The sequence below is a fragment of the Ovis aries genome, chromosome 14, assembly GCF_016772045.2.
Source record: "Ovis aries strain OAR_USU_Benz2616 breed Rambouillet chromosome 14, ARS-UI_Ramb_v3.0, whole genome shotgun sequence".
NCBI classification, from domain to species: Eukaryota; Metazoa; Chordata; class Mammalia; order Artiodactyla; family Bovidae; genus Ovis; species Ovis aries.
This window is the reverse complement of record NC_056067.1, coordinates 18015741-18082086: the sequence shown is the minus strand read 5'-3', so window position 1 is coordinate 18082086 and position 66346 is coordinate 18015741. Positions and strand designations below refer to the sequence as shown.

The 66346-nt window shown below is 41.9% G+C and overlaps 1 protein-coding gene across 3 annotated transcripts; it reads right to left on the bottom strand.

The window, feature by feature from the left end:
* Window positions 1–29917: 29917 nt before the first annotated feature.
* HEATR3 (HEAT repeat containing 3) lies at window positions 29918–66085 on the bottom strand. Of its 3 annotated transcripts, XM_004014977.6 has the most exons (15): window positions 65798–66085; window positions 65479–65651; window positions 63559–63646; window positions 62070–62182; window positions 59408–59517; window positions 57122–57262; window positions 55112–55389; window positions 50633–50723; window positions 50370–50527; window positions 50017–50099; window positions 48374–48510; window positions 43451–43539; window positions 38221–38364; window positions 34637–34813; window positions 29918–30688 (listed from the first exon to the last, which is right to left on the bottom strand). In XM_004014977.6, the coding sequence occupies exons 1-15, from the start codon at window positions 65930–65932 to the stop codon at window positions 30566–30568; spliced, it is 2040 nt and encodes a 679-aa protein (XP_004015026.1). In that variant the 5' UTR covers window positions 65933–66085; the 3' UTR covers window positions 29918–30565. The 3 variants fall into 3 exon arrangements, with proteins under 3 accessions (XP_004015026.1, XP_060253915.1, XP_060253916.1); XM_060397932.1 differs by having other exon boundaries at window positions 29918–34813; XM_060397933.1 differs by lacking the exons at window positions 65479–65651; window positions 65798–66085 and adding an exon at window positions 65134–65292 and having other exon boundaries at window positions 29918–34813.
* Between the last annotated feature and the right edge of the window lie 261 nt (window positions 66086–66346).

Genomic DNA, 66346 nt, shown 5'->3' with positions numbered 1-66346 from the left:
TCCTGAGTCCTTAGAACAGGATACAACATTGGGTAGGTGCTCAATAAATGTCTGTTGAACGAGTTATGAAATTGAGTTTTTCACAAACAATATGAGCTTTTCATATTGTTATGAAAAAGCAAAACAGAAAGAAAACAAAGTGGACAATATGGCTATAATATGCTAGCACTCATGTGTGAATATGTGTGTAGCTAACCGCATAAATGTAGAATTTCTCTAGAAGGGTCTACGAGAAACTGACAAAAGTCTAGGGAGGAAAATGAAAATACTAGAAATCCATGAAGGGAGGAGACTTTTATTTTAAACCCTTTGAACTATTTGAAAAATATTTTTCTGCTATAAAGGTATTACTTAAACACATACACAACTGAACAAAATCGCTCCTGTAACTTCAAATTATAATGATTTCTAAAAGCATTTCTTCAGCATTTACTCCTTAGGCAGGGCTCTGCCTGACCCACCCAAGCAACACCCTGGTCTATTATTCATTTCCACCCAATCTCCCTCCAGGATGTTTCGTGGCAACCATCTTCAACAAAAGAATTGCCACAGACAGAACTAAATATATTTTGCACTTGCACATCATGCTTTGACTGCCTCACAAAGAAGCAGAAAGGCAAATTCTGTTTCCAGACATGTGTAAGCCAAGCCACAAGGACCTTTTCTACAGTACAATTCAAGACAAGAGGTGCCAAGTTTTTCCTTTATTGTTATCATGTATCCAGTCTAAAAGGCATCTCATTCAAGAAAAATGTGAATAATTTAACTTATGTAGTTGCCCTGGAGTTTTTGTTGTTGTAGTTTAGTTGCTCAGTCATGTCCGACTCTGTGACCCCATGGACTGTAGCCCACCAGTCTCTTCTATCCATGGGATTTCCCAGGCAAGAACACTGGAGTGGGTTGCCATTTCCTTCCCAGGGGATCTTGTGATGCAGGGATTGAACCCACATCTCCTGCTTGGCAGGTGGATGGCCTGATAAGCTTTAAAAAGTGTGACCAAAGTAATGGGATAGTAGGTCAATTTCCATACTGGTTTGGAAGAGGTGAAAAAAAAAAAAACAAAATTTGCAGGCTGAGGACAAATGGACCCATTACACAACAAGGAAAACTGAGTCAGAGAGTATAGCATAGAGCTCTAGGAGGCCATACACTGTGTGCCTCAAATAGAAAGTGGCAAGTTTACCATTTACAAAAAGAAAATTTAAAAAACCCCTATAGGGCTTGCCTGATGGCTCAGTGGTAAAGTATCTGCCTGCCAGTGCAGAAGACACAGGTTTGATCCCTGGTCTGGGAAGATCCTACTTGCTTCAGAGTGACTAAGCCTTTGTGCCACGAGTACTGAGCCTGTGCTCCAGAGCCCAGGAGCTACGACTATTGAGCCCATATGCAGCAAATACTGAAGCCCTTGCATCCTAGAGCCCATGCTCCACAATAAGAGAAGCCACTGCAATGAGAAGCCCACACAACCCAACAAAGAGTAGACTCTGTTCACCCCAATTAGAGAAAAGCCCTTCAGCAACAAAGACCCAGCACAGCCAGAGATAAATAAATGAGTAAATTAAAAAAACAAACTACGGACCTCAGGTTAGTGAAATAGTTTCAAGTGTGTAGCCCCGATCTGTTTTGAAACTAGCTTATGTAACAAATTTAAGAGTTGCCTTTCTCCTAGTGCTCTAGAAAATGTTTTGACATAATTATTCACTCTCAGCAATTAGTGAGGGACTATGACCACAGCAACATAAGATTATTGACCTTGTTCAAAGTTCTAAATCTGAAACACACGATCATAATGAGTGTTCAATGATTAATCAACATCTGTGAATCAATGGCTAAAAACAGTTCTATCATCACTGTCCAGCTTCTCAAATCATAGTTCACTTCATGTGAGTGTGTATATGTGTATGTAAACATTTCAGTTTTTCATAGATCAGTTTGATTGTGCAATTAGTTCAAGCCAAGAAATTCACCAATATGGCTACAAGTTCACGACTAAATCTTATGAAGGTGAAAAGCTGTGTGCAGCCTCTTGGCCAAAGTAAGATCCTTCCCAAGAAACATTTAACTTACCTAATTGGTATCTTTGCCATCCTTTCATACATATATATATATTTACTCATTCTGCGAACATTAAACACTCATGTACAAAGAGGCGTAAATCAGGGGCATTGCTCATAGTCCAGTGGTCCATGGGTGTGTTGGCATGTTTTCTCGTCAATATATGTCATTGTGTGTGTGTGTGTGTTAGTTGCTCAGTCGTGTCCAACTCTTTGGGATCCCAACGACTGTAGCCTGCCAGGCTCCTCTGTCCATGGAATTCTCCAGGCAAGAAAAACTGAGTGGATTGCCATTCCCTTCTCCAAGGGATCTTCCCAACCCAGGGATTGAACCCAGGTCTCCTGCATTGCAGGCGGATTCTTTACTCTTTACTGTCTGAGCCAAGAGGGGAACCCATATGTCATTGCAGCCCAACATTTCTCATTTGGCTGGAATGCAAGCACCTGGAGGACAGGCAGAAGGTATGCATAACTTAAATGGAGCCCCTGGGAGCCCCTGGAGCAGAGTGTCCTGGTGGCACATGCCCTAACCTACCTCAACATATCTCAAAGAACAAAACTGCACATCTCCCTCATTCCTCCTTCTATCAGTTGTTACTACAACTTCTGTTCTAAAATTGTTCAAATACATTTCATAAGGCAATCAGGCAATTGACAAAATTGGACTCTATGGAAACTCTGTTCATCAATGACATTATATGATCTATAGCTCATTTTTCCAAATCATAGTGAATTAAATATCTTACTACCAAATATGAGAGACCCCCCACTTAATGTTCTCTTACCTTTATTTTTTATAGCCACTTAAACTCATGAATTATTAAAGAAGCAAAAGGAAGTGGAAAGTGAATAAGAAAGTTATTTGAAATGTCCCTGGGGAGTTGGATGAGCTTTCATGTAATACCACATAATGGGCTTCCAGGCATTGAGAGGAAAGATAAAGGATTCACTCTAAAAATCACATATACTTTTGGGAGGAAAAAAAAAAATCTCAATTTCATGCATAAATTAAAATTAGGTACAATTTTTGTATCTCTCAGATTGACAAAGATGAAAGAGTATGGTTATACAAAGTACTGGTGAGGATATCGGACAAAAAATCCTTGTTTACTGTGTGTGGAGGGCTTCCCCTGTAGCTCAGCAGTAAAGAATCCACCTCCAGTGGGTCTGGAAGATCCCCTGGAAGAGGGCATGGCACTCCAGTATTCTTGCCTGGGAAATCCCATGGACAGAGGAGCCTGGCAGGCTATGGTCCATGGGGTTGCAGAGTCGGACACGACTGAAGTGACTACGCATGCATGCAGTGTGTGTGAAGAGTGTGGTGGTGGTGGGCTAGTTACTAAGTTGTGTCCAGTTCTTTAGGACCACATGGACCAGGCTCCTCTGTCCATAGGATTTCCCAGGCAAGCACACTGGAATGGGTTGCCATTCCCTTCTTTAAGGGACCTTCCTGACCCAGGGATCGAGCTCAGATCTACGGCATTACAGGCAAATTCTTTACCGACTGAGACACCAGGAAGCCCTTTGGAAGGGTGAAGCGGGGCAGAACTTCTGAGGATTATTTTGATCACATCTATCAGGTTAAAAGTGAGTGTGTTCCTTGTCCCAGTGTTTCCGTCTACTTGGGCTTCCACAACAGACTATCACAAACCAGGTGGCTGAAAGTTCTGGAGGCTGGAAGTCCGAGATCAAGGTGCCAATGGGGTTGGATTCTGGTGAGAACTCTCTTTTTAACTCATAGATAACATTTTTTTCCCCCTGTGTCCTAAATGTGCACACACAGGAAGAGAGACATCTCTGGAGTCCCTTCCTCTCCTTAAAAGGACACCAGTTCTGTTGGATTAGGGCCCCACCCTTATGACTTCTTTTAACCTTAATTAGGATCTTTAACCTCCCTAAAGATCCCATCTCCAAATACACAATGATGGTTAGAATTTTAAGATGTGAATTTGGCAGGGGGAAGGAGTTAGGGGCATAGTATAGTTCATAACACCCAGCAAATCCAGTTTTGGAGATTTATCCTGCATTTGTGTTTGCATTGTGTACAGGGATCTTTAAATAAGAATGTTTAGAGACTTTCCTGGTGGTTCAGTAGTTAAGACCTCAATGAAGGGGGATATAGGTTCAATCCCTAGTTGGGGAACTAAGATCCCACATGCCTCATGGCCAAAAAAAACAAAACGCAAAACAAAAGCAATATTGTAACAAATTCAATAAAGACTTTTAAAATGGCCCACATTAAAAAAAAAAAAACCTTAAAAAAATAAGAATGATTAAAATTCTATTATCTACAGTAGCCAAGAATTATAAATAACCCAAGCATCCATCAGGAGAGGGGCTAGTCAAACCAAGGTATACTCAGTCAGTAAAATACTGCTATGCAACCATTAAAATGAATGAGCCAGCCCTAAACACACTGACATGGAGAACTCCCTAAACTATACCATTAACTAGAAAAGGCACAGTGCACAGCGGTTTATAGAACATGATCCAATTTCTGTAAAGAAAAAGTATGTTTAAGCACCACTATTTTCTGGAAGATTTACAAGCAACCATTGGCATCATTACCTCTACGGAGTAGACTAGGGGCATGAGGAAGAAGAATTTGTTCCTTATACCTTTTCATGCCATTAGTACTTTGACTACCCTCACTGCTAGGTGAAGGCATCTTACTTTTTTTTTTAAGGTAAAAATTCACGTAGAAAAACATTCACCATTTTAACCATTTAAAAGTGTACAATTCAAGGGCATAAATGTCTAAGGGACATTCACAGCATTATGCCCATCACTTCTCTCTAGTTTGAAACATCTTCATCACCCTCAAAATGAGTAATAACTCTCCCACCCCACCCAGAGCCTAGAAATCATTAATCTGCTTTGCATCTCTATGGATTCATCTTCTTTGGATATTTCCTATAAATGGAATCATAAAAGTGTGGCCTTTCTGCTTGGCTTCTTTTGCTTAGGATAAGATTTTCAAGGTACATCCATATTATAGCAAGTATCATTCCTTTTTATGGCTGAACAATATTTTATTGTATGAATACTCTACATGTAGCTTTTCTGTTCATCCACAATGGGCATTTAGTTTGTTTCCAATTTTTGCTTATCACGAACAGTGCTGCTAAGGACATTTGTTTACATGTTTTTATTTGAATAATTCTTTTTAGTTCTTTTGGGTACCTACCTGGAATGGAATTCTGGGGTCATATGGTAAGTCTATGTTTCAACTTTTTGAGGAGCAATGTTATTTTTTATTGTATTTAAATATTTAGCTACCTGCATAAATGAGACCAGTATATGACAGGATCTTGAAAGATCTTTTAGTCTGGTCTCTCTGGCAATGGACCATATTTATCATAGTTAAAGCAGTAATTTGGGTTTAGCATTATATTTTATTTTAGGGTCTATTAGATATCATGTATAAAATGGAAAGTCCAATGCTCATATTGTTGACTGAAAGAGTGCATCTCAAAAGGATACAAGTATTCTTTTGTAACTGGAGAAGGAAATGGCAACCCACTCCAGTATTCTTGCCTGGAGAATCCCATGGACAGAGGAGCCTGGTGGGCTACAGTCCATGGGATCACAAAGAGTGAGACACCACTGAGTGACTAACAGTTATTCTTTTGTAACATTAATATCCTTAGACAAGATGCCATCCAATAAACCCTAATTACTCGAATTTTAGAAATACTGTTTATTTAAAAAATAACTAGTGACTACTTCACTCCCATTAGGATAGCTATTATCAAAGCATCAAAAATAGCAAGTGTTATCAAGGATGTGGAGAAATTGCAACCTTTCACTCTTGGTGGGGATATAAAATGGTGCAAACTTTTGTGGAAAACATTATGGCAGTTCATAAAAAAACTAAAAATAGAACTACCGCACTGTATAGCAATTCCACTTCCGGTATATACTCAAAAGAACTGAAATCAGAATAGCCAAGAAGTGGAAGCAACCCAAGTGTCTGTGACAGACAAATGGATTTTAAAAAAAAATGATACATGCTCAGACATAGATAAACCTTCAATACATAACGTTAAGTGAAATCAATCAGTCACAAAACAACAAATATTATGATTCCGCTTACATGGAGGTACCTAGAGTATGTCAAATTCATAGACTCAGAAGGTAGAACCATGCTGGTCAGGGGCTGTGGGGTGAAGGGAGTTAATGCGTAACGGTACAGAGTTCTAGTTGAGCAAAGTGAAGAAAATCTGAGTTGGATGGTGGTGATGGTTCCACAACAATGTGAATGTCTTTATGTCGCTGAACTGTACTCTTAAAAGCGTTAAAATTATAAATTCACATTATGTTTAAATACATTTAAAAATATATTTATGTATATTTTACCACAAAAAGAAGAGGAACACACACACACACACACACACACACACACATAAATAAAAATAACTACTGATCTGGTAAGGACACTGAAGGTACAGAGAGCAGTGAACATCACACATAAAACATAGTCTGTGATTTGATAGGACTTACTATCTAGTAGGGGAGAAAACAATACAAAATGTAACAATTCAACATACGCACACATTCTTAGGCACACACCCATCTTAGTCTTTAGCTATCATAAGCACTGCTGTAAAGATCTTCATAGGAGCCTATGCCACTCTTCCTCTTTAAGGAGGTCTTTTATTTTTTTATGAATTAACTTATTTATTTTTGGTTGTGCTGGGTCTTCATGGCTGCTCAGGTTTCTCTCTAGTTGCAGTGCGTGGGCTTCTCATCACGGCGGCTTCTCTGTTGCAGAGAACCAACTCCAGGCACAGGCTCAGCTCTTTGGGTAGAGGGGCCCAGTTTCCCTGAGGCATGTGGGATCTTCCCGGATCAGGGATCAAACCCGTGTCCCCTGTACTGGCAGGCAGATTCTTTACCACTGAGCCACCAGCGAAGCCCCCAAAGCAGGTCTTTTAATAGCGACTTTTATTTTTCTAAATCCCCAGACCTATGCAAGTAATCATCAAGGTGATCCCTCTTAACAGATACAGAAATGGAGGCACAGTTATTTATTCATTTATTTTGGGCTGCGTTCGGTCTGTGTTGCTGCTCGAGGGCTTTCTCTAGTTTGGGTGAGCAGAGGCTACTCTCTAGTTGTGATGGGCAGGCTTCGCATTCTTGTGGCTTCTGTTGTTGTGAAGCATGAGCTCTAAGGCACCCGGGCTCAGTAGTAGTGCCACAAGGAGTTGTCCAAGCATGTGGAATGTTCCCAGACCAGAGATCCAACCTGTGTCCCCTGCGTCCCCACTGGCAGACAGATCTCCAACCACTGGACCACCAGGGAAGTCCCAGGCACAATTTAGATAAGCAAGTTCTTATATGTTTTATTCCTGTTATCTCTCTTGGATTAAAACATTACTTTTCAAACCAGGTGTGTAGCTCTGATTTTCTGCTATGTCATTTCCTCTCATTCCTGTTAGACAAGAACTTATCAATTAGCTTTTCAAGAGCAATTTCATATGTAGTTCAGCAAGTATTTCCATTCACACATTCAAAGATTAGGTCTCAAAAATCAGCTTTGAAGTTAGTTGCTTGATCCTCAGAATCCACCAGTCATTTTGAGCTTTAGGATGAAAGATTTCCCTCTTGAAATTGCCAATGACATGACAGGTGGGTGGGGAGTGCCATCGTACTTTCCCACTAAGTATTTTATAACCCATTTTTTTTCAGATAGCTATATTATTCTGATTCTAAGTTGATGGAAATGTAATTTAATCAATCATCAATTAATTTCTGTTAAATAGAGATTTGGGCTGGCCTAAGCAATTTTTATGCAGGAGACCAGAGTTTGATCCCTGGGTCAGGAAGATTCCCTGGTGTAGAAAATGGCAACCCACTCCAGTATTCTTGCCTGGAAAATCCCATGGATGGAGGAGCCTGGTGGGCTACAGTCCATGGGTCACAAAGAGTCAGACACAACTGAGAGACCTAATTTTTGATATCTGCAGAAGGAAATTAGTTTGATAAACAGAAATGAGAATTCCCTTCTGTCCTAAGGCAGGTAATCTAAGATCATCATCCTGCATTCCATGGCTGTGGCTAATGCACAAAGGTCTTGCACACCCAGAACATAAATTTATAAACTTATGGATTTTACACACACACAGTTTCCCCCCCCCCGAACACAACTTAAATATGTCTTGTGTTGCTTCGGATTCTCCCAGAAGCAGGCACTGAGCCAGGGTTTCAAGTGCAGACAGTTTATGTGGGAGGTGATCCCAGGAGACACCAGTGGGAAGCAGGAACGCCAGATGGGAAAGAGAGGCAGCAAGTGAAGGGTTTGTTTTCAAGCAGGGTACCAGTGTGAGTAACTAAGACTTAACCCCGCGGCAGCACGCGAGGACCTCGGAGCCACCCTATCCAGGGGCAAGTGTGCCGGGTAGTTATTATGCCTCCTCCTATCAACCACTGATGGAGGGGTTGCGGAGGGGGAACTTTCCTCCATGCCTGTCATGCTGAGGCAAAGAAAGACCTGGGGGCCAAGCAAAGTCCTCAGGCAAGGAAAGGAGCGGGCTGGCAGCTGGATATGAGGCGGGTGTGCACCAAAGGGGCAAGGATGAGGGCTGATGGGCTCGACAACATCACCATATCTGTCCTCCTAAAACTTCTAAGCAGGATTAGTTGCCTCTTTTCTGTTTCTTCCAGAATTTATTCAGCTGTCCAATGTCATTACACATCACAGAAGCTCACACACCTCTTTCTCTACAGGGACGCTGCAGCCTCCAAAGGCAGCAGCAGCGACCTCCTGCACAAGCAGGAAACGGCACAGGTGAGCGTTACAAAACATGAGGCTTCCAGATGCCTTGTTCTTTCTAAAGCCCTCTTTAAAGCAGTGAAAAACCCTAGAATGCAGGACGTTTCTTTGGTTTCTGGTTGCTATTCTTCTTTCCAAATATAAAGAGAAGAAATCTGGGCTGATTTACGGAATTAAAAATATAATGTTCCAAATAAAAGTATACATCATATGGTGATAAGTACCAAAAAAGAAACATACAGCAGAGGAAGGCGGTACAGTGTGCATCAGGTATGCTACTTTATTTACTTTTTCTGGCTGAGCCAAACAGCTTGCAGGATCTTAATTCCCCAACCAGGAATTGAAGATAGCCCCAGCAGGAAAAACACCTAGCCCTAAAGGTAAAGAATCCGCCTGCCGTGCAGGAGACACATGAAGCATGGATTGAATCCTAAGTCCGGAAGATCCCCTGGAGTAGGCAGTGGCAACCCACTCCAGTGTTCTTGCCTGGAAAATCCCACAGACAGGGGCGCCTGGCGGGCTACAGTCCATGGGGTCACAAACAGTAGGACACAACTGAGTGACTAAGCAACAACAAAACTATTGGATTGCCAGGGAATTCCCAAGGGTGTGCTATTGTAGATGAGGGGGTGGGAAGGGACATCATTTTATATGTTATATATAAATATATTAGTCACAATTACTAAAAGATAAGAAATGCATATATATATATACATACACATATGATGTATTATTATGTATTATAATTATATATAATGCACCATATATGCACAACTGTGTGTGTATATATATATACATATGTGTGGGTATATATATACACACTTCTTATCCTTTAGTAATTCAAGTTCTAGGATCTTGTGCATAGATATTTGTGTAAGTACTAGAATATTCACTTCAGCAGTGTCTGTAGCAGCCAAAGACTAGAAACAGTCTAGTCATCTATCTAGGTAAGAAACATTTGTATAGCTTTAATATGTGTCAGGCACTATTCTGTGTTTTACAGATATTAACTCACTTAATGCTCAACAAGAAACCTATTAAGGATCTAATGTCATTATTCCCTTTTTCAGGTGAGAAGACTGAGGCACAGAAATTAGGTCATTTGTCCAACTTAGCACAGTGAGGAAGTGGTAGAATCGGGATTCAAGCCCAGGCTATACAGCTTCAGAGTTTGAACACTTAACCTGGATGCTGTCTTCTCCTCTGAGGGGAGATTAATTAAATTAAGTTTCCAACACTTCAATGGAATTCTAAGGCATTGCTTTTTTTTAAAAAAATGGGGGGACCTCACTGGTGGTCCAGTGGTTAAGACACCCAGTGCAGGGGGCATGGGTTCAATCCCTGGTCAGGGAACTAAGATCCCACATGCCATGAAGTGCAGACCCAAAAAAAAAGAAAAAATGAGGGCAGTTCTATAACAGTTGATATAGAAATATCTTGAAGATATTGACTAACAGCATGAAGATACTGAACAGTGTGAAAACTACACTAACATTTTTACAAAATGGGGAAGAACACATGTATGTGCTTTATCAGTTAGAGAGCGGTTCTATAAGGATGCATGTAAAAACAGAAGGGGTACATTTTTTGGGGGAAAGGAAATGGGAGATAGAAAAAATTTTAAAGACTTTTCTGGAATTGTTTAATTGCTTATAATGCACATGTAATACCTATTTTATTGACTATAACTTTAAAAAATTGAGGAAATTCCCTGGCAGTCCAGTGGTTAAGACTGAGTGCTTTCACTGCTGGGACCCAGGTTCAATCCCTGGTCAGAGAACTAAGATCCGGCCAGCTGCACAGGATGGTCAAAAATTAAAATCTTCTAAATTAAAAAAAATTTAAATAAATATAATAAAAATTGAAAGGAAATAAAACTTCTGCCAATAGAGCAATGGAAAATGTCATCTGAATTTTTTAAAAGATTTACTTGTTTATTTTATTTTTGGCTGTGCTGGATCTTTGCTACCTCTCACGGGCTTTCTCAAGTTGCAGTGAGTGGGGGCAATCCTTTGTTGCATGGTGCAGGCTTCTCATTGCAGTTGCTTGTTGCGGAGCATGGGCTCTAGGCATTTGAGTTTCAGCAGCTGCAATGCAGGGGCCCACAGTTGTGCTGCGTAGGCTTAGTTGCCTTGAGGCATATGGGATCTTCCTAGATCAGGAATCAAATCCATGTCCCCTACACTGGCAGGTGGATTCTTAACCACTGCACCACCAGGGAAGCCCCCACTGAAATTTTTCAGAACTTATACTTCAAGGTCAAAGTAAAAGACCCAAGGTGAAAACTTCGTTAACTTTCATATGGCTTAAAAAATTCTGGCTGACTTATCAGCTTTACTTTTATCAAATTGTGAAATGCATTAAATTCATGAGTAAATTTTAATGAAAATAATTGCACAATATGGAGTTATTTCCTTAGCGTGTATAATGTTTTTAAAATGGCCATGATGTCAAGCTTCTTTTCTGACTTTGTACACTAACCTTTGAAATAAAAAAGAAAAAGAAAGGCAACTACTTCCAACACCTTTGTGAAATCATTTTTGCTCCATGTTCAGCACCTATTCCACTATCTATAATTTTAAATCTCATGGCCCTAAAAATGAATCCACTATTCTTTTAATTCAATAGCACTCAGTTCTCCCCAAAATCTTCATTTCTTCCTATTTTACTTGAATAACTTTAATTATCTTTATGTTAAATAACCTCAGGAAATTGGTTCCTACAAATGAAAGAAAGAATTTTTTCCTGGTTTCGTTAACAGTAAATGAAAGTAATTGAAGACTATATCTCCTTTATTCAAAAAGAATTTGTTTTTTTCATGGACAGGCATACATTGCTGAAAATGTTAAAACTTTAGGACAACTGTGTTCTCATAATTAGGATTCCTATAGGATATTAGGGAGGATGAAAATATATTTAAGCAAATATTGGAAACCACTTGCTTGTAATTTCTCACTCTGCCTAGAAAAAAATGACTCAAGTTAATTCTGTTTATTAAAATAAGAAAATGCTCAATTGAGGGGACCAAAACAGTTTCAACAAAAGATATAAATTTCTTTAACAAGGCAAAATTTGAGAATCTTCCATTATATGAAAATATGACATTATCCTGGTTAGATGGTAAAACTAAGAAGGGAAAAGATTAAAAGAGCATTTACTAAGACTTTGAAATTCTCCATGTTTGTTACCAACAGAAGCAGTAAGCAGGTTTTGAGGTTTGGAGAGATAAAAACCAATTTCTCTAAAAGGGAAATTAAGATTTTCTAGATAAAAGCTTCCTTGACCGAAGCTACAGGTATGTTCTCCCTAACTTAGGTCTTGCTTCTAATCTTGTAAAACAGACCATTATTCAATTAGTTCCATAAGCTGGAAACCAGGATCATTCTTGGATTTTCTTTTGCTCTATCGTCCATATCCAATGCACTTCCCACGTGGCTCAGTGGAAAAGAATCCACCTGCCAAAGCAGGAGATGTGAGTTTGATACCGGGGTCAGGAGGATACTCAGGAGAAGGAAATGGCAACCCACTCCCGTATTCTTGCCTGGGAAATCATGGTCAGAGGAGCCTGGTAGGCTACAATCCATGGGGTCACAAAAGAGTCAGACCAGACTTGGCAACTGAGCATGCTCACACACCACGTTCAGTGCATCACCAAATCATTCATTCATTGATTTATCGTTAGTGAACAAGGATGGCTCCTTCCTTCAATTGCTGCCTTATTTCTTCCTCTCTTCGCAAATCTCTCTAAAGACCGGTCTCTGCACCAGCTTCATTTCCTCATATTCCCCTAACTCTGCCCAGGCTGACCTCTGACCTGACCACTCCACGGAAATAGCTTTTGCTACTGACACTGATGACATCTGAGTCACTAAACCAGTGGCTGCTTTTCATCTCTCCCCTTTCTGGATCTTAACCACATTCCACAATTTTAGCCCTTTCCTCCCGAAAGCATTTCCTAGTGCCCCCGTTTCTGTGTTCATCTGGTTTGCTCCTAGCTCTCAGGTTACTGCTGTGTATCCCGGTAAGACGACCCTTGACCTCACTATCTACAGCAAGTCTCTCTTATGGCCTCAGAGCAGCGTGTACTCTCTACAGCGCTTTTCACTTTTGTAATATTACATTGACTATGTCTGCCTCCTGCAAATCCATAAGCTCTGTAAAGACATTTCCCTTACCTTGGTGTCCTCGGAGCAGTGCCTGGGACACAGTTCAGTTCAGTTCAGTCGCTCAGTCGTGTCCGAGTCTTTGCGACCCCATGAATTGCAGCACGCCAGGCCTTCCTGTCCATCACCAACTCCTGGCGGCTGCTGCTACTGCTGCTAAGTCGCTTCAGTCGTGTTCAACTCTGTGCGACCCCATAGATGGCAGCCCACCAGGCTCCCCTGTCCCTAGGATTCTCCAGGCAAGAACACTGGAGTGGTTGCCATTTCCTCCTCCGATGCATTAAAGTGAAAAGTGAAAGTGAAATTGCTCAGTTGTGTCTGACTCTTAGCGACCCCATGGACTGAATCCTGCCAGGCTCCTCCATCCATGGGATTTTCCAGGCAAGAGTACTGGAGTGGGGTGCCACTCCCTTCTCCGCACCAACTCCCGGAGTTCACTCAAACTCATGTCCATCAAGTCGGTGATGCCATCCAGCCATCTCATCCCCTGATCTCCCCTTCTCCTCCTGCCCCCAACACCTCCCAGCATCAGAGTCTTTTCCAATGGGTCAACTCTTCGCATGAGGTGGCCAAACTACTAGAGTTTCAGCTTTAGCATCATTCCTTCCAAAGAACACCCAGGACTGATCTCCTTTAGGATGGACTGGTTGGATCTCCTTGTAGTCCAAGGGACTCTCAAGAGTCTTCTCCAACATCACAGTTCAAAAGCATTGATTCTTCGGCGCTCAGCTTTCTTCACAGTCCAACTCTCACATCCATACATGACTATTGGAAAACCATAGCCTTGACTAGACAGACCTTTGTTCACAAAGTTATGTCTCTGCTTTTGAATATGCTATCTAGGTTGGTCATAACTTTTCTTCCAAGGAGTAAGTGTCTTTTAATTTCATGGCTGCAGTCACCATCTGCAGTGATTTTGGAGCCCAGAAAAATAAAGTCTGACGCTGTTTCCACTGTTTCCCCATCTATTTCCCATGAAGTGATGGGACCAGATGCCATGATCTTCGTTTTCTGAATGTTGAGCTTTAAGCCAACTTTTTCACTTTCCTCTTTCATCAAGAGGTTCTTTAGTTCCTCTTCACTTTCTGCCAAAAGGGCAGTGTCATCTGCATATGTGAGGTTATTGATATTTCTCCGGGCAATCTTGTTCCAGCTTGTGCTTCTTCCAGCCCAGCATTTCTCATGATGTACTCTGCATATAAGTTAAATAAGCAGGGTGACAACATACAGCCTTGACGTACTCCTTTGCCTATTTGGAACCAGTCTGTTGTTCCATGTCTACTTCTAACTGTTGCTTCCTGACCTGCATATAGGTTTCTCAAGAGGCAGGTCAGGAGGTCTGGTATTCTCATCTCTTTCAGAATTTTCCACAGTTTATTGGTATCCACACAGTTCCGAAATCAGATTGATTATATTCTTTTCAGCCAAAGATGGAAAAGCTCTATACAGTCAGCAAAAACAAGACAAGGAGCTGACTGTGGCTCAGATCATGAACTTCTTATTGCCAAATTCAGACTTAAATTGAAGAAAGTAGGGAAAACCACTAGACCATTCAGGTACAACCTAAATCAAATCCCTTGTGATTATACAGTGGAAGTAAGAAATAGATTTAAGGGACTAGATCTGATAGATAGAATGCCTGATGAACTATGGACGGAGGTTCGTGACATTGTACAGGAGACAGGGATCAAGACCATCCCCATGGAAAAGAAATGCAAAACAGCAAAATGGCTGTCTGGGGAGGTCTTACAAATGGCTGTGAAAAGAGAAGCCAAAGGCAAAGGAGAAAAGGAAAGATATAAGCATCTGAATGCAGAGTTCCAAAGATTAGCAAGGAGAGATAAATAAGAAAGCCTTCCTCAGCGATCAGTGCAAAGAAATAGAGGAAAACAACAGAATGGGAAAGACTAGAGATCTCTTCAAGAAAATTAAAGATACCAAGGGAATATTTCATGCAAAGATGGGCTCGATAAAGGACAGAAATGGTATGGACCTAACAGAAGCAGAAGATATTAAGAAGAGGTGGCAAGAATACACGGAAGAACTGTACAAAAAAGATCTTCACGACCGAGATAATCACGATGGTGTGATCGCTCATCTAGAGCCAGACATCCTGAAATGTGAAGTCAAGTGGGCCTTAGAAAGCATCACTACAAACAAAGCTAGTGGAGGTGATGGAATTCCACTTGAGCTGTTTCAAATCCTGGAAGATGATGCTGTGAAAATGATGCACTCAATATGCCAGCAAATTTGGAAAACTCAGCAGTGGCCACAGGACTGGAAAAGGTCAGTTTTCATTCCAATCCCAAAGAAAGGCAATGCCAAAGAATGCCCAGACTACCGCACAATTGCACTCATCTCACACACTAGGAAAGTAATGCTCAAAATTCTCCAAGCCAGTCTTCAGCAATATGTGAACCGTGACCTTTCAGATGTTCAAGCTGGTTTTAGAAAAGGCAGAGGAACCAGAGATCAAATTGCCAGCATCTGCCTGATCATCAAAAAAGCAAGAGAGTTTCAGAAAAACATCTATTTCTGGTTTATTGACTATGCCAACGCTTTTGACTGTGTGGATCACTATAAACTGTGGAAAATTCTGAAAGAGATGAGAATACCAGACCACCTGACCTGGGACACAGTTAGGCAAACACTAACATTCAGATGAAGAACGAAGTGCTACGAAGGAAGGGTATACAATACAAGACCCTCTGAGTGTCTAAATCTTGTCTGAAGGATTTGTGAAAGTTTCCCTGTGAAACTGCTATTTGGCTGACTTTTGAAGGACGAATAGGACTTAACTAGATTAAGGGGGAAAAGCAATCAGATGGTAGGTTTGCATACACATGTGATACCGAAGAACATGGAACATTCAAACAATCAAATAAAGGACAAGAAGGCCGAAACTTAGAGAACAAGGCAGGTAGGAGAGCAGGGGTCATGAGAGGGTCAAGCAGGACCAGACTATGTAGGGATGACTCTTTAATGTACTGTTTAAACTGAAGAACTTTGTTTTCCCCAATTTAAAAACATTACTTTCCTACGTTTTAATTTTGATATCCTGATGCTGGGAAAGATTGAAGGCAGGAGGAGAAGGGGACAACAGAGAATGAGACGGTTGGATGGCATCACCGATTCAGTGGACATGAATTTGAGCAAACTCTGGGAGATAGTGAAGAACAGGGAAGCCTGGTGTGCTGCAGTCCATGGGGTTACAAAGAGGGGGACATGACTGAGTGAACAACAACAAATTTTGATAACATTTCAAACTTGATGAAAAAAGTGCAGGAATAGCTCAGCGAGGTCCCACGTACCCTTTACCTAATGTACTGTTTATATTTTGTCCCATTTGCTTTATTTCTCTCTACATTTATATATAAATGATTTTTTTTTCCTTTGAATCATTTGAGAGTAAATCAAAGGGCTTCCCTCGTGGTTCAGATGGTAAATAATCTGCCTGCAATGCAGAGGACCTGGGTTCGATCCCTAGGTTAGGAAGATCTCCTGGAGAAGGGAATGGCTACCCTCTCCAGTATTCTTGCCTGGAGAATCCCACGGAGAGAGAGCAGCCTGATGGGCCACAATCCATGAGGTCACAAAGGGTCATACATGACTGAGTGACTAAGACACACACAGAGACATTTTGCTCCTTAACTTCTAAATGATTCAGTGTACATTTTCTAACAACAAGAACACCCCCTTTCACAACCACAGTGATCAAATGAGGACATTAGACAGTGATAAAGTGCTATTATCCAGTTCACAGGACACGTTCAACTTGGTCACTTGTCTGTTACGCCCACTGCAGCTGCTTCTACCCTGGTCCTGGACCCTATTCTGAATCTCACACTGGATCATTAGTTTCCTTTCCTCTTAATCTAGAGCACTTCTGATGGTCAAAGAGAGTCCTATTAGTAATTATGCTGGACTCACAGGCAAACCTGGGCATACTTGCAGGTGATGGCAAGGATTTCAAACTTTTATCTTTTGGGTTATGGAAGCCACTGAAATGTTAAGACTAAAAAGCAAGGAAGCAACATGAGTTCACTCATATTTCAAAAAGACTAATCTCATTCCAGTGTGGAGAAAATATAACAATGGAGCAATATTTGTTTAATAAAACATAAAATGTTGAATGAATAAAAGAAATCTATTAATAGACAATTCCATCTAGCTCATCATTGCTAATTTATTAGAGAAATGCAAATCAAAATTGCAATAAGGTATCACCTCACACTAATCAGAATGGCCATCATTAAAATGTCTACAAATAAATGCTGGAGAGGGTGCTTTTCACTATTGGTAGGAATGTAAATTGATGCAGCCACTATGGAAAACAGTATGGAGGTTCCTCAAAAAACTAAAAATAGGGTTGCCATATGATCTAGCAATCCCACTCCTGGGCATCCATCCAGACAAAACTATAATTTGAAAAGATACATGTATCTTTATGTTCATAGCAGCACTATTTACAGTATCCAAGACACGGAAGCAACCTAAATGTCCATCGACAGATGAATGGATAAAGAGGATGTGGTAGAATGCTTGTCGTTGTTCAGTTGCTAAGTCGTGTCCAATTCTTTGTGACCCCAAGGGCTGTAGCCCAGCAGGCTCCTCTATCCATGGGGTTTACCAGGCAAGAATATTGGAGCGGGTTCCCACTTCCTTCTCCAGGGGATCTTTCTGACCCAGGGATCAAACCCACATCTCCTGCATTGGCAGGTGGATTCTTTACCTACTCAGCTATAAAAAAGAATGAAATAATGCCGTTTACATTATTGCAATTTGCAATCTACAAAACAGAAATAGATGCCCAGAGAGAATAGATTTGTGGTTGCCAAGGAAGAGGGGAGAAAATGATTGGGAGTTTCGGATTAGCAGATTCAAACTGGTGTATATAGAGCGGATAAACAACAAGGTCCTGCTATATAACAGAGGGAACTATATTCAATATCCTGTGATAGACCATAATGGAAGAGACTATGAAAAAATATGGATATATATACAAATGAGTCATTCTGCTATACAGCAGGAATTAACATAACATTGTAAATCAACTATACTTCAATAAAATTTTAAAAAATTCAATAGACAATTGAATCTAGCAGTGTTCAGAATACTTTTTGACTTAAAGTTGGAAGAGTAAGCAACTCAGTATAAAATCACAAAACTCAACCTAATGTCCATGAGTGAGTTGAAAAATCCAAAAACAACCTCTTCTCTGATGCAGAATAAAGGTATGTATGTTTAAAAATACGTCTGCCAATTCTTTGCTCTTCCATTCTTCAAGATATGGGACTTAGTTTCCCTCCTCCTGACTGTGGCTGGATTTGGTGGCTTGCTTACAACAAATGGAACATGGCTGGAGTGACAGTGTGCTACTTCTGAAAACAGTTTTATTTAATTTCAAAATTCTATTGAAGTAGAGTTGATTTACAATGTTCTGTTAATTGCTGTACAGCAAAGTGATTCAGTTATATGCATACATATTCTTTTTCATATTCTTGAAAATAGATTATAAAAGGCATCACCGCTTTCTCCTTCTCTCTCTCTTGGAATATTGACTCTGGGGAAAGCCACTTGCTGTGTCATGAGGATGGAGGCTGACTGCCAACAGCCAAGTGAATGGGCTACCTTGGAAGAAAGCCTCCAGCCCAGTCAAGCCTTCAGCTGACTGCAGCCCTGGGCAATATCTTTACTGCAATCTTGTGAGACCCTGAGGCAGAACCACCCAGCTAAGCTGCTCTTGAATTCCTGATCCACAGAAACTGTGAGGTAATAAATTTTATTGCTCTAAGCTATTAAATTTGGGATAACTTGTTACACAGGAGATAACTACTAATGCAGTGCATTTATTTGAAGGGTCTATGATTTTTATCAGACTCTCGGCATAATTAATGACCTGGAAAAGGCTAGGAATTACTACTGTATAATAGTATAAGTACTAGATTTCTAAAAAGCTCCATCTCCATCTTATAGTTCTTTTGGGTTTATTTTTAATACAAGTTTGGGATTGCTTCCAACAAATGAGGAGATTCAATTCTCCAAATCACTGGAAGACTCAAACGAATGTTTAAAAGTGCTGTCTCAAGAACAGGCCTAGAGATGCAAATATCCATTCCACATTATATATGAAATAGACAAACTACAAGGTCCTACTGTGTAGCACAGGGAACCATATTCAATATCCTGTGATAAGCCATAATTGAAAAGAATTATTAAAAAGAATGTATATATATGTTTATATATGTGTGTGCAGGCTCAGTCATGTCCAGCTCTGTGACCCCATGGACTGGATCCTGTCAGGCTCCTCCGTCCACGGAATTTTCCAGGCAAGAATACTGGAGTGGGTTGCTATTTCCTTCTCCAGGGGATCTTCCCAACCCAGGGATCAAACCTGCATCTCCTGCATTGGCAGGCAGTTTCTTTGCCGTTGAGCTACCAGGGAAGCCCATGTCTCTGTGTATGTGTGTGTTGTGTGTGTGTGTGTGTGTATGAATCACTTTGCTGTACAGCAGAAATTAATACAACATGTAAACCAACTACACTTCAATTAAAAAAAAAAAAGAGGCGCCCTAGAAAAGCAAACCAGCCCAATCTATCAGACTGAGATCTAACAGACTCTTATGTGGAAATGAAGTGATTTTTCCTGTTCAAGAAGCAAGGTTTACCCTAAAACCTAAACACAATTCTGACATGACATCTCTGAATTACTGTTAAAGAAAAAAGCCAAGCTGCTAAACATTGTGTTCCTGTTGTAGAAAGAATATATTCATGTAGGTATAGATGGATGTGCCCAGAAAAGTACTAGAAGGATCAGGGTTTTCAGGTTGCAAGCAGCAGAAATTGAGAATGGCTATTAATAATAGTTTATTCAGAGAGACCCACAGACTTAGGAACAAAGTTATGGCTGCCAGGGGGAAGGGATAGTTAGGGAGTTTGGGATGGACACATACACATGGATGCATTTAAAATGGATAACCAACAAGGACCTACTGTATAGCACATGGAGCTCTCCTCAGAGCTATGTGGCAACTGGGATGGGAGGGGAGTTTGGGGGAGCATGGATGCATGTAATGGATACGTGTATATTCATGGCTGACTCCCTTCGCTGTTCACCTGAAAGTATCACAACATTACCAACTGGCTATCCCCCAAGACAAAATAAGAAATTTAAAATAAAGGAAAAACAGCTTATTATTCTAGGGTAGCTCAAAGGAGGGTCAGGTTCTGGAAATACACAGGACACAAGGGACCTGGTGCAGTCATAGGAACTGTCTAGTAAAAAGCCGCCACCCCAAAGAGAACATCATTGTGGCCACAGGCCTCTTGTTCTTGCTGGGAATCTCTCACTTATCCTTGACTTTCCATTAGTTCCACAACAGTCCAAGTCCTAGGACAGAATCAACCAAAGGACCAAGAATTTCTTTGGCAGCAGATAATCAATCACTACCACAGTCCACTTAAAACAGAAATAAAGGCTTAGAAACAAATAAAATAAATGCTTATAAATAAAAATAACTGCTTAGAAATAAATCTAGGCATACAATGAGGTACCACCTCACACTAATTAGAATGGCCATAATTTTAAAATATACAAATAACAAATGATGGAGAGTGGGTGGAGAAAAGGGAACCCTCCTTTTCTCACTGCTGGTGAGGATGTAAATTAGTGTAGCCACTATGGAAAATAGTATAGAGATTCCTCAAAAAACTAAAAATAGAGCTACCATATGACCCAGCAATCTCACTCCTGGGCATATGTCCAGACAAAAGTCTAATTTGAAAAGACACAAGCATCCCTATGTTCATAGCAGCACTACTCACAGTAGTCAGGACATGGAATGTTCATTAACAGACGAATGGATAAAGAAGGTGTGATGTATATATACAATGGAGTATTACTAGGTCATAATGAAGAATGAAATGATACCATCTGCGGCAACATGGATGGACCTGGAGATGATCATACCATGTGAAGGAAGTCAGGAAAAGAAAGACAAATACCAAATGATGTCATTTATATGTGGAATCTAAAACACGACACAAATGAGCTCATCTATGAAACCGAGAAGACTCATGCACACAGAACAGGCTGTGGTTGCCAAGGAGGAAGAGGAGTGGTGGGGGGAGGATTGGGACTGTGAGTTTGGCAGATGCAAACTTGTACATATAGGATGGACAAACCACAAGGCCCTACGTTACAGAACAGGGAACTATATTCAATATCCTGTGATAAATCATAATGGAAAAGATGAAAAATAATACATACATGTATAAGAGGAATCACTTTGCTGTACAGCAGAAATTAACACAGCATTGTAAATAGTTTTTAAAAGAAATAAATCTAAGTGGTAACAAGATAGAGACAATGGCAGACTTTATTTCGAAGGAGAAATAATATATGGGCTAACAATACTCTATAAATCCATATTTTTACAAAATAAAAGGGTACAGAAAGGAAGTGTTCTGGTCCTAAAAGCAGATGTTTTAAAATAGTATAATACAACTTAACTGCTGCTGAGCACAAAGAGTTTCTGGATATGGAGATGGGAGTGCTGACACTGCCCATGTTCTATATATGAGTTAAATTACCACACCTTGTCGTTCACAGATAATAGCATTTGGTGTTGGTGTTGTTGTTGTTTTACAAATTTGCTCACTCTGTGTGTCTGTGTCACATTTTGGTAATTTTCACAATATTTCAAAATTTTCACTATCGGTGTATTTTTATGGTGCTCTGTGGTCAATGATCTGTGATGTTTACTACTGTAATTATTTGAGGGCACCACGAACCACACCTAGATAAAATCAGTTCAGTTCAGTTCCTTAGTCGTGTCCAACTCATTGTGACCCCATGGACTGCAGCACGCCAGGCCTCTCTGTCCATCACCAACTCCTGGAGCTTGCTCAAACTCATGGTGATTGACTTAGTGATGCTATAAGAAAAGATGATGAACTTAATAAATTTTGTGTGTTCCTTCATTAAAAAAAAAAGATTTATCTAATTTTTGACTGTGTTGGGTCTTAATCATGGTGCTTGGGATCTTTCCTGCAACACACGCTTCTCTTTAGTTGTAGCACATGGGCTAAGTAGCTGCTGCACATAGGGTTAGCTGTTGCACAGCATGTGGGATCTTGGTTCCCTAACCAGGGGTCCAACCCATGTCCCCCACCTTGGAAGGTGGATTCTGAACCACTGGAGCACCAGGGAATTCCCAAGTTTTGTGTGTGTTCCAACTGCTCCCCCAATGGGCTGTGCCATTAACTCTCTCTATATTGGGCATCCCCATTCCCTGAGACGAAATGATACTGAAATTAGGTCAATTAATAGTCCTAACTAGTCTCTCAATCTAATCACACGGACTACAGCCTTGTCTAACTCAACGAAGACGGGTGGGTCAAGGTGGAGAGGTCTGACAGAATGCGGTCCACTGAAGAAGGGAATGGCAAACCACTTCAGTATTCTTGCCTTGAGAACACCATGAACAGCATGAAAAGGCAAAATGATAGGATACTGAAAGGGGAACTCCCCAGGTCGGTAGGTGCCCAATATGCTACTGGAGATCACTGGAGAAATAACTCCAGAAAGAATGAAGGGATGGAGCCAAAGCAAAAACAATACCCAGCTGTGGATGTGACTGGTGATAGAAGCAAGGTCTGATGCTGTAAAGAGCAATATTGCATAGGAACCTGGAATGTCAGGTCCATGAATCAAGGCAAATTGGAAGCGGTCAAACAGGAGATGGCAAGAGTGAACATCGACATTCTAGGAATCAGCGAACTAAAATGGACTGGAATGGGTGAATTTAACTCAGATGACCATTATATCTACTGTGGGCAGGAATCCCTCAGAAGAAATGGAATAGCCATCATGGTCAACAAGAGAGTCCGAAATGCAGCACTTGGATGCAGTCTCAAAAACGACAGAATGATCTCTGTTCGTTTCCAAAGCAAACCATTCAATATCACAGTTATCCAAGTCTATGCCCCAACCAGTAATGCTGAAGAAGCTAAAGTTGAATGGTTCTATGAAGACCTACAAGGCCTTTTAGAACTAACAGCCAAAAAAGATGTCCTTTTCATTATAGGGGACTGGAATGTGAAAGTAGGAAGTCAAGAAACACCTGGAGTAACAGGCAAATTTGGCCTTGGAATATGGAATGAAGCAGGGCAAAGGCTAATAGAGTTCTGCCAAGAGAACACACTGGTCATAGCAAACACCCTCTTCCAACAACACAAGAGAAGACTCTACACTGAACATCACCAGATGGTCAACATAGAAATCAGATTGATTATATTCTTTGCAGTCAACGATGGAGAAGCTCTATACAGTCAGCAAAAACAAGACCAGGAGCTGACTGTGGCTCAGATCATGAACTCCTTATTGCCAAATTCAGACTTAAATTGAAGAAAGTAGGGAAAACCACTAGACCATTCAGGTACAACCTAAATCAAATCCCTTATGATTATACAGTGGAAGTGAGAAATAGATTTAAGGGACTAGATCTGATAGATAGAATGCCTGATGAACTATGGACGGAGGTTCGTGACATTGTACAGGAGACAGGGATCAAGACCATCCCCATGGAAAAGAAATGCAAAACAGAAAAATGGCTGTCTGAGGAGGTCTTACAAATGGCTGTGAAAAGAAGAGAAGCCAAAAGCAAAGGAGAAAAGGAAAGATACAAGCATCTGAATGCAGAGTTCCAAAGATTAGCAAGGAGAGAGAAAGCCTTCCTCAGCGGTCAATGCAAAGAAATAGAGGAAAAAAACAGAATGGGAAGAGAGATCTCTTCAAGAAAATTAGAGATACCAAGGGAATATTTCATGCGAAGATGGGCTCGATAAAGGACACAAATGGTATGGACCTAACAGAAGCAGAAGATATTAAGAAGAGGTGGTAAGAATACACAGAAGAACTGTACAAAAAAGATCTTCATGACCAAGATAATCATGATGGTGTGATCACTCACTTAGGGCCAGACATCCTGGAATGTGAAGTCAAGTGGGCCTTAGAAAGCATCACTACAAACAAAGCTAGTGGAGGTGATGGAATTCCACTTGAGCTGTTTCAAATCCTGGAAGATGATGCTGTGAAAGTGCTGCACTCAATATGCCAGCAAATTTGGAAAACTCAGCAGTGGCCACAGGACTGGAAAAGGTCAGTTTTCATTCCAATCCCAAAGAAAGGCAATGCCAAAGAATTCCCAGACTACCGTACAATTGCACTCATCTCACACGGTAGGAAAGTAATGCTCAAAATTCTCCAAGCCAGTCTTCAGCAATACGTGAACCGTGACCTTTCAGATGTTCAAGCTGGTTTTAGAAAAGGCAGAGGAACCAGAGATCAAATTGCCAACATCCGCTGGATCATGGAAAAAGCAAGAGAGTTTCAGAAAAACATCTATTTCTGGCTTATTGACTATACCAAAGCCTGTGACTGTGTGGATCACAAGAAACTGTGGAAAATTCTGAAAGAGATGGGCATACCAGACCTCCTGACCTGCCTCTTGAGAAACCTATATGCAGGTCAGGAAGCAACAATTAGAACTGGACATGGAACAACAGACTGGTTCCAAATAGGAAAAGGAGTACGTCAAGGCTGCATATTGTCACCCTGCTTATGTAACTTATATGCAGAGTACATCATGAGAAACACTGGGCTGGAAGAAGCACAAGCCAGAATCAAGATTGCCTGGAGAAATATCAATAACCTCAGATACACAGATGATACCACCCTTATGGCAGAAAGTGAAGAGGAACTAAAGAGCCTCTTATGAAAATGAAAGTGGAGAGTGAAAACGTTGGCTTAAAGCTCAACATTCAGAAAACGAACATCATGGTATCTGGTCCCATCACTTCATGGGAAATAGATGGGGAAACAGTGGAAACAGTGTCAGACTTTATTTTTCTGGGCTCCAAAATCACTGCAGATGGTGACTGCAGCCATGAAATTAAAAGACGCTTACTCCTTGGAAGAAAACTTATGACCAACCTAGATAGCATATTCAAAAGCAGAGACATTACTTTGACAACAAAGGTCTGTCTAGTCAAGGCTATGGTTTTCCAGCAGTCATGTATGGATGTGAGAGTTGGACTGTGAAGAAAGCTGAGCGCCAAAGATTTGATGCTTTTGAACTGTGGTGTTGGAGAAGACTCTTGAGGGTCCCTTGGACTGCAAGGAGATCCAACCAGTCCATTCTGAAGGAGATCAGTCCTGGGTGTTCTTTGGAAGTACTGATGCTAAAGCTGAAACTCCAGTACTTTGGTCACCTCATGCAAAGAGCTGACTCACTGGAAAAGACTCTAATGCTGGGAGGGATTGGGGGCAGGAGGAGAAGGGGAGGACAGGGGATGAGATGGCTGGATGGCATCACCGACTCAATGGACATGAGCTTGGGTGAACTCCAGGAGTTGGTGCTGGACAGGGAGTCCTGGCGTGCTGCAATTCATGGGGTCGCAAAGAGTTGGACACGACTGAGCGACTGAACTGAACTGAATTGAATTAGTCTCTAAGTGTGTAAGTGAAAAGAAGAGTCACATATCTCTCACTTTAAATCGAAAGTTAGAGTAAGCTCAGTAGAGAAGACCCTTCTACTTAGAAAGGAACCCGATGCTAGAAAAATTGAAGGCAGGAGGAAGAGGAGGCAACAGAGAATGAGATGACTGGATGGCATCACTGACTCAGTTGCCATGAGGTTGCGCAAATTCTGGGAAATAGTGAAGGACAGGGAAGACTGGTGTTGCAGTCCACGGAGTCACAGAGTCGGACACCACTTAGAGACTGAACACCACCAACAGCGAAAAAGTCAGGTGAAAGCCGAGACTGGCCAAACACTCAGGCTCTTGAGCCAGTTAGCCAGGTTGTGAATGCAAAGGAAAAGGGCTGGAAGGAAATTAAAAGTGCTACTTCAGTGAACACAGGAACGATAAGGTCGAAGAGCCTTATAGCTGAAATGGAGAAAATTTTAGTGATCTGGATAGATCAAACCACTCACAACATTCCTTTAAACCAAAACCTAATCCAAAGCAAAGCCCTAACTCTCTTTAATCCTGTGACTCCTGAGAGAGGTGAGAATCTGCAGAAGGAAGTTAGAAGGTAGCAGAGGTTGGTTCATGAGGCTTCTGGAAAGAGACCATCTCCATAACGCGGAAGAGCAAGGTGAAGCAGCGTGTGCTGCTGCAGAAGTCGCAGCAAGTTATCCAGAGAGTTAGCTCTCATAGTTAATGAGGGGTGAGTGTGTGTGTGTGTGTGTGTGTGTGTGTGTGTGTGTGTGTGTGTGTATTCAGTCACTAGTCATGTCCAACTCTTGTGACCCCATGGACTACAGCCCACCAGGCTCCTCTGTTCATGGAAGTGGCTACGCTAAACAAAACATTTTCCCTGGAGATGAAACATCCTTAAACTAGGAGATGATGCCATCTGGAACTTACAGCTGAAGAGGCTATCTCAATCCTGGTTTCAAAGCTGCAAAGGACAGGCTGATTCTCTTGTTAGGGGCTAATATAGCTGGTGACTTTTAAGTTGAACCCAATACTCCTTTTTCATTCCTAAAGTCCTCGTACCCTTAAGAACTAGACTGAATATACCCTACTGGTGCTCTGAAAGTCAAACAATAAAATCTAGATGACAGCACATCTGTGTAAAACATGGTTTACTGAATATTTTAAGCTCATTGTTGAGAACTACTGCTCAGAAAAGATTTTTCAAAATATTAGTGTTCATTGACAATGTACCTAGTCACTCAGAGCTCTGATGGAGATGTACGATGAGATTAATGCTGTTTTTATGCCTGCTAATGCAACTTCCCATTCTGAAGTCCATGGATAAAGAGTAATTTTCATTTTTAAGTCTTATTATAAGAAATAGATTTCATAAGGCTATAGCTGCCAGAGATAGCAATTCCTCTGGTGGACCTGGGCAAAATAAACTGAAAACCTTGTAGAAAGGATTCACCATTCTAGATACCATTAAAAACATTCACGGTTCATGGGAAGAGGTCAAAATAACAACATTAACAGGAGTTTTGGAGAAAATGACTTCAATTCTAATGCATGACTTTGAGAAGTTCAGGATTTCAGTGTAGGAAGTTATTGCAGAAATGGTGGAAATAGGGAGACCTAGAATCAGAAGGAGAGTCTGAAGATGTGACTGAATTGCTGCAATCTCATTTTAAAACTTTTAATGGATGAGGAGTTCTTCTCATTGATAAGCAAAAACTTAGTTGACATAGCAGGAACAGGGTTTGAGAGGATTGACTCCAGTTCTGCAAGAAGTTGTGTGGGTAAAATGCTATCAAACACCATTGCATGCTACAGAGAACTTGTTTGTGAAAGAAAGAGGCCATGGATGCTTCCTTGGTGACTTAGAAATTACTGCAGCCACCTCAAACCTTCAGCAACCACCACCCTGATCAGTCAGCAGCCATCAACATCGAGGCAAGACCCTCTCCCAGCAAAAAGATTACAACTCCCTGAAGGCTCAGATGATGGGTAGCATTTTTATTAGCAATAAAGTATTTGAAAATTAAGGTATTGCACACTTAATAGACCATAGTACAGTATATGTACTGCGAAATCAAAAATTCGTGATTCATTTTATTGTGATGCTTGCTTTAAAGTGGTTGTCTAGACCCAAATCTGCAATGTGTCTGAGGTCTGCCTGTACAATCAAGTATTGGTCCGTGCAATTTCAAAAAGGCAGGGAGCAAGGCTACAACAGAACTGGCTGAACAGGAACACTGAAGAGATAAGAAACTTTCTCCATCCTGGTAACTCAGAGGTATTTTTTTGAAAGACTAGATAAAGGCAAAAGATAAAACTGCAGATAAAGAAATGTAATTACATGACTAATATTTCAAAATCAATTCTATCTTAAAATGAGTTTCCATGTTACAGAAAAAGAGAACTAAAGCAGTGATTTTTATTTCCTTGGATAGCATGCCACGGCAGGCTGGACACTTAAAGGTACCTTCTAGAATAAGGGCTGTCACATGAGCTTGAATATTCCAACTATTAAAAAAAGTGTATCTTTTTAATGGACTATTCTGGATAATTTGCAAATAAGTGTATTTTAAAGCAAATTTTTTTCCTTCAGGAAAAAAACTGTAGTTTCTGTTTTGCTGTGCTGTGAATAACATTCATATGCTTACTGAGCTAGTATATAAACAGCTGTACATTTAATCTTTTCCTATCTTTCCTGTTGTTCAGAGTAGTAAAATTAAATGATAGCACTGCAGACTATTAATGCCTCAGAGCCTAAAAAATTGGGGGGATGGCACATTTCCAATGTCATAACTCACATTCTACTGTTCCATAGGATGATTCTGCATTGAACAACTGCAACAGGCTTGCTTAATAAGACAGAAAATCACTAACATTTATTTGACAAATTTATCGAGAGCCTACTATGAACTAGGCCCTGTGCTAGATATTTCAGGTTTATGGGTTAGAAAGTGTGGGAAAGATGACAAAATTGGAAATTTTATTCTCTTTGAAAATGAATATATGCTATAAATATTTGATGCAGGGAGAACTCTGAAACTTTTCTTCACTGAAATAATTTGTCTCTCAAAACTACAATGAGCCTTACACCTGCTAGAATGATGTACAAAAAGATAAAGTGTTGGTGAAGATGCGGAGAAAAGGGAATCTTTGTGCAGTATTGGTGGGAAAGTAAATTGGTGTGGGTACTACTGAACACAGTAGGGAGGTTCCTCAGAAAATTGGAAATAAAACCACCACATGATCCAGAAATTCCAACTCTGGGTACAGATCTGAAGGAAACAAAATCACTGTCAGAAAAAGATAGCTGCACTGCATGTTTATTGCAGCCTTACTCACAGTAGCCAAGACAGGGAAACAAACTAAATGTCCACCAATGGATGTATGGATACAGAAAATGTAGTGTATATACACAATGGGATATTATTCAGCCATAAAAAAGATGGAAATCCTGCCGCTGGTGACAGCAAGGATATACTTTGAGGATATTATGCTAAGTGAAATAAATCACAGGAAAACAAATACTGTATGATCTCACTTACACATGGAACCTGAAAAACACCCAACCAACCAAACTCACAGAGAAGAGAGAACAGATCGTCAGTTGCCTGAGGCACGGGGCCAGGGCTGGGTGCTGGAAGACAAGCAAAATGGGTGAAGGTAGGCAAAAGGAACAAACTCCCAATTTTAAGTTACTGGGCATGTAACGTAGGCATAGTGACTATAGTTAATACTGTATTGAACAGCTGAAAGCTGCTGAGAAAGCAGATCCTTAAAGAGTCTTACCACAAGGTGAAAAAAATCTAAGTATGTGAGGTGATGGATGTCAGTTACCTAAAGTCCTATACTGGGTATGGGGCCTTTTAACAGATCAACTGAGATCTACAGCAGGGAAATTTTCAAGTCTCCAACTCCTCTGATCAGGCAAGTGGACAGACAATGGACCTGGGAGAGGGGCCGTGCTCAGTGATGTGCACTGAAACTCCCTCCCTTTGATCCACCTGCCACCTGCTTCTTGAAGGACACCGATAGCGATGCTGGAGATTCGAGGAATAAAGATGTCCTTTTTTAAAAATTAATTTTTATTGGAGTAGCTGCTTTACTGCTGTTAGTTTCTGCTGTACAGCAAAGTGAATCGGCTGTATGTTTACATATATCCCTCTTTTTTGGATTTCCTTCCCGTTTAGGGCACCACAGAGCACCGAGTAGTCTCCTGTGCCATGCAGTAGGCTCTCGTAAGTTATTTCATGCATACTATCAAGAGTGGATATGTCAGTCCTAATCTCCCAATTCATCCCACCTCCCTTCATAAACCTTGTTTTTAATAGCACACATATATTCAAAGCAAAATCCATTAGCAAGCAGACACCCAGGAACAGGATTATCTGGCATTTTAAAAAAGATTTTGCAAGACACAAAGCTTTCAATTTAAAAATTATTTATTAAAAAACACATTCTCCCAATTTTGATTGCATTTCAAATTAAATAAGGAGTGATGTTACAAATCAACGGATCAGATCCTTTCATACAGAGGGTGATGATGGCCTCATTAGTGAGGAGTATAGTCTACTAAATAGTGGAGTATGAATCCAACTCATTCCCCTCGTCATGAAAGGTAGGCATAATTGATAGATCTCATACCAGAAAAAGTTATAGAGCGTGTTTTCATATTTCAGTTAAATATTTAGTTATTATAAAATGACACTGGCTTAAAAGGGCATCCACGTTATGCTCTGGATTTTCTTTTGCAAAATCCAAGGGAACGTGATTGTTTGGCAGTGTCTCCCTGCTCATGAAGAAGCACCTGAGATTCACTGTGTTTCCCACCTTTGGGTTTCCAGTGATTGAAACATGCTGGAAGCCTGAGAGCGCCAGCAATGCCACACAGATCCCAGAGCTTAAAAGGAGTCTCTGACACATCCTGGAGCTTTTATCAACTTCAAATGAATACACAGAACACCAAGTCACTAAAAAGAAAATGACTTTCAGAAAAAACACCCTAAAAGGAAACCCTCTAGTATTCTTCAGTGTTGAAAACTTTGGTGTGAGGACTGGTCTCTTTCAATGGTTCAAGTAGTCAGTCTTTTCTCAACAGTTTCTTGATAAGCGACAAATCTTCTCAAATTCATCTTCACGTTGTCAAGAACACACAGCTGATCTGGACTGTATTTAGTTCTCCCTTCTTTTCGTATCTGCCAAAAAAATATCATATGAGATTTGGTATCTACCACTAACGCCTTTAAATAAGAAAGCATTTAATTTGGGGTGTATTTATTTTTAGAACAAACGGTTGCCAGAAATCGGTGGAACATTTTCACTTCCAAGGTGATGGAACACAGTACGTGAGCTGTAACAAAGATAAATTAGATCATGCACCTTTTCTTCATTTTTTACTGATTTCTGGCTGTGCCGGGTCTTCGCTGATGTGCGCAGGCTTTCTCTAGCTGGAGCGAGCAGGGGCTACTCTCCAGCTGCGGTGCACGGTCTTCCCGCTGTGGTGGCTTTTCTTTCTACAGAGCACAGGCTCTAGGGTGCACAGGCTTCAGTAACTCCAGTGAGTGGAGTCAGTCGTTGTGGTGCATGGGCTTAGCTGCCTCTTGGCATGTGGGATCTTCCTGGACCAGGGATTGAACTCGTGGCCCCTGCACGGGCAGGTGGATTCTTAACCACTGGACCACCAGGGAAATCCTGTGCACTTTTTAAATGATACTTATTTTAGCATTTGGAAAAGTCACAGTCAAAGTTGCTCAGTCATGTCCGACTCTTTGCAATCCCACGGACTATACAGGCCAGACTACTGGAATGGGTAGCCGTCCCCTTCTCCAGGGGATCTTCACATCCCAGGGATCGAACCCAGGTCTCCTGCATTGCAGGTGGATTCTTTACCAGCTGAGCTACCAGGGAAGCCCCCCAAAATACTGGAGCGGGTAGCCTAACCCTTCTCCAGGGTATATTCCCGACCCAGGAATCAAACCGGGATCTCCTGCATTGCAGTCAGATTCTTTACTAGCTGAGCTACCAGGCAAGTCCATTTGGAAGGCTTATTTAAAAAAGATTGCTAAAGCTCCAATACTTTGGTTACCTGATGCAAAGAGCCAACTCATTGTAAAAGACCCTGATGCTGGGAAAGAGAGGACAGGAGGAGAAGGGGATGACAAAGGATGAGATGGTTGGATGGCATCACCAATTTAATGGACATTAATTTAGGCAAATTCAAGGAGATAGGGAAGGACAATGAAGCCTAGCATGCTGCAGTCCATGGGGTTACAAAGAGCTGGATGTGACTGAGCGACTGAACAAGGCCGGTCCACATAGTTTCTGATAGGTCTGGAGTTAGGCCTGAGAATTTGCATTTACAACAAGTTACCAAGTGATGCTGGCACTGCTGATACAGGGCACTTTTGAGGATGTCTGCTCTAGAGAAGTTTTTTAGCAAAATGCACTATGCTGTGTTTAAATGCAATTTGGGGCTAAATATAAACCAAACAGCCTTTAATGCAACTGTGGTTTCATTTACAAAGGACAGTCATATAAAAAACTGCATGCTGCCATTCTGGCTAACAAAGATACTTCATCAGGGCTTTATAGCTTTAAGAAAAGAAAAACACTCAGTTAAACAGCACTATCACTGCCATGCATACTAGGTAGGCAAATCAATCAGAACAATGGGCGTTCCGGAGATGAGGGGTTATTCTCCTAGTTCACAGTTGACATAACTGCTCTCTAAGCATTTGCTTCTGCAGAGTCTGATGACTCTCAACCACATCTGCTTTCCCAGGGGCTGCAAGGACAGGAGATATTTTCCTTTCCCTTCAGACTCCTTTTTCAGAAGTTTAGAGGGCTTGTGACCTTTAAGAACAATGTGGACACCCTCCATGTACTGGTTTAGAAATGTCTCTAGGAGACAGTGTAAAATAAAAGTACATAAAGTACAAGGCTGTGAATATATTATGCTATCTGTTGGATAATAAAGGGGAAAAATACTAACGTACATTTGTCTTTGTGCAGAGAAACACCATTCCGTTTGGTTACCCATGAGGCAGGTTAGGAACAGGTGGGAATAAAACTTCTCACTGCTTAAAAAATAAATACCGAGGGAATGCGCTTGGAGGTCCGGTGGCTAAGACTCCATGCTCCCAATGCAGGGGGCCCAGGTTTGATCCCTGGTCAGGGAGCTAGATCCACCTGCTGCAACTAAAGATCCTGCATGCCACAGCGAAGACAGAAGATCCAGTGTACCCAACTAAGACGCCAAGCAGCGAAAATAAACACAGAAAAAAAGCCACCCCAAACAAAAAACACCACCCGCCCCGGGTGTGGGGAGGGTGAAATGGGTGAAAGTGGTCAAAAGGCACACACTTTCAGTTCCAGATGACCCCTGAACACTGCAGGGGTTAGCGGTGCCAACTCCCTACCCCCTTGTTGAAAACCCAAGTGCCAGCTCAGTGTTGGCCACAGGTCCAACCAACTGCAGATCATACTGCACTGCAGTGTTTACCACAGAAAAAATCCATGTGTTTAAGTGCATTTGCACAGGGTCTTACACATCGACTGCGTAAGAGGCGTGAGTTCTGAGGATGGGATGCAAGGTGACTGCCGTTAGCAACACTGAATTAGGTATTTGAAAGTTACTAAGAAAGTGGATCTTAAAAGTTTTCATTACAAGAAAATAGATTTATCACTACGTGTGGTGGTGCATGTTAACTAAAGTCACTGTGGTAATCATTTTCTAATAGACATGCGTCTCCAAACATTATGTTGCACAAACTAACACTATGTTGTAGTATGCTAATTATATCTCAAAACGAAACAAAACCCAAGCAGAACTAGAGGCTTAAACAAAGCATAATTAAGAGCAAGCTGATTAGTTTTCCCCCCTTAAGACTAAAGTCACCTACTAGTGACGCTTGACTCAAAGTCAGCCACTGTACTACTATATTTTTAAATGTAAGATGTCAAAACATGAAAATGCTACAGGATAAACCAGTTATTAACGTTCCTAAACAAACACTGACCTATCTGTGAGAATGGGCATGGCATGTGTGGCTATTTTTTTTCCTTCTGGAAAACAAAACTATTTTTTTACACCTTAAAAAAATTCAAAAAGTTTATATTTCTAGACATACAATCATTTTACCTAAAAACCTGTCACCGAGTTCTGCCTATGGGAATTGAATTCTGCCTTTGACGCTTGTTAGAGAAAAGAAATAGACACTGGAAAGCAACAAAAGTGAGCTAATTTTCCATTAAAACCTCTACTTTCCTGACAGAGAATTAAAGGCAAAAGTTAAATTCAAAATGTAAAGTCAAAAAATACAAATATTTTTATTTCTCAAAATGAAATATATAGATTTAAATAAGAGGAGAATTGGCCAACTTAAATTTGTGAATATGTGATCAAAGGCCTGTTTTTAAAATTTCTCATTGCTTTCCCCCAAACACCAAAACATTTAAAATTATCTTTTTGACTCAAAGTTAGCTTTGATGCTTCTGATGAATCAATCAATCGATCGATAAAAAGGCAAATGAAGGTAGCTGCATTCTCCATTACAGACCAGCTGAGAGTTTGTTTGCCATTTTTTTTTTTCAGAGGACCAAAGGGAAATAAATGAAGTCAGCCTACAATGCATTACATGATATAAAATAAATTTAACACTGTCTCTGAAAGTGCTTTGCAGGCCGGACTGTAGTGCTTACACATAAGCATTGTTAACACTGCTAAACCGCCGCAGAGAGAGCAACTTGTCCACACCATTTTGGCTCAAGTCACAGTGATTCAACAGAAAGAGCTCAGTCGCCCTGACTCAGCCAACAAGCATTTACACAGAACTGGGGACGAAGCGCTATGTGAATCACCAAGATTGCAAGCAGGGAACCACACACACCCTTGTCCCACAGCATGCGGAGACGTCAGCATTTCTAAATACACCACTGGTTGTTTAGTCACTAAGTCGTGTCCGACTCTTTTGCAACCCCACGGACTGAAGCCTGCTGGGCTCCTCTGTCCATGGGATTTCCCAGGCAAGAATACTGGAGTGGGGCTGCCATTTCCTTCTCCAGGGGATCTTCCCACATCTCCTGCGTTGGCAGGTGGACTCTACCACTGAGCCACCAGGGAAGCCAAACAAAACGTTACATACCTTCATTTTGAAGACTGGCTGGAATTCTTTCAGAGTAGATAACAATTTAATTTGAACTGAGGCCCTTTCAGCTTCTTTGCCGTCTGCAAAAACGTCAAAGAGGGCATCCAAGGCCTCCCCTGCTACCACAAGACAGGGGTCTTTGGTGGCAACCTCAAGCAGAAAGCACCCGATGGTCTGGAGAAAAGAAAACACAGCAAGGGATCGTCCAATATTCTAAGTCAGTATTCAAAATAAGTACTAACTTGAAATGTGACAACAATTCACGCATAAAGTTTTACATACAAATGCTAGGGAAAAGTTAACACTTCTAAAAGACTAAAGACTTGACATATATTTACAAAAATACCAAGTATAATGTAAGCAAGATAAATTCAAAACCTTAGTTTATATTAGTAAATAAAGTGAACTTAGATCCATAAATGACATACGATAGACTGACACTAGAAATTATTAAATTTTCCCTTCTATCTATCTCTATCAAGAAGGCTTTTCCCACGGTGTCAAATGCATATAAATATTATCAGTAACAAAAAAAACCCTGCTTTTTAAATTATATGAGAAACACTCAGACATTAAAAAAATTAAGAACATACAATCTCATTTGCTTCACTGTGATGATTTTTAACATCCACTCATTTTTTTTTTATGATTAGCTAGCTATAGGAACAAACTATTCCCAATGCAAAGAACTGGTCAAGAGTAAGGTTGTTTTATTTTGGTTGTTTTGCTTCACCGTTTACATCTTTAAGGGCAATGCACACACCTGTTATTATGGGTGAGAGAGTGAAAATGCTGAGTCTGAAATGCAGCTCTACTGTAAATAACAGGGTGACTCTGGGACCTTGCTACTCACTCTGGACCTCCATTTTCTCATCTAAATTTAAGTGGTCAAGAAAACCTCTAGGAGAGTATTTAAATTTAAATATCCCATTGGGACTTCTCTGGTGGTACAGTGGTTGAGAATCCGCCTGCCAAAGCAGAGGACACAGGTTCAGTTCCTGGTTCGGGAAGATGCGACAAGCTGGGGAGCAGTTCGGGCTGTGCGCCACAACCTCTGAGTCTGCGCTCCAGAGCCCAGGAGCCACAGCTACTGAAGGCCGAGCGCCCAGGAGCCCGCGCTGTGCAACAAGGGAAGCCCCTGCAACCAGAAGTCTGTGCCCTGAAACGGAGAGTTGCTCCCGCTCACTGCAACTAGAGAAAGGCCACACGCACCAATGAAGACCAAGCACAGCCAAAAATATCAATACTAAATAAATTTAATACCCTATTACAAACATGGAACGTTCAGCATCACCTGTGAAGTAGTCTTACTGAAAAAGCTGAACCTGAACCTAACCTAGCCTTTAGATCTAAGCTCCACTCTCCAGGAAATTCAGAAGATAAAGGAACAAACTTACCACCACAGGGAGGCAATAGGACAAATCCACAAGGCTGAACACTAGGAGCCAACTGACCCAGAAGCTGAGGGAGAAAGAGGCGGCGTGTGGGAGGTACTAGACGGGACAAAGCTCTCAACGAAGAGAGACTTCAGTTCAGTTCAGTCGCTCAGTCGTGTCCGACTTTCTGCAACCCCATGAATCGCAGCACGCCAGGCCTCCTTGTCCATCACCAACTCCCGGAGTCTACTCAAACTCACGTCCATCGAGTCAGTGATGCCATCCAGCCATCTCATCCTCTGTCGTCCCCTTCTCCTCCTGCCCCTAATCCCTCCCAGCATCAGAGTCTTTTCGAAGACCCCAAACCAAGCACAACATGGAGACCTGACTTAGACCCTGCTTTAAACAGACGATCTGTAAACAGTTATCCTGGCAACAACTGGAAGAATTTGAATATGGACCAAGTATTAGCCATATTAAGAAATAATTGTGTATGGCATAATAATGGTGGCTATACAAAAGAACTGTCTTTATTTTTAAGAAGTACATACTGAATAATAGGGACACAATACCAGGATGTCATTAATTTAACACATTCAGCAGAGGAAGTACTTTAAGTACAAACGATAGAAAATTCGTAACTGTTAAATACGCTTGATGGCTATACAAAATTCACTGCACTTTCTACTTTTCTTCATGCTTGAAAATGTGACTAAATAAAAACATTTTGGAAATCTTACGTTATGCCTGAGAAAAATCTGCGGTTCCTCAAAGTGGGCCTTGGACTTGACAGTCTTAAGGGGTGGGCAGTGACTACACCTATGCGTGCTCAATGGTATATGTGTACATGCACAGAGTGATACAGCCGTGCTCTCTCACTTAGGGTCTACATATTAGAATCTCTGGAGTGACACACAAGGAATGGGTACCAGTGGCTGCCTCTCTGGAGTGGAACTAGGGGACTGGAATTTTAGGGGTGATGTGCCTTAGCTTCCCTGGTAGCTCAACTGGTACAGGATCTGCCTGCAATGCAGGAGACCTGGGTTTGAACCCTGGGTTGGGAAGATCCCCCAGAGAAGGAAAAGGCTACCCACTCTAGTATCCTGACCTGGAAAATTCCATGGACTATACAAGTCCATGGGGTCACAATGGGTTGGACACGACTGAGCAACTTTCACTTTCAAATGGTTTGGATGTGCACATATCATTGTTTTGAAACAGGCTTCTGAAAAATACCAGTCACACTGTTAAGCTCTTAGCAAGTTAAGAAGTACTTTAGGGGCTTCCCTGGTGGCTCAGCGGTAAAGAATCTGCCTGCCAGTGCAGGAGACGTGGGTTCAATCCCAAGTCTGGGAAGACCCCACATGACCTGGGGCAACCAAGCCCGTGCACCACAGCTACTGAGCCCATGCGCCGCGACTTCTGAGCCCACGAGCCCTACAGCCTGTGCTCCGCAAAAGAGCAGCCACCACAGTGAAAGCCTGTGCACTGCAACGAAGACCCGCTACAGCCAAAATAAATAAAGAAATAAAATTATATATAAAAAAGAAATAATTTATAAGAACCAGCTTATTATCCACTGCCAGTAATCCACGCTTCGGCAATTACTGTTAGCACAAAGAAGGGTACCTTTACTATTACTGTCCCTTTAGTTACTAGGCTGTACCTCTGGCGGTGCAGTTGCTGAGCAACTTGCTTAGATCAAGTGCTGGAAGCAAACATGCTGAGTGAGCTCCTAGTGTGCAGGCACTGCCAGAGTCGCCGCTTAAGACCACGGAGTGGTCTCGGGATGAACTGGGTGGCAAAGAGCAGACTGCACTTCAGCCTGGTGTGCTGGGAAAACTGTTTGGATTGCTCTATATCCTCAGGAGAATATAATGTGCACACATTTTACGCAACAGTCAAAGCAGGGTCAACTTGAACAACTTTGAACCTTGGCCTTCCGCTGAAGACAAATTTACTTTTGAAAAACATCTCCAGAATAAAGTTAAATAGCAAAATGAGACTCAACTCTTCAGTCTGACTCATGGAGTAAGAGCAGACCAAAGGGTATACTTTATAATGTATCTTAATAAACAATTTCTTGATATGATTTCATCTCATGAAATCCACAGGAGATTTTGAAATCCACAGAAGTGATTTTAAAGTCACTCTCCTTCCGTTTTTAGTGAGTTAATGGTTCAGGTTGGAAGCACAGTGTTTTACCTTGAGAGTGTCGAGTGTGCCATCTTCTTTGGCTAGGACGCTGCCTGTGATTCCTAAAATACTGACCACGTTCACTCTCACCCCCACATTACTACTGTGGATGCCTGCTGTGCACAGCGTCATCAGCTGGTCAGGAGTCATGCACTGTTGAAAGAGAAGGAGAGAGTATTTAGCATGTTAAACTTGGCCAGTTCCAATAGCACATGCCTTGGGATTGGCGAGAATCTCTTGTACCGGTGGCACGACTCTACAAGTGACAAGAACAATGGGTGGGCAAGTTATTAAATAGTCTAAACACTCCTAAAAACAACTAATTCTGCACTAGGATGAGGCCTGCTCACGTCACTGTCACCACTTACTCTATCATGGCTGGGAGCCTGTAAAAAATGGGCTGAACCTACATAAGGTAAGAGCTGACTCTTGAGACATGTGCTATGGTAGATTATTAAAGATTGTAAAACGCTTCCAATTACATAGTGCTTCTACCACATAGTGATAACTTTTATTTTAAGCTGATTTGACTTCATTTTTGGCCGCACCATGCAGCATGTGGCATCTGGGATCTTCACTCCTCAACCAGGAACTGAACCCATGCCCTGTGATCCCAGCATTGGAAGCCTGGAGTTTTAACCCTGGACTACCAGGGAAGTGCTTTAAGCTGATCTGCACTCATGGATGCAGGTATCATTAAAGTGCGAATGTCACTTTCCATTTCACAGAAACTGAAGGTCAAAAGTTTTGTTCCTGGAAAAAAATTAAAAGAATACAACTTAAAGATATATATTACAGGCCAACATCATAGACTATATTTAACGGTAAAACATGAGCGACTCTCTGTTAAGACTCTGAAAGAAGGCCAAGTCTGGATAGCACTGCTCTAGAGGCGTGGCCATGCAATGACTAAGGAAGGAAGGATGGGAGACAGCCCATAGGAGGAAAGGAGGCCCAAGAACTGCAAAGCCAGGTTCCTGGGAAGAGTATCCACGTGGATTCTGAAATCACCCAGAATCATATGGGACCAGTAACAAACAACAGGGTCCAACAGTAGGAATCTTCAAGGAATGAGTGGCCCCTGGGGATGGTGGGTGACTGTAACTGAGGGGTAGATGGTGTGGTCTAGTGACATGTTACTCAGAACTGGAGAATTTCAGAAGGGAAGAAGCGAGCGTGGTTTAGATCTGTGATTCTCAAATATCAGTGCACATGACCATCGCCTGGAGAACTTGTTAAAACGCAGACACGGTTGGGCCCCTCCCCAGAGCTTCTGCTTCAATAAACTGGGGGAGAAATCCTGGGATCTACCCTTTATCAGAAAAAGGAAAAAGACCATCAACTCAACAGCAAAGCTGGCCAAAGACAAGGAAAGTCACAGAAAGAGAATGCAAAAGCCCTTGAAAGACATGAAATGATCTCCAACCTCCTCATAATAAAAGAAATGCAGATTAAAATTGAGATACAATTTCTCACCAACAAACCAGTAAAAATCCAACATTTTGACAACATATTCTGCTGGTGAGGGTGTGACAATACAGGCACTCTCCAACGATGCTGGTGGAGATTCGAAATGGCTCAGACTTGTGAGGGGGCCAAGAGCAATGCCTAGAGCAGAGCTACTGGCCTATCTGTTCTCTGAGCTGCAGGCCCACCTCTAGAAATCGGCCGCAAAGACATAATGGCAAAAACACAACAGAACTTCGGTAAAGTGCTACTCGCTGCAGTTCTACTTGTAATAGCAAAAGATGGAAAGAACTAAAAATCCAGCAATGCAAACACGGCGAATAAATGTGGAATATGTACACGATGGAGGCATCAAGCTGCAAAGAAGAAACGAGAAACGTCGACATACTATGGTGACTAATAAGAGAGAAAAGCAAAGTGCAGAAGCATCCTTGTAAGAAAAAGGGTGAAATACAAATACATACGTATTTTGCTTATATTTTCTGAAAAAGAACAACAGAATGATAAATAAAAAAATCAATAAGGATGACTACCAATGGCACAAAGGAAGGAACAGGGGCAAGCGGACAGAAACCAGACATCCCTCTACATATATTCGTGTGTGCGTGCATATAAAATATACATAAAACTTACCATTTCAACCATTTAAAAATGTATAGTTCAGTGGCAGGAAGTACATTCACACTGGTGTCTAAGCAACTATCACCACCATCCATCCCCAGGACTTTTTCATCTTCCCATACTGCAACCCTGAACCTATCAAACTATATCTCTCTGAGCCCCTGGTAACTACTCTTCTACTTTCTGTCCTTACGAATTTAATTATTCTAGGTTCCTTATAGAGGATTCTTATAATATAATATTTGTCCTTTTGTGTCTGGTTATTTCACTTAGCATAATGTCTTCATGGTTCATCCATGCAGTAATGTGTACCAAAATTTCAGTCCTCTTTAGAGCCGAATAATATTTCAATGTATGTATACACCATATTTTCCCTTGAATATATCCTGCTTTAGTTTTAACTCTGAAACTGGGTAAAAAATTTATTTAATTAAAAAAGAAAAATTAGAGCAATCAAACAAAAAATGCTTTTAAAAAAAGCTGAAACTGAAGCTAGCTTTATAACAAACCACACAAGAAAATTTGTTCAAAGCAACTTTAAAGCATAGTAACTTGTACAGTCCTAGAGGGATTTTTCTTCCTAAGGACAAAAAGAATCACAGAGAAATCTTACACTGCATCCAGTAGTGTTATTGTTAGTAATAACAGCATTACTCTGAAAATAATAACTATATGCCATACGATGAAGTAAATAATAATGAGTTCATAATGATACTTAAAAAAAAAAAATTCACTGATCATTTTTAGAGACTGCTAGGACATCAACTCCAGAGAAGGCGATGGCACCCCACTCCAGTACTCTTGTCTGGAGAATCCCATGGATGGAGGAGCCTGGTGGGCTACAGTCCATGGGGTTGCTAAGAGTCGGACACAACTGAGTGACTTCACTTTCACTTTTCACTTTCATGCACTGGAGAAGGAAATGGTAACCCACTCCAGTGTTCTTGCCTGGAGAATCCCAGGGATGGGAGAGCCTGGTGGGCTGCCGTCCATGGGGTCGCACAGAGTCGGACACGACTGAAGCGACTTAGCAGTGGCAGCAGCAGCAGCAGCAGGACACCAGCTCATTTTCTGGCAAAAAGGGTCGGGTGGGGAGAGAGAACCATACCCTGCCTTTTTTGGTATAAAGTGTATTCCAAAGTTACCAAAAATTGATGAAATAAGAAGTTCTTACTTATGGAAGAATCACAGCTAATAAATGTAAAAGGAACAACAGAATTAGGGTATCTTTATCTTGCAAACCCTGATGAAATAATGGATCTATATAATAATCATTCGTTGCTACAAGTGAATCTATGGATATTAAGATTTTAACATCATTATTTTACAACAGTGTAAGACTTGTGATATAAAAATAAAATATACATACACCACTACGAATTATTTTTGTCTAAAAACTCTGATCCTGAATCTAAGTAAGGCTCTAGACGTACCCCTCAATTTGTAGGAAATATGGAAGACAGACAGACCTGTTAAATAACATTGTTTCGCCAGCCACATCTGAGAAAGGGGGGAATTTTTTAGGATAAATGATAACTTTTACTCAATGGAAAGACAGTATGAGGAAAGGTGGGCAGGTAGGGGAGATGTTATAGATTCAGAGATTTCAGAATCTGTCAACATGCGAACAATTGTCGTCTAGTTGCTCAGTCATGTCTGACTCTTTGCGATCTAATGGATTATAGCCCACCAGGCTCTTCTGTCCATGGGCTTTCCCAGGCAAGAATAGTGGAGTGGGTTGACATTTCCTTGTCCAGTACTAAAAGTTACTAAATTACATACTTTAAATGGGAGAACTGTATGGTATATGAATTATAAAAAAATACACATTTAAGAGACCAAAATATCAACTAAGAACAATACATGGATCCTGCTTAGGTGCTGATTTGAACGAACCATTAAAAAAAAGAGAGAGAAACATTTTTAAAGCAATCAGGGAAAAGTGAACTCAGACTGCATATTAAACGATAATTTTAAAACATCTGTTAATTTGGAGGTTTGAGATAATGGTAATGTGGTTAAGTTTTTTAAAAGTTCATTTTCTGTCACAGACAACATAATGAAGCACACAATAAAACATTCATGGGTGAAAGAATATGATTTGCCTTAACTATTCCAAGAAGCAAAAACGAAAATGTAGGGAAAATGAAAGACACAAGAAAAACAAGATGGGACTTCCCTGGGGGTCCAATGGTTAGGAATCTGCCTGCCAAGGCAGGGCACATGGGTTGGATCACTAGTCTGGGAAGCTTCACGTGCCATGGGGCAACTAAGCCCGTGCGCCACAACTACTGAGCTCACGTGCTGCAACCAGTGAAGCCCATGAGCCCTAGAACTCGTGCGGTGCAACAAGAAGAGCCAGCGCAATGAGAAGCCCATGAACCCCAACTACAGAATGGCCCTCACCTGCCACATCTCGAGAAAGCCCGTGCACAGCCATGAAGACCAGCACGGCCAAAAAGAAAGAAAGAAAGAAAACAAAGAATGACTTGTTGACGCTAGGTGATAATGTTTGCAGGTAACTACTATTATCTCTGCTTTTCGTGATGTTTGAAACTTTCCTTCATGGAAAGTAAAAAAATAGAAACGAAAAGGCACCTATCAGAGAGGCGCAGACAAGTCACTGTGGAGTATCTGGAGGGCATGCTTGAAAATTTCTGTAACGCAGTATTTCAAAAAAAGACAAATGGCTTTCAGAGAAAATACAACATACATGTCAAATACATTATACCAATAAAAAGAAAGTTGTATAGGGGACTCCCCCGGTGGTCCAGGGTTAAGAATCTACATTATAATGAGGTTAGGGGGTGAGGTTCAATCCTTGGTCGGGGAACTAAGCTCTCTCGTGCCGAGGGGCAACTACTGAGCCTGAGCACCATCAACTAGATAGAAGCCCCTGTGCCGCAAGGAAAATGATTCCACACGCCGCAGCCGAGACTGGATGCAGCCAAAACCAGACAAATGGATAAAACTATGCTCCGGCGGCAGAGTGGCGACAAGATTTCCCTTTTTATGCTTTAAGTACTTTTGTTTTCACTTTACAAGGAATATGCATTACTCTTCTAATAGAAATGCTTCAAAAAATTAATAAATTTTGCCTCCATTATACAGAATCTTTGCTAGCTTCATATAAAAAATTTTAAAACCTTACCTGAGGAATGTTCTTGGAGGCCATTGTTTGCAAAAGGGCCCTCAAGGCACTACTTATGGCTTCTAAAAAGTCAACGTGCTTAGCAAAATCTAAAACACAAAAGTGAAACATAAATTTGTCTTTTTCTTAGAAGAGTGAGTTTTTAGAAAAAGTCAAGACAAAGCATTGTTAAATGTTAATGTATGCTACTATAATAAAAACACCTTGATATTTAAGCCCAAACTTCCAGTGAACATCCCACTGTGAACTGAATATTTGAGTTTGAAAGATGACCACAACTGAAATAATCCTGACAGTCTTCAACTTGCAGATACTGGATTTTCACTTAACTCACACTTTAGTACACAATAGACCTGAGTGGGCCATTGTAGATGGAAGTCAGCTTGTCACTGATCGGTATCACTGAGCTGAGCAGACTCAAATCAGAGTGCTGCCTGGCAACCCAAACCCACTGCCCAGCTGCGAAGTATCGCTAGTGCAGGGCCAGGCCACCATGCTTCTCTGCTTTTCAGTGGCTTTCATGGTTTTTACTGACCCAACTTCTCCTTCCCACTTTGGTTCAGTTTTACTCTTTTCTTATTGTCCCTTCTTATCATACAGGACAGAACACAACAGCAATCAACAATTATGCTAACAAACCCATACAGCAGGGTGAGGGCCACCAGGTAAGCTGGTGCTTCGGTGGGAAGGGAGAGTGACTGATGCATGAGATATGTTATGTCTCAGCCACCACAGTACTTCCAGTTCTACATGATTCTGCAGAACCTTGCCACTTCCCACAAAGACATGGAGTCTATTTTCCCTCCCCTTGAACCTGGGTGGGACTTTGTGGCTTCTTCAACCAAGAGAATATGAGAAAGTGGCAGGCTGGGTGGTAGAAGGCATGACTCCCACCTGATTCACTTGTGTTTGCTCTCTCCTCTCTCTCAGCTCTCGCTTTTGGAAACTAGCCATCACGTTAAGGTCACATGAAGGGGTCACCTGTGGGTGTTCTGGCTGACAGCTCCATGCTACCAGACACGTGAGCAGACAGACCTCAGACGATTCTGCCTCTCAGTCTTTCGACAGAGGCCCCCGGCTAGGGATTCTCAACCTCAGCACTGTGGACATTTTGGACCAGATCATTCTTTGTGGTATATGTGAGGTCCCCTGTGCATCAGGATATTTAACAGCATCTCTGGCCTCTACCCTTTAGATACCAGTTCAGTTCAGTTCAGTTCAGTCGCTCAGTCGTGTCCAACTCTTTGCGACCCCATGAATCGCAGCAAGCCAGGCCTCCCTATCCATCACCATCTCCCGGAGTTCACTCAGATTCACGTCCTCGAGTCAGTGATGCCATCCAGCCATCTCATCCTCTGTCGTCCCCTTCTCCTCCTGCCCCCAATCCCTCCCAGCATCAGAGTCTTTGCCAACGAGTCACCTCTTCGCATGAGGTGGCCAAAGTACTGGAGTTTCAGCATTTATATAAGAATACAAGCTCCATGAGCATAGCAACCTTGCCTATCTTGTCCATGCCTGGATACCTTGGACCGAGCACAGTGAGTGGCATTAAGTCAGTCAATAAATAGTTGTTAAAAGAAGGAAGGCCCCAAGGGCTTCCCTTGTGGTCCGGGGACTAAGACTCCAAGCTCCCAATGCAGGGAGCCTGGGTTTGACCCCTGGTCAGGGAACTAGATCCCACATGCTGCAACCAAGTTCACATGCCACAACTAAAACTCCTGCATGCCACTACCAACGTGGAAGATCCCGAGTGCCACAACTAATACCTGGTCCAGACAAGTAAAGAAACAAAAATAATTTTTTTTTTTAATTTAGGAAAAACAAAAAAGGAACACTCCTGAAAAAGTTCCTAAACCTCTAAATCTCAGTGTCCTTATCAGGAAAGTGGGGTGATAATGCCTAGCTCATCAAACCTAGTACTTAGCAGATCCTCAAAAGCTGGCATAAAATTGTTACTATTAAACTTCCAAAAGTTACCATACTGGCTCTGAAAAGTAACTTATGTTTGATTAAAGCTGTAAGTGTAACCCTGGATATTTGTGAGCTGCACATAACACAATTAAGATTCAAAATCCTAATCTAAACTACACTACTATTTTATATTACATGAAATTCATATCTTCCCTAAATTTGGGAGATTTTTACTTAATTCATATTTCTGGTCATCTAACCCAAATTAGGGGAGGAAGTTCAAATGACTCTGCCTTTCTGACAAATTCTCAGTAAAAGGTCAGCAACACATGGTGTTGTCAAAAGAAGTTAAGTAAATGTCAAAAGAAGTTAAGCGATTCAAAATGTTTTTCGCCTCTCAACGACTTTGAGTAGGATCTAAGAATTTGCAGCACACCTAAATGTAGGTAAATAGTCAACCCGCGAGTAATCAAGCCACAAATTATTTTTAATTTTACAGACCTATTTTCAATGTTGACATGGAATAAAAAGCATATCCCAGAATGGGAGCTACGACCATTTTAACTGTAATGAGAAGAAGCTTTCTGCTTCCCAAAACCTAGGGAAACAGGGAATCCTAAATGATTTTAGAACCCATGTAATGGAACAAATGACAAACTGACCCAATTTGAAAATACAACATTGCTAAAAATCTCTTGATGTTCTGAAGATCAATATTTTAAATGAAGGAGACAAAGATAGATGTTTTGAATGCAAGGGCCAGATTCTACTAAAAACGTTTTCCTTTTATCTCTGATGTCAGCCACAAAAAGCCTATACAGGTACGTATCACAAATTTTATAACTATTCAGACTGTATTTAAGCATTAAGATGAAAGTAAGTTAAGTACAATACAGCTGTACCATCCTCATACATTACTTTCAAACATGGTAACACAAAAATGTAAAGAACTTTAGCCCCATTCTCCCCACCAAACTCCTCAGTAACAGTTCACATTATCCACCCAGAACTCACAGTGTTACATGACTTAATAAATCCCAAATGTCTGGGAGGACTATACAAGAGTACTGTCTCTAAATATAAAATTTCACTCTGATAAAATGGTTATGTCAAGAAAGCTATGAAACTGAAACTTATTAAAAGATCAAAGTGTTTCATTATACTTTCCCACAATTCAGAAACTTTTCATCATTTCTCTAAGACTCGACTTGTTATGGTTTTCCTGTGACCTTTCCAGGCGATAAATGAGGATGTACCAGTGGCCACAAGCAGCCGGCTGCACTGGGAGAAGCACGCCCCAGTGTTTTCTCTCTAGCAGGGGGCAGAGCACATGCACTTACTGCCTGTGAAATAAACCCTTCGTGCCAGCAGGAGACGGAGCCGGTGGGGTCTCGACTGGACTCTCACTGAGAAATGGCCCAGAGGAAAGAGACGGCAATGCAAGGGGTCACTCAAGCTAAGCAGGTCTTGGGAGCACTAAGAGACCTGGGTAAGTCCTGCTCACCGGGGGCTTGGCTGTGGACCCTCCTGTGTGGCCCTGCTCCCTGCAGGGAGCCCACGGGAATGAGGGGATGGGAGCGGGCATCGGCAGTAGCGGTGCTCTGCCAGGCACCCCTCCGTAGGACACTCTGCTGGGCTGACAGGAGCCATTCCCCATACTTCCCATGCCATCCAGGACTCTTCAGGTGTACTTCCTAAAAAAAACTGTGGCCATTCTTCACATCATGTGGAATCTTAGTTCCCCGACCAGGGACTGAACCTGCACCCCCTGCATTGGGAGGTGAAGTCTTAGCCATAGATCACCAGGGAAGTCCCCAGATCTCTTAGGTTTATAAGACTGGGAAAGAAATACAAAGCTTTAGTCATCACCTGACCAGCTTCCACTGACAGTCACCTCTGCACTCCAGAGCTGGCTCAGTCCAGGCTCGAAATGGGAATGGCACTGCTCATATCCTGTCTACGTCCTGTTTTAGATATGGATGGGCCTGGTTTTCACAGGATCGTACCAGCTAAAGAATACATAGCCTGAGATCACCTAAAAACTCTATATGTATTTACTTAATCTTTAAAAATTAATCTAGAACTTCTAAAACAGGTACCATTAAATACACAGCACCTCTTCACAGAGAGCAAAACAGATGTCTTAAGCTATCAGGGATCGGGCTTCCCTAGTGGCTCAGTGGTAACAATCTGCCTGCCAATGCAGGAGACATGGGTTCGATCCCCGATCCGGGAAGATCCTACATGCCTCAGAGCAACTAAGCTCATGCCCCACGACTATGGAGTCTGTGCTCTAAAGCCTGGGAGCTGCAGCTACTGCAGCCCCATAAAGGCCGTGCTCTGCAACAAGAGAAGCCACAGCAGTGAGAGGCCTGTGCACCAGAACTAGAGAAAAGGCCACACAGCAGCCAAGACCCAGCAAAGCTAAAGGGAAAAAAAAAAAAAAAAAAGAATCAGGAAACAACTCTTGAAGGACTGTTTATACAGAAATTTGTATTTAGTCAAAAGTGACCTTATTTTGATCTAAGAATTTCAGCTCTTAGATTCAGTGTTCTAAGAAGGGGAAATGTTAAAACAGTTTTGCAAAGAATTAGAGCAGATTCGTATCTCCAACATTAACCCTCACTCCAAACATACATGCAGGGTAAAGTAACGTGGAGAATTCTCTTTTACTATGCAAAATACTCTATTTCCTCAGATGTACAAAGAGTCTCAGATGTAGAAAACAAACTTATGGTTACCAGGGGGATGAGAGGGGAGAGATAAATTGGGAAATAGGGACTGACATATATACACTACTATTTATAAAACAGATGACTAATAAGGACCTACTGTATAGCACAGGGAACTCTACTCAATCCGCTGTAATGGCCTATATGGGAAAACAAGCTAAAAAAGAGTGGATATATGTATACGCATAGCTGATTCACTTTGCTGTATGGCAGAGACAAACACACTACTCCAGTAAAAAAAAAAAAAAAAAAAAAAGGATACTATATACAGGATATTTACCTGGCTGAGAAAAAAGCAGCTGTGACAGGTGCTGTGCAAGCGTCTGAAGGGCAGCAGGTCCGCCCAGATGGTCCACATCCAGAAGGGAGACGAGGCTCTGGAGACACACGAGGGCTCTACACTGTATAGTGTTCATTCTGGAAAGGAAGAGAGAGAATGCTGTCTTGCCCTCTCACCGTCACCCGACAGGATTCAGCACTGACGCTGAACCTAGGCGTCCGGAGGTCTCGGGCAGTCGGCAAGAACACTTGAGGTGAACTGTGAATCTGACCAGATCAAACTGCTTGAGCACTCAAGGCCTCTGAGGCACAGTAAACTGATGAGTCATATGGAATCTGCTCGAGAAAAATTTCTGTGCGTGGCAGCACCTTTAAAGCCTATTTTTAAATGTAAAATATGACCCACATAAAGCACTCAGGAATATACAGAGTTTAATAGTTTACAAAGCAAACACTGGTGCACCTAGATAAGAATGCTAGCGCTATTCACAATACTCATGACATGAAAGCAACCTGAATGTCCATCAGCAGATGGATGGATAAAGAAGATGTGGCGTATTTATACAATGGAATCCTACTCAGCCACAAAAAAGAACAAAATAATGCCATTTGCAGCAACATAGGTGGACCAGGAGATTATCAGACTAAGTGAAGCAAGCCAGAAAAAGACAAATGTATTATATTGCTTATAGGTGAAATCCAAAAAAAAAAAAAAGAAAAAGATACAAATCAACTTAATTTACAAAACAGAAATAAACTTACATACATAGAAAACAAACTTATGGTAACCTACAGGGAAAGGCGAGGAAGGGTAAATTAGAAGTTTGGGATTAACAATATACACACTACTATACATAAAACAGATATCCAATAAAGACATACTGTATAGCCCAGGGATCTCTACTCAATATTTTACAATAACCTAGAAGGGGAAAAAAAGCTGAAAAAGAATACATATATATAACTGAATCACTCTGCTTATACCTGAAGCTAACACAATACTGGAAACCAACCCTACTTCACTAGAAGAAGAAAAAAAATGTTGCTAGCACTCTCACTTACCCCCTCCCTATCACACCCACCTTCCTGACTCCTCAAGTGAAAGTCGCTCAGTCGTGTCTGACCCTTTGTGACCCCATGGACTATATAGTTCATGGAATTCTCCAGGCCAGAATACTGGAGTGGACAGCCATTCCCTCTCCAGGGGACCTTCCCAACCCAGGGATTGAACCCAGGTCTCCCACATTGCAGGCGGATTCCTTACCAGCTGAGCCACAAGGGAAGCCCAGGAACCATCTATGTATGCACCTCTCAATGAACTACTCACTATTTTGTGAGTGGTTCCAGTTCAGATTCTTTTTACTGCTGTATGTATTCTATTGTATGATCATGTCCGCATTGATTTATCCATTCTGCCACTGATAGACACTGAGATTGCTTCCAGGTTGGGGCAACTGTGAACCACACGGCTATGAGCATTCTCCTGCTTAGGGCAAACACGTGCTCACTTCTCTAGGGAACATACGCAAGACACGGGACTAGAACTCTTGAATCTGGGGGGGAGGCAGCATCTTCTATTTAATGGTCCATCATTTCCTATAACAACATAATGACAAATGGTTTTGAAAAGAGAAATGTTCTTACTTTCTAATCAAAGGTTTCCAAGTGGGGCTCCTAGAGCACACGTCAACTGCAACGCTGTTTGGAAAGGTAGTTTTGTCAAAAATCTAAATTTAAGAAAGACAGTAAGGCAAATGTTACAAGGAAAGGTTTTTTTCCTGAACACATGATTCCTTCATAAAATCCCAACTTCTAAGTGAGACAGTTAGGCTTGATGAACTTCAGCCCACCTCCAGTGCTATTCACTGTTCCACTTCCCGCATCTCACCCATCACCCACACCTGGCAGTATTAGCACACTTCCTTTGTGCACAGGAAGAATGGCTTTCTGAAACGTTCGCGATGCTCTAGAGTGAGCCCAGACTGGAAACAGATTACCTTCTTTGGGAGGAGGTGGTGGGTGAGAGCCGTGTGAACCTCATGGGACAGGCAGAGGGGAGAGAGCAGCTGCCCACCGCATTCACTGAGGGAATTCTCCATAAATGCATCGCTTTCATCACTGCTAGAAAGCTCTTCCCATTCGTCGTCCGTGGGATCTGGGAAGAGTGCAGATCACAGAGAACTGGACTGTTTAAGATAATCCTCATGGAAGCGCCCTCCCAGTGCTGGGGAGGATATCTAAATGTGAACTGATAACACACCTTCACTGCAGCACATGTTCACAATGATTTCCAGAGCCGTCTGCTGAGCGGTCAGCAAAGCTATGGCTTCTCTCAGCTCCTTGTCGGTGGGCTAAAAAAAAAGAAGGCAAACGACCAACTCTCACTCCAAGGTTTAGAAAACTATTTTCAGGTGGCTTTCTTTAGTTAAAGCCCACTAAATGGTATTTGCACTTGGAATAGGGGACCTGGCGGCGGGGGTGGGTAAGCACAAGAAAAGTCGTAACGGGCTGGAAGGACAAGCAGGCATTATGGTTCCGCTTGGCACTCTGCGACACACCACTGTTCACTGGGTTCCCATCTCTCCGCACGGCTTCCCTAAGTGTTGCTTAGTTAGCTGGAGAGAACAGATAAATATTCAGGAATTCTGAACTGAATTCACCCTGCAACTTGATATACTGTGTTAAGAACTATCTCAGCATGCAAAGATTAAAACAAGGGTTCGTTACAGACGCCAGGCACTTATACACAACAAACCTGCTTTTAGATGCTTAGATGTCTTCTTGGAAAAGTCTGCACTAACCAGAATTACTAACAGGCCCTTATGTGACCAACAGAGCTTGGCTAAGGAGCAGATGGGTTTCCTCCATTCTGGCTTTCTTTGAAGACTGCAATAAAGCATTCCTTTAAGACTGAAGAAAAAGGGGGACTTTTTCTTGAGGAAATAGTGTGAACCTAACATCAATTAACAGTCTCAAAATGGGTTGCATAAATTTATATGACCTTAATTCTCAAGTCACCTATGAAAAGTGAAATAGCTATACTGATATTTCAAAGTAGTGCATATGCTAAAAAATGATGTATATTTTGTTGTTTGGATGATTTCCAATCTCAAAAGTTTCTATTAAAAATTGTCTTTTCAATGGTTGTGCAATATTCCCTTAAATGAATGTTTTATAATTTATTTAGCATTCCTCTAGAGTGGAATAATTCACATTATTTGGTTATCTTATTTCCTCAGACTTACTGGATCAAAGGTTAAAAACATATCTATAGATCCTATGACATATTTCTGTTCTCCTTTTCCAGAATGTTCATACTCATTTATAATCCTCTAGCAACTTGCTGTGCAATGAATTAACTATAATTTTGAAACACACTCTCAAAAAAAAAAAAAAGCAGACTGCTAATTTAGTAGATAGACTTTAGGAATCCCTATATTTATGTTCCTTTTATTACAGGCAAGAATGTATCCAAAATTTATTTTTCTGCTGTGCTGTGCTGAGTGGCTCTGTCCTGTCCGACTCTTTGAGGTCCCATGGACTGTAGCCCACCAGGCTCCTTCCTCTGTCCATGGGGACTCTCCAGGCAAGAATTCTGGAGTGGGTTGCCATACCCTCCTCCAGGGGATCTTCCCAACCCAGGGATCGAACCCAGAAAATTTATTCCTATTCACTTCATCTGTGTATGATGAGACTCTAAATAAGACACGCCCTTGCTGGCCTCTCATCTACTTAACATGTATGAAGATCTGGCATGAAACAACTCTGAAAGAAGTTCCATTTCTTTACCTGACTTTCCTGCTCAGAACAATCCCCTGCTTCTTACTGTTATCAAACTGACATAAAGAACCAAGCTAGAGGAAATGTTATGACAGCTGAGATTTGCTTCAAAGTATTCAGTAGTGAGAGGGGAGAGTGGGTAGGAAAGGAGATGAAAGAAAATAGACCATGATTTGATAATTGCTAACTCCGGAAGCCGGGTAAGGAGTGTTCTACTTCTGCATGTTATGGCAACAACTTGGGTTGGTTCTCTCCTTCCAGGTTTGTGATTACGCTTGCACAACCACTGGGCAGCGTGAAAAGACCTGAGCTGCCTGCCTGTGAATCTGTATTCCTGGCACACAGCAGCACGATGCTTAGCACCCTACTGGCACCAAAACACCGGCTGCCTGACCAGCATGTTAACCATCCAGTCTGCTCAGCCACGGTGACAGACTTTAAAAAGCGAGCTTCTGTTAGGAGAAAACACTGCATTTTCTAAGCACCAAAATTCTATCTGTAAGTAATGCTTGAGAATGTGCATTTCTAAATAACAGTTAAACACTGATACTTTCAAACAGTGGCACTTCATCTTGGTGGACTGGGATCCCAATCCCCACTCACCCATTCCCTGGAGGGTCCCCCGGAAGCAAAGCTGGAGATGGGGCAAACCTGCAGGGGTGGTTCTTCTCCCACCCCTAGCCAGGGACATCCGATCTCTCAGAGTCCCCAGGCAGCCCAAGTGGAATTCCCACTGCTCCCCTGATGGGATTTTGGGGTGGGGAAACGTAGTATAGATGTGTCCATCAGGATAAAGTGACCTGGTCAGCACAATGCCAGCCCCTGCAGAAGAGCCTCCGAGCGCCGATCTGTTACACCTGACGTTCCACACGTGGACCCCAGATCTGTAACTTACCTCCACGTGGCACCTGAGAAGATGTTGCTGGGGTTCTATCAACACCCTTTGGGATGAAAAGGCTCACAGATATGCCTCTGTCTATCTTGTTTATCGACTTTAAATTCTACCCACTCTGACTCAGATGCACAAGAGAGATATGATATTGAGTTGCCAAGCAACTCAAGGGCAGGATGGACTTTTCATTTTTGTATTCAACCCAGCACTTAACACAAAGCTTTGCACCTAACAGCCATTCATGGGGACTGAGAAAACAGCTCTTAACTACATTGGAGTGCTTTAGAACACCACCAGTTCAGCTTTACAAGACTTCGTGAATGTAAGGTGGTACACTGATGAGTTTATGCCCATTATGAATTCTTTAGGGACTTCCTTGGCGTTCCAGGGACTCTGTGCCCCTAATGCTTCTAATTAATGCTTCTAATAGGACTCTGTGCTTCTAATGGGTTCAATCTGTGGTTGGGGAATTAAGATCCCACAGGCCATGTTGCTGCTGTTGTTCAGTACTAAGTCACGTCTGACTCTTGTGACTCCACGGACTTGTAGCCCACCAGGCTACTCTGTCCATAGGATTCTCCAGGCAAGAGTACTGGAGTGGTTGCCATTTCCTTCTCATGCAGGGGATCTTTCTCACCCAGGAATCAAACCGAGGTCTCCTGCATTGCAGGCAGACTCTTTACCAACTGAGCTATGAGGGAATCCCACATGCCATGTAGTATGGCCAAAAAATAAAAAAATTTTTAAAGAATTCTTTAAAAATAAATCTATCCATACTCGAAGACACTGACTTAAGACACTTCTCAGATTCAGTTTCTCATACACGAATCAGGACAGGCCACATGTGCGACGGTAGAGGGGGTGAGAGGACATCACTAGAGTCCTTCCAGTTCAAGCATGACCATCCTTCCCTAGAATGACTTCGGCAGCCCTGACCGGTTCTCCCGCCTCCAGGCCCCTCGAACAACACTAACCTGCTTTCACCACGCTGTTTGCCCCATCCTTTCAGACGGCTCAGGTGTTCTGTCCGCCAAGCCTCTTCTGAGAGTCTCTTCCTTTCTGCTCCCATCAGGGCTGAGTCAGCTGTGCCTACTCACTCAGAAGTCTGGGCACAGACCTATCACTGCTCTTAGCACAGGTACTGTAATAAGTTAAAATCACGTGTCCATCCTTACAAGATGGAAAAGGTCCCTGAAGACAAGAAATATGTCTTATCATCTTTCTACCAGTAGCCTCTGGCACAGTGCCTGCCACACAGCGTGAGCATGGAAAACGCGCACCTGGATGAACAAAGCCCAGCTCGCCGTCCTCCCTGGCCTTCTGATGACTTGCTCTCTTCCTTGGGAAACATGTTTTCCCAAAGAACAGCTCCATCTCTGCCGACGGGCTCAGCTGAAAAGTTGCCTGCGCTGGAGACTGGTCACCCGCACTCCGACATCACACCCAGCCAAGTAAGCCACGATTATCCAGGCTGCAAACCTACAAACCGTCATTAATTCTCACTGTCACTCTGCCTCCTCTGCTCAACAGCAGTGGGCAATATAACTCTGGCTTGCTACTTTGGCTCAGTAAGGCTAAACTCTACAGTAGAAGAGACAAGGATGCAAGGGACTATCTGAGCAAAGCAAAATCCTTTAGTGTAGAGACAGTCTGGGGGAGAGTAAGAAACTTAAGTGAGACACAAATGTTAGGAAGGGAACCACATATTTTTTTTCTTGACCACACCATGCCACATGAAATATCCTAGTTCACTGACCAAAAGTCGAACCCATGTCCCCTGCCTTGGGAGCTCAGACTCTTCATCACATGACTGCATGTTTCTGAAATATTGCAAAAGTACTGGTCTACCCATCTTTCAACTCCTCTACTATATAAATGTTTCATCTCAGATTTTTTTTTCTCCTTTGGGAGCTGATGTTTTAATGAGAATTAATGGGAAAACATGGCTGTTTTTACTGAAATTCACTTCATAATTAATTGTTACAACATTTTCCTACGAAGCTTAGGATATCTATTAAAAGAAAATAGCTGTCTTAATCTATGCTTGAAAGCACCAATCTGACTTACTGGAAGTAAATCTGAAATGAACGTTTTCCTTCTGACTTTCCTTCTATGAGGAATTTCTTCCATTTCATCGTCTTCCATCAGATCATCACCATTAGCATTCTGTAACGTGTCCTCAGTCTCTGCAGCGGTTTTTATCCTTTGAGTTTCGGCCTCCTTCATCTGAATAACCGTTTCGCCAGCATCCATTTCCAGAACTTCAGATAAGATCTTTAGTATGGCATTTATGATTTCTGCCTGACTCCTGGATGGAATAATGTCCTTTAGATTCCAAATTGTGCCTGTGGAAAAAAATGAGCATGAGGACAGAGAAATCGACTGTGAAATCTTTTATTAAATACAGTGTCTACCTTATTGGTTCTATAAGCTCAGGCATGATTTCAAGAAATCTCAGTCCTACTGCCTTTGTTGAGTTCTTATTAAATGTCAAAAAGCTCTGCCCAGAGGCAGCTCCCTATACTGCAGCGGTCCTTCATAATCGTCTCCTGTTCCTGGCTTACAATGCCTTGCCCTGATAGAGAGCCAACAGACCGAGAGAACACCGATCGAGTTTCTTTCACAACGACAAACTACGTTGCCTCGGCTTTCTTTCATCTTAACCTGAGATGCTCTCGTGAGCAGTTTCTTACAGTCCAAGAGGGGAAAGGAATGCATTAAAATTCCAAGATCTCACGGACAAATGAGGGAGCAGGTTCTTGGTGTTGCACTTGTGAAACCAGAACAATAGCTACTGCTAAGTACACTAATTTTTTAAAATGGGACAAAATAAAAATAGTTCTGGGGTATATTCTGCTATGTTAAAAAAGAACTGAAAGGAGTCAGACAGATCATCTGAAGATCCACATTAGCAGCATTATTCAATAACTAAAGAGTGGAAGCAACCCAAGTGTCTAACCACGGATGGACGAACATACACGGGGAGCTGTTTAATGTGTACAGTGTTTCAGTTTTGCAAGATGGTTACACAACAACGTGGATATACTTAACTGTACACTTAAAGATGCTTGCTGCTGCTGCTGCTGCTGCTGCGTCGCTTCAGTCATGTCCGACTCTGTGCGACCCCAGAGACAGCAGCCCACCAGGCTCCCCCGTCCCTGGGATTCTCCAGGCAAGAACACTGGAGTGGGTTGCCATTTCCTTCTCCAATGCATGAAAGTGAAAAGTGAAAGTGAAGTCGCTCAGTCGTGTCTGACTCTTAGCGAACCCATGGACTGCAGCCCACCAGGCTCCTCCATCCATGGGATTTTCCAGGCAAGAGTACTGGAGTGGGGTGCCGTTGCCTTCTCCGTAAAGATGTTTAAGAAATATCATAGAGCAATTATCCTCCAATTAAAAAAAAAAATGGTTAAGAAGCCAGGGAGCTCTCTGCTGGTCTAGCGGCTAGGATTTGGTGCTTTCACTGTGGAGGCCAGGTTCAATCCCTGGTTGGGAAACTAAAGATCCCGCAAGCAGAGCAGCGTAGCCAAAAAAAGAAAAACTTCAACAATGGTTAAGATGGTAAATTTTATTTTGTGCGTATTTTATCAATTTAGGGAAAATACAAAACATCTCTCAAGATAACTACCCTTGAAGCCCAAACAAAGGGCAAAAGGAAAATACACAGTAAGTTACCTACTACTTACACGCCATCAGATTATTTCTGTATTTAGAAATTCTGGGGAGAGGCACTGGGGGTGAAGATCTTATAGGAAAGTGAGTGGTCATGTCTTAGATGCCTGCAGTCAACTTCTGAACTCACTGCTTCAAAAATAAGAGGGGGTCCTGACAGCACAATTTCTCTATCAGACAACAGGAGCTATTAAATTGAAAACACGTCTAATCTTCTAAGGCTCTGAAATTATGCAGAATCGCTTGAATTAAAGGTTTCCATTTAAATATTAAAAATTTGAGAACAGACATAAGCACAGAAAGTCCTGATGTGGTGAAATGGGGGATTGATTGAATTTTGGCCTCTCCATTTCTGCCTGCTACAAGTTACTAAAATGCACACTATCGCAAGTGGTTAACTTTTACCTGCCACCAATGTCTTCAATAGAAGATACTCCATGGAATTGACAGGAGAAAGCATTGCTGATTCCAGCACATGCAATGCTGGGGTACTGAAAGATTTCAGTAGCTCTGGGTTATCTTCGGTCACCGTCTGCAAACAATATGCTATAGAGACAAAAATCAAATATTCAGAAACAAGTGAATTCCGCTAGGATAATTTAAACCAAAATGACTCATCAAAAAAACTTGCATCTTTACAACTTCTCTGGACACATTTTGTAGGAGACTCACCCTTTTCCTCAAACATAGTTTGTGCAAATGAGGCTTCCCAAATTATCAAAGTTATAAAAGACTTTTCTTTTTTCTTAACTTATAATCCTTTACAGAACTATACTTTTATAAATGAAAAGGCTCTCAATTGCCGTGACAACGTGGAATTACTATAAACATTTACAAAGATTTAGCTTCAATTTCTGTACTCGTCACAGACCAGTAGCAAACAGCCTGTAGGCTGAACACCAGTGCATGGAAAACTGTTGTCTATGACAAGTCCCAGGTTTGGAGACATTTAAAAAATTCTGCATGATCTTAAAAGTTAATTTATGATATAGCACATTAAATAAAAATGGTATTTTATATAAAAATGAGTAAATTAAGAGATAGGTAAAGTGTTAATAGACATAGGGTTCATTTAGCACTTAACTCTTCTCTCGCAATTAAAACAAGATCATGGATTATAACTTGTAAATTAGAAATAATTAACTGCAAGTATAAAACAACTGGGACTGCATGAAAAGCTTGACAGAAGAGACCTCTGACGCACAAATGAGGAAGCCCAAATTTATTTTCTTTGAGATACTGCATTCTATAAAATCCATTTCTATCCAGGTCTAAAAATTTCAAAGCAGATCATTTCCATCCAAATTAGTAGTCAAAATACATGTTATTATTGTGCTCTAGTCTGCATTCCAAAATACATTTATATATAAATCCATATGTATGCATATATGTATATATACATATATTCAAGTGTAATTTTTTTTCATTAAGAGACTAATTAAATTCACTTTAACAAAAAGCTAAGGTAAGTTGTGATTGCTAAGACAGCACGAGTCCAAAGAAAGCTATATTAATACATAGTATGGAATTTCAGTATTTCACTTTACTATATATAAGCTTTGCTTGATTTTCAAAACAGAAGCAATCTGACATTTGCCTTAAAAGAGTTATGAACCTAGCTAAGTGCCAAAGAAAATACTGCTATACACTGTAAAGTTACTTTATTCTGATCCCCTTTTTTAAAAGTTCTTTAGGAAAAAAAAGAAATAACCAAATCCACAAAACTTAAGGCCCAAAAAACAGAAGTGAAGTTTTTCTTTTCAAAGCTATGAACTTTCCTGAAACTCTTATTGTAATAAAGACTGTCCTCTGAGACTGAAAGTCACCTGCCAATTTTCTAGTTCAAGTGTTTTTAAAATCCACATTTACTCACAAGTCTCCCCTCTGCCAAATATCCCATTCTGAGAAACTGATTAAAAAATTTTTCCCAATAGTATTTATTCCACTATTATTTTTTCCTTCTCTGTTCTATTTCCACTAGAGCCAAGAGAAACATTGGTAAGGGGAATACACTTCAGTAAGGGGAATAAACTTGTCCTTGCCAGGAGAAATGTGTAGTTAAATAAAAGGACAGATGCCTATCGTTATGAAGGGTTGAATAAAAAACACTTCTTATCCATTATTTCTCCACTCACCCCCCGCGTTCTGTTGAAACAGAACCCACCCCCTGGTTTGTCTCCTCCCTCTGCTGAGTGAGGGCCCCCAGTGGCTTGTAACCCCACGCATAGAAAGCGAGGGAGCCAAGGCTGCTAACGCTGCCAGACTCTTGCCTTCCCTGTCTGGAAGGGAAGCAGGCCTATATGAAATTGCAATCACTTATCTTCCTCTCTCAAAAAGAGCAGAGGTTATCGTCTACATTCCAATTAACTTTGGCTCAAGGCCTGGCAGTTGTGGGTTACTGCTTCTCTGTAAATGGGAGATGAAAACTTTCAAGAGTTAATAAAAACTTCCAAGAATGTTCAGGCATTAGAAACCACATATGCTCACATAATCCTTTTCCTCCCTCTTAGAGACAAGAGCAGGAAAACTGCATGAGTAAGTAAAGAATTAATCACACATTTTAAAAGATTCAGAATAGAACTCAGTGATGCATTTATATACAATGAGAAAAAAAATCACTGCCATAGAATAAATAAGTTATGTCTGAATAAAAAATTTTGAATAAGGGCACACAAACTTTTCTTTACTTACCTACTGAAATAGCCAGGTCAACATTGGTGGAAAACCTACTTAAATACTTTAATACAATCTCCAAACACCCTTCTTTGTTGAATATAGATACTGCTCTACTACTGCATTCACTAAATCGAAGGGGGAAAAAAAAGTTTTACTATTCACATTTTAACATTAAAAAATCAACCACAGAAATTCATGAAAAAATAATGAGGCTTTATAAAAGAACCAGAATTGTAGTCAAACCCCCACCATTTTTACAGATGAAGAAATTAATGCCCATTCCTAGTCACTGTGCATGAATACAGCTGGCTATCTGAATTTTTATTCCCATCACAGTACAATATATTAGCCAATCTCTTTACCTACATGCCAGCTTCCTTACAGGAGGTTAAAGATGGAAAAGATCTTACAAATCATTTGCTTCAATTCCTCTTTTTGTGGATAAGGAAACCCAGACCCCCAAAGGTAAAGTGATCTGTCTAATGATCATACATTTTGTTAGTGGTGAATCCCTGGATCCAGTCTGTCTTTCCACTATATCACAGTAATAATAAATTAAAGTAAGAGTTAAAGGCCTCTATTTTTATCATACAAAAAGCACAAGTTTAAAAGAAGGTAAAAATAAGTTTTAATTATTTCATCTAGACTGCTATAATGATAACATTCTGCAATCTTCGACAGAGAAACTCTCACCAAAAAATATTTTTGAAATTACAGTATCTTCTAATACAAGAATCAGAATTAATGCAATTGCTGTTATTAATTGACATATATGCTAAATATAGGGTAAACAGTTACTGATAACTATAACAATTTTATTCATGGTTCCAGAGAAGCATATTCCTCTAGACATACCACACACACACGGCAGATTAGCCACTGACAGAGCTGACTAAATGGTTAAATCCAGTCCTGTCGTCTAAAGATAAACTGCTTTCTGTCTGCGTTATCCATCTATCCCTCCATCCATCTAGTCACTACGACACTGCTATGAACCTCCCCTCAAGAAGCCCACAGCAAGCTCAGGTACAGTCAGGAAAATAAAGCATATATCTGTTAAGATAATAAAACATATACATTTGTAAACATAATTTAAATGTAAACTATGCAATGGGAAGTGTTAAGAGCTATGATAACCAGAAATGATGTAGACAGGGCTCACGGGCACTCAGGAAAGAAAGATTACTGGACCACTTTTTCAGGTGCTTTTCAAAGAAAATTTTTTTTAAATTTCCAAATTAAAAAATTAAAAAAGAAATTGCAAATTCAACAATTTATATAAGTTAAAGTTATTAGAAAAACAGCACGCACTAGCTTGCTTGAATGCCATTTCCTCAAATCTGCTGCTGCTGCTGCTAAGTCACTTCAGTTGTGTCCGACTCTGTGCGACCCCATAGACGGCAGCCCATGAGGCTCCCCTATCCCTGGGATTTTCCAGACAAGAACACTGGAGTGGGTTGCCATTTCCTTCTCCAATGCAGGAAAGTGAAAAGTGAAAGTGAAGTCGCTCAGTTGTGTCCAACTCTTAGTGACCCCATGGACTGCGGCCCACCAGGCTCCTCCGTCCATGGGATTTTCCAGGCAAGAGTGTTGGAGTGGGTGCCATTGACTTCTCCTCCTCAAATCTGACCTATCCTATTTTCCTGGTGGAATGCATCCACTAGTTCAAAATGAAATCACAGGGACTTCCCCGGTGGTCCAGTAGTTAGGACTCTGCGTTTCCACTGCTGGGGGCCCAGGTTTGATCCCTGGTTGGGGAATTAAGACCCCTCAAGCTGAGTGGTGCACCCAAAATAACAAAGAAAGAAACCATAGGCAAGTTTGACTGCTTGTAGGTAGTCAAGCAATGTAGGCAGCTTTCCAGGATCCAACTTAACCTTGTATTCTGAGATATACCTCTAAGAGGTCAGAAATAACCATGGCTATTGATGGAAAATAAAGAATCATGACACACTCCAGACAGAAAGGTGGTCCAATAAAATGGGGCAGAAAAAAAAATCCATGTTGTGTTTCTAGCCATCTCCATTCCTAAAAGCAAGCCCCCATCTCCAAGCCCCCTTCCACTGCTACAATGATGGAATGGAGTGTGGTCTCCTTTCTACTGGGGCCAAAGGAGCTCTTCTCAGACGTCGACTTCCCTGTCAAATGGCACTCACCAAGGTCTGTGGTTCCTGTCTCATTCCAGATCAAAGTATCTATTGCACTGGAGCCTGGCCAGCTTTAAGACAACTGCTGCTTAAGGTACACAGGCAGTGGGGGAGGAAGGGATGCAGGGGCCACTAATGACCACAATTTCTCTTATTTCTATCAGTAGCAATAAATGGATAGAAGAGTTGTAAAGCAAGGAAAGATGTAGTGGGACTTCCCTGGTAGTCCAGTGGTTAAGACTCCAAGAAGCACTGGCACAGGTTCAATGCCTGGTTAGGGAACTAGGATTCTGCATGCCACGTGGAAAGGCAAAAAAATAAAAAAAGATACAGTGATGCTAGGAGGACAAGGGCTTGGGAAGGACAGTTGATCTTAGGTCACTTGACGAGATCGCCTAGCAAGCATTAACAGATGCATTAACAGATGTACAGGCCTACCAAGGAGAACAGAGATTCCTCTGCAGTTTAACAGAGAGAGCAGAAGCCTGAGTAGTGTTGAGGCAGCAAGCTGCATCTGGAAAGCATCTTACCATATATTCCACAGCACGTTTACAGCCTCGTTGGCTATGTTCTCAATAGAATTTCTGTTCTCATCTTTTTTTTTCTGAGGGGACATCTCATTTGAATCCAGTCCAGTACTACACTGTAACCAAATACCATGATTAGCACTTTTGTTCAAAAGAATAAACACAAAGAAATGCAAACGGCAGTGAAGAATCACAAAAACGAAACATCAGAAATGACAGTTAACACCAGCCCATCAAGTTCTCACAAGTCACTGTACAAGCTGGATACAAAGCATTTCACATCTTAAGTGAAAATGTAAAATCAATACAAAATATTTAATTTAACGTAGTCAAGATAATATATAAGACAAAGAAAAATAACCCATAATAAAAGCTAGTATCTATACGGCATCTTCTAAGCATGAGGCACTATTCTAAGCATTTCATGTCGATTAAGTCATTTAATTGTCACCAGAGACCTATAATGCAGATGAACTATTATCCCCAATCTCCTGCTACAAATGGGAAACTGAGGTACAGAGAGCCTGCTGAGGGTGCAGCCTAGTATCTAGTGAAGCGGGATTCAGATCCAGGCATCCTGGCTCTGAAGTGGGTGCTCTGAATCCCTCTGCAGTTCTGCCCCCTCCTACAATCCATGACATCCTCTCAATCGGGCTTCTCCAACTTGGCACTGCTGACATTTTGAACGGGATGATTCTTTGCTGTGGTGCACGTGGGACACTTTGCTGTTGTGCCCAGTGTAGGATGCTTAGCGGCATCCTTGGCCTCTATGCACTAGCTGCCAGTAGCAACCCCTCCTCCAAAGCTGTGACAATCAAAAATGGCTCCAGACATTGCCAAATGTTCCCTGTGGGGAACATCACCCCTACGAGAATTACTGTTCTAAAGGGACAACAGGTCTTGTCCCTTTGATGATGATGTCTCTTATCAAACCTGGATATTCCTCCTACGGCCTCAAGTGAAAACTACCCATCAATACAGAACAGTGGACCAGAGGCATGACAGGGGGAGAATTCCTTAATCCCTGAACTGCATCTTGCAATAAAGGAGGCACATTAGAAAATTTGAAAACTTAATCTAGTCTTCTCAGCAAATTCTTAATGTCCATGCTTGAGCTTCCTCATCTGTAAAACAGGAATAACAAAGAATACCTGCCAAATAGGACTGCTTTGAGGATTCAGGAAAATAACACACAAGACACATAATTAAGCATCGAATAAATACAAATTAGTTTCATCCTATGAAGTTTGACGTCTAAAGGAGACAGTCTATACTTTTAGGAAGGTCTTTTCCAACAAGCAGATAAATAAAGGTAGCGGGGACAAACTAGAGACTAGTGTCAACGATGAGAGATCAGTGTTTCCAGGAAAAGAAACAATTCCTACAGAATGTTTTGAGGGAAGACAAAATGACACCAAAGTACTTAGAAATAAGACAAAACCCCAAACTGTTGGAGTGCGTGCACTAACAGAGATTTGGGAAAGTGGCATACCTCTTTCAGAAGGGCAACCAGTGGAGTCATGATATCCTTCGTCACCATGTCATCACAAACTTCGAAACCGCCACAAGCGCTGAGATTTCTACACAAGAAGTTTAAAACACACCCGCTTCAGATCACATGCCAAAAAACATGCTAAGCGCTCAAGTTTATTTCTATCTCTACCCATACTTAACATTTCCCGTTTGAAATTGCTTTACGATTTCTGTAAGACGCTGCAGAACCAATCCACAGAACTCCACCTGCTCTGATCCTTGCTCTACATGAACTAAACAGATGACTCTGTCTTGTAACAATGTAATTCTCAGGAATGAGGCAGCACCCAGCGAGAGGGAAGACTTCCTATTTAATGTAAATCAATTACTGCCTGATATTTATTTTTTTGGCCATGCCATGCTGCTTATGGAATCTTAGCTCCCTGACCAGGGACTGAACCTGCTCCTTCAGCAGTGAGAGCTTGGAGTCTTAACCACTGGACTGCTAGGGAATTCTCCTGCCTGATCTTGTATGAAGGGACCTTTTTCTGGAATCAAGACTTCAAGGATAGGAAGGGTGAGGCTATTGAGAATGACCTTCCCTGAAACAATTCTGACTACATTTAATTTTCATTGTGAAGACACTGTTTACCCTCCGAGTGCACAGCACTGTGCTAGGCACTCAGGCTATGAAGAGAAATGAGAAGATGTCTCACCATCTTCCAGGAGCTCCCAGTGTATGTTGTTTTCTCCATCAACTGGTTAATTCCCCCTCATCCCCCAGATCTCACTTCAAACATCATGCCCTTAGTTTTCTTCCCCAAACCCCTTCTCATAGCATCTTTTGTAAACATCATTGGTTGTAATTACACACTTACGTGATTATTTGCATAATGCTTGCCTCCCTCAATACTGTAAGATCCATTAAGGACTGAAATTATGTGTCTTGTTCACTCCCACTAGCCCACTGCCTGGCACTGCAGGCTCTCAATATAAACCTGCTACATTTAATGAATGAAACAGAACAAACACAGAGCTATGAGAACTACAAATATTAACATTACTCTGGCCCCCTCTACAGTCCATTCTCAGTGCAGCTACCAGCCCTTTTGAAAAGGTAAATTAGACTAGTCACTCTGGCTTAGAATAGGTCCTTAAGCTCTGCACCACTGAGTCCTTATCTGTCTCTCCAGCCGCAATCCCTATAATGTGCACCCTCTACTCTGCTCAGCCACATAACCTTCCCTTTCCTTAACCGTGCCAAGCCCTCTGCTGTTGCTACTCTCTGTCAGGAATGCTTTTCCCCTGTGTGTCCACCTCTGGTTCCAGGCTACCTCAGCTCTTAGCTCACAAATGTTATCTAGAGATTATCCAATTTAAAGTAACTCCCCACCTCCGGCTATCACCTTCTTGGTTTCTCCATACCACCTCTTAAAACCTAATATTATGTTTCATCTGGTTACTAGTTCCCTGTCTCTGCATCAACATGGTTCTGCGAAGGCGCAGATCCTGGCTGTCTTGCTCAGTATTCTGCTTTCTCAAAATCCCTCGCGTCTAGAAAATCTGGCACATACAATGGAAGAGTTCACCGAACCTCAGGACTCTATGAAGTCTCCTTGGGGAGGGTACAACGTGCGTTAATAAGCCTTGAGCAGAGGACGCTTGGCAGATGGTTACTGCAGTTGAAGCAGTCAGGCGGACAGATGGAATACGTGTAGTCCGGGGCTCATGAGGTCCTCCGGAATCCGAAGCCTGAGTTCAGATCCCTCCTCTGCAAACAGGAGAGCATAGCCAGTTCTTGGCCCTCCCGAACTGTGCCGCAGACAAGAGCACTCAGGATGAAACCCGTGAGCGACGGTACCAGGTGCACAGGAGGCGCTGGCTGGACGCCGATGCCCGGATCCGAGGGCACCAGCACAGATCCCCCTTCCCTGCTCACCTCAGTGCGCCGGCCGCCGTTTCCCTCACCGCCAGACTGGGATCGAGCAGCAGCGGCCCGAGGCGGCGCACGGCGTCCCGGCGAGCCAGGCCCGGGAGCACCGGCCGCTGCTGCACCAGCCGGGCCAGCCCCGCGCAGGCGCACTCGCGGACCTCGGCGCTCGGGTGCTGAAGCTGCGGGACAGAGCGAGTGGTCAGGGGGACAGCAGAGCGCACGCGCAGGGGCGCGGCGGCAGGGGCGCGCGGCACGGCTGGGGGCCTCTGCGCGCCGCCTGCTCCCCCGCCCGTCCCCGCGCGGCCCCGGCGAGCCCTCGCCTCACTTTTTCCAGCAGTTCCGCCGCTGGCCCGTCGTCCTCCTCTGGCTCCGTCCCGTTCGCCGCCGCCGCCTCGGCCTGACAGTCGCCCGTAGGCGAGAACTGAGGTCGCTTGAAGCGCTTCGTCCGGCTCTTGCCCATTGCGAAGTCCGCTGTGGTGGAGGTGGGGGGTGGGAAGACCGAGAGAGGAGGGGAACAGCAAGACGAGGCAGGAGGGTCTTGCAACCTAGGGGTTTACTTGCCACTGCTCAGCTGGGCCGGATGACGGCCCGCGCCCACATGGAGAAGCACTGCGCGTGCGCATAGCGAGTCTGCGGCGGGGGCGGGGTCAGCCGCGGGGAGCGCGCAGGCGTAGAGAGGATGGTGGGCGGGGCCAGGCCTTGCGGAGAGGCAGGTCCTGGGGACCTGCTCGGAAGAGGAAAGGCTAGGTTTGAACGATGATACTGTCTCCGCCTCTCCTCAGCTAGTGACGTCTATCAAGAAACTGAATCTGCCAAACCTTTACCTATTTCCATAATAATCGAGGGCGATTAAGGGTACCTAACTTGCCTAACC

Excerpts from the sequence above, each read along its gene's own strand:
- HEATR3 (XM_060397932.1), bottom strand. The coding sequence starts at position 65,932 with ATGGGCAAGAGCCGGACGAAGCGCTTCAAGCGACCTCAGTTCTCGCCT. Across the intron at positions 57,263-59,407 it reads TGACCTGGCTATTTCAGTAG|CATATTGTTTGCAGACGGTG; the intron begins GTAAGTAAAGAA and ends TTGTCTCTATAG. Across the intron at positions 48,511-50,016 it reads TGGAAACCTTTGATTAGAAA|AATGAACACTATACAGTGTA; the intron begins GTAAGAACATTT and ends CTTCCTTTCCAG.